At 37.2% G+C, this 72,089-nt stretch overlaps 1 protein-coding gene across 6 annotated transcripts; it reads left to right on the top strand.

Annotated features, from left to right (window-relative positions):
- The first annotated feature begins 3,528 nt into the window (after nucleotides 1–3,528).
- LOC113049604 (ephrin type-B receptor 3-like) lies at nucleotides 3,529–51,850 on the top strand. 6 transcript variants are annotated; one of them, XM_026212088.1, is made up of 16 exons: nucleotides 3,529–4,091; nucleotides 28,714–28,778; nucleotides 36,025–36,697; nucleotides 39,723–39,878; nucleotides 40,219–40,554; nucleotides 42,367–42,491; nucleotides 42,857–43,019; nucleotides 43,206–43,314; nucleotides 44,857–44,909; nucleotides 45,020–45,226; nucleotides 46,131–46,378; nucleotides 46,724–46,939; nucleotides 47,045–47,194; nucleotides 47,278–47,471; nucleotides 49,432–49,587; nucleotides 50,882–51,850. In XM_026212088.1, the coding sequence occupies exons 1-16, from the start codon at nucleotides 4,028–4,030 to the stop codon at nucleotides 50,988–50,990; spliced, it is 3,024 nt and encodes a 1,007-aa protein (XP_026067873.1). In that variant the 5' UTR covers nucleotides 3,529–4,027; the 3' UTR covers nucleotides 50,991–51,850. The 6 variants fall into 6 exon arrangements, with proteins under 6 accessions (XP_026067873.1, XP_026067877.1, XP_026067878.1 ...); XM_026212087.1 differs by having other exon boundaries at nucleotides 3,530–4,091; nucleotides 45,008–45,226; XM_026212090.1 differs by having other exon boundaries at nucleotides 3,530–4,091; nucleotides 45,008–45,142.
- The last annotated feature ends 20,239 nt before the right edge of the window (nucleotides 51,851–72,089 follow it).

Here is a 72,089-nt window from a genome sequence, read left to right on the forward strand (position 1 = left end):
ACCTACAAACGGCACAACACAGTGTTTGGTTAGAAGATTTTAGCACATATTTTAGTATCCAATGTTGTTGTTTTTTTTAAGTTACAAAAAAATAATAATAATAATAAAATATATATATATATATATATATATATATTTTTTTTTTTTCATAAGTAATTATAATTAAATGATGGACAAAGTGCACAGAATTTCAGGGTCCAATGTCAACTGAGTGCTCATTGCATAGACCCAAACTTTAAAAAATAAAAATACTGCTATAATGCTATCATAAGGTTTAAAAAAGAAAAGTGTATATATAAGAAATGTGTATATATATATATATATATATATATATATATATATATATATATATATATATATATATATATATATATATATTTATTTATTTATTTATTTTTTTTTTTTTTTTTTTTTTTATCCTACATCCCAGGCCACTGACATTACTCATTCCTGGTTTAAGTCCAACATGTTTAAGGGGTCAATGCAAAGTCCAAATATCCAGCCTAGACAACAAATTTTCTCCTTTTCTTTTTTAAACTAGCAGATTGCTGCCAAACGAGGAACTGACTCCAGTACCATCATCCCGCGTTGAACTAGGGCTGTATGTTTCTCAGCCTGCAGTTCATTTTCAGATTTGCACTGCATATACCCAAGAAAACAATACAGTCATATCCATATTGCTTTAGCGAATGTTTGTTAGTTTAGCATCAAAGTCAGCAGCAGCGTTGGGCGGGCGGGCTGGCCAGTAGGCGAAGGAGATCGGGTGTAAGTTTGAGAAATTTCCATATGTCCATATGGCAATAACATGTCTGCCACTTTACTTATTGAGTTTGTAATGAATGCCAGGTGTGTAGGTTTTTTTGTTTGTTTGTTTTCAAGGCACTCCATGGACATGTACCTAAAAGAACATTTAAAGAAATCTTGCTGTTGGACCAAAAACAGACTTTTCAACTATTATAAAATACACAGAACGGTTATTAACATTCATAGGGACAATAAAACAGAACAAGTTCTCAATGAAATCTAGAATTCAAATAAGATTTAACCTTTAAAAACAGTTCGCATATAATGACAAATAACCAAGTAATAAAAGTTTTGCAAAACAACACAGAACCTAAAGACAATAAGCCAATTGGTCTATTAACTTGGATTTTCCATTCATGCAAAATAGACCCCAGAGTTTTGGTCAGGGATTTAGCTCAGCCTCATATTTATGGCTTCACACACATACTTTTTTACTTTAACAAACATTCATATTAGAAGCCTTCAGTGCACAGCTAATCCCTGTTCTCATGACCCAACCCTCTTTCAGATCGCACACATGATTTCATTAAAGCACAACACTGCCTATACAATAAATTAAATCTCACTTGCGTCTTTATACAAAAGTTGCCCTATGAATAACAAATATATGACAGAACTGTGGAATTACAATTCCTCTGTTTAAGTAATTTATAACATCAGCATATATTTAAAGACTAAATAATAGTGGATGTAGATGCATTTATACAAACACAAAATTGTGCCAAACTCCTGAAGTGCTTGACCTCTCAAGCACAGTTAAAATATCGAAATCTTATCTGAAATTCTTATGCTTTTATTGGCAATCAGCTCTCAGCTAAAACTAAATTGAAAACAAAATTTAAATTCGGTGTGAATCAAGGCTCTGTACGAGGTCCTTTTTTATTTAGCCTTTATATATACCTCAAAACCATATTATCTTCTAATATTCTCATGAGGAGTATAAAATATACTATATAGTTACACTTAAGATCCATAGCTACAGATTTCTAGAGCAAAGCAAGAAACTGAAACCTCTATCTCACTTGTTTAAAAAACAGCAAAGTGCTTTGAGATTACATCACAAAAGTGTTTTTATTATTATTATTATTATTATTAATAATAAATAATTGTAAAATCACTGTCAAAGTGCATTGCCTCACTTCCTCTCAAAAACACTTAGATATCAATGCATGCCTTCATTACTAGCAGACTGAACAGCAATGATCTCCCATCTTCCCAAAAAAAGACTAGACCACGGATTATCCGAACGGCGCAAATACCAGAATGAGAGCATTCATTATCATTTTAGTGTTACTTCACTGACTTCAGATATATTATAGAATCCCTCAATTAACTTACAACCATTTACACATATACACCTTTAATAGTTAGTGGACAAGTCTGCTTGTAAACAAAATCTAGAGTCTCCTTTATTGCCTTCTCTTTGATTAACTTATTAATGTTGATAGATGTTTCTAATAAATTTAGGTTATTATTTATAGTATATAAGTTTTTTTTTTTTTTGGTTTGTTTTAATTTGGAAAAAGTGTTTTCAAGGCTTGAACATACATACACAAGCGGCAACTATATGTACAATTTACATTTATGAAACTGAGGCATGTGTTTCAAAGTTGAAAGTTTCAAACTATCATAGAAGATAAATAAATAACATTAAAAAAATCAAGTGATGATTGAATGGATGTATGTATATATATATATATATATATATATATATATATATATATATATATATATATATATATTAACCTATTCATAATTTTATTTATTTAGATTATGTAATAAATATAATTTTAAATCAAAGTAACAAAGCAAGTAAATAATCGTACAGTAATAATAGTGGTAGTAGTAGTAATTTAATATATTACTACTGCAATTTACACTTTAAAAATGTTACAAAGCACAGTAAGGGAGAAGATAATGCTTTAAAGAAAGAAACCATTTAGTTTGGACTAAGTTTCCATATTTAAGGGAGGCCTCGAAATTGTCTACTACTTTTAACAGAAGTTTGAAAAGGCAGAAAGAAAAGTGATTTCTTTGTGTAAAATAGAGCAGAAGCAAGATGAAAAGAAGTCTGATAAGTAGGCCTATTAGGCTGTTTCGTGTAGAATAGATTTTACCAGTATGTTTAATGTCATGACATAAATCATAATACGAAAAAAAAAAAAAAAAAAAATCAGACAGGTCAACGTGGCAGTGCTTATCTGAAGCGTTTCGCCAGCCCAATTCAGTTCTGTCAATTCACTCCTGCTTTCGTCCCTAAAAACAGCGTCCGCAATTTAAGAACTGTAGGCTGCTATTAAATAGTAATAAAATATTATATGTTTTATTTGCTGTAGTAGTTATCCATGTAAGTATTAAGCATTACAACTGAGCAAGTTTTATTTACTCTTCTTAGCAATTAGCCTATTTTGTAGAATATCTCGCTATATGAGGTTTTGTTTTATATAAAATTAGTAATTAATTAATAAATAATATAATATATGTTAAATAATATATGTGTACACACTGTAACATAAATGTTTCCAAAACAACGTATACACTAGATTCGTTGGTTTCCACGAGAATCTGAAGACATGCGAACTGTTAGACCCGCGGAGCGGCGCTCTCACCCTGCCAACAGCGCCAGATCATCCAGGGGGCGGAGCCAGCAGAATGACTGACAGCTGATTCTGAGCATAAACTCCTCCCCCCACCGCCTTTTCTCTCTCGTTCTCTTTGACTCTTTCCTTGATTTCAGAGCAGCCGATCTTCATTCCGCTGCACATGGAAAGGCAGAGGAGCAGGAACGGTCAGCGCTCAGAAGGTGACACGCGCTCAGGGATTTTACGCGTAAAATAAGGTGATATTTTTATTTTTTTCACGGGACGCGATTTATTATTGGACTACAGCAGAATGTTATTTGAGGAGGAATGGACATTTAAACATTTGTATAGGGATTTCACTGTGCATCATCTATAAACGGACACACAGTCTCTCCACTGATGAAAAATAAGCTGGAAGGGGCATTTATCCGGTGGATGAGTTTTAAAGCTCTTTCTGCGCTCCTTTAACACAAATTGCACATTGGATTACATAAACACTGCTGATATCGCAGTTTATGGAAACAGAGCTCAGGAGAAGACAGCTGAATTTGGAGAAAAGGGTCTCTGGAGCTGGAGCGAGGGTCTGAAGGATTTACAATCTCCCCCTGGATTTCCACTTTCATGTCCGAAGTCTTTGGTTTATGACAATGGATTATTTGCTGTTTTTATGCGGCTTTTTGCTGCCCCTGTCCTCGGCTGTTGAAGGTAAAAATGACTATTTTTATTTATTTATTTATTTTCTCATATTGCTTATCAACTCGCGCGCGAGTCTGGGAGGCGAGTCGCGGGTCGATACTATTGATGCGCGTCTAGAAGAGTTGCGCTTCGGACACCGTTCATAATAACAGGGGTTTAAGGTTTTAGTGTTATTCTAGCATTTTAATTAAACGCGGAAACACGCGCCAGGTCCGATACTTCTTCAAAAAAAAAAAAAAAAAAAAAAGGTCGGAATTGATCTGGTCATTGAATGACACTAATACACATGCACTTCCACTGCAGAACTTCTCCCTCCTAACTGCTGTTTATTTTCTTTCACCAAGACAATCGTTTGTGTCTCTCGTAAAGGAAATGTCTCCACAGGGAGTCCCACTCCAACAGTCTCTCTGTCAGTCAAGACGCAAATCCAGGCTCCTTCAAAAGAAACATGGTTTCAACATTTTTATTTTTTATTTTATTTTTTTATTTTACTTTTTTTTCTGATCCAATATAACGTTTGGGCAGCCCAAAAATTGACCAAAATTGACATTTTATTAGGTTGCTTTCATGTTGTGAGTCAATTATGACCCTTACTGTGTAGCCTACGTGTTCTTTTTTAAATCACAAGTATGATTAATTATTTCATAATGACCCAGATCGGTAGTTTAGTTGGCTTTTGATTCAATTAATTCTTCAAAGTCTGGACCTCCATTTGACTGGAGGACCTTCTGACACCAATACAGATGAAAACGAGTGGGCTCTTAATAGGTTTTCACGGAGAACAACAACCTCGGTTTATTTATTTCTTTATTGGTATTTTTAACCATACATTTGGCGACAAGCATGAAATCGACAACACTTTATTATTATTATACCGTCTATTGTGAGTCTAGTGAAATGCTTTAAAAATGCACTTATTTAATAAAACTCGTATTTATATAGCCACGTTATTTTTATTATTATTATTTTAAGATAAAAAGTTTGTCTTGCATTTTACCGCTCAATGTTGGATTATTTCTACCTACACCCTTTATTGTACCAAATTAGAGGATGCATTGCCTTATTTTATGAATGTTTTAATGAGTGAAGTGGATGGATCATTGTTTGTTCATACGGTTTAGTTACATTTATTTATTTAGGCTATCACTTTTTTCCCACTGCAAAACATTGGTGTGTATTTCTATATAACTTCTATATCAACGTTTTAAAAGTTGTTTAAATAAACTGCGCTCAGTGATTTATAGTCTTGTCCGATAACTTATCAGAGAGAGAGAGAGAGAGAAGTGAATGTTTATATGAAAGGCACACACGGGCCTCGATTACTAGCCTATATTGTCTGATAGATAGTTCAATTTGTTTATCTCGAAAATTAAGCAGATTGTTAATAGTAGCATAATAAGGTATCACAATTAAAATTGTTAATGAAAATTATAATTGAACATTGCAAGCGTTATATGCTACGTGATAACAACGAATATCAGCGAGTGATTTAGTCTTTATTTATTTATTATTTATTTTTAGAGCTAAGAGCACAACCCATCTATGTCCGTTTATACTTTACTATTTTCTTAAGAGCATTCGGATTTAATTTCTACCAAGTGTTTTCGCTGACAACATTCATGTCATATTCTTGGTCCCTGGAGATTTCCCCCTATGAGAGCCCACTGAAGAAGAAGAAAAAAGAGGATCAAAGCTGTCCAACATGCATTCAAATGTGATTTGCAATGCATTTCTGATTTCTGCTGTAGCCTGTCCATCATATTAGTCAGTCTCTGTTTGAATCTGAACTCAATCGTTTTTAGTAGGGTCTCTCTCTCTCTCTTCTTGACCAATTAGCCAAAGGCCTGGTTTTAATTCCTTTACCCTACTGCACTTATTATTTAGCATATGCGTACGTGTTATAAACATATTTTATCCTGTAAACTTATTCTGATGTAAGTGCAGTAATTGAAGGCATATCTAAAACTGGCCTCCGCTGTATTACACGAGAACAGTGTAGGAATATAGACCATTTGACGTCATGAATCAACGTGCTAAAATACTGACATTACTCTTGTTTATCTTTTCCTCGCGTACACTGTATTTACAGTAGCCTGCGCCTGTAGGAACAGTTTCTGCCTTTTCGGTGCGTCTCTGCCCTCTTCATGTCCCATTGAAGTGGTTATTCAAAAGTAAACGAAGTGAACGCAGACATAGCTTTTACTGAGGAAATAACAGACTCATTTTGGGGGGCAAACAGCATTAAAATGAGAAACAAGAGAATAATTACAGGGCGCGTTCACTGCAGAAGAGCCGAAGAAAGGCCTGAACGCGCAGCGCAAGCAAGACATCTATTTGTATTTTTAGAAAAAGGTTTAATTCACTGTCACACGTGAGGTTTTGGGAAGCTGACCTGTTATAAGCCAGGGTGTGTCGATTTTATTTCAATTATTTTGCCATTTTGCACTGACTGAGACGCTAAATGCAATGTTTGCAGTTTTAAGAGCCATTTATCAACGCGCAGGACAGGCCCGTTTAACATGGAGCTGGATGAAAAACGTTATAGAAATAGTAACTCATCTCATGAACTGTAGCCTAATTCACATGAAAAATCGATAAACATTTTTATATGCTACAATTTTGTTTTTTATTAAAAAACTTTTTGACAGGTAATGCGTCAACGACAATTTATAGGACACATCGGTATTATTATATTATTATTATCCCCCCCCCCCCCCCCCGCTGCTGTTAGTTTAACAGGTTGTAAATATGCTAGAAAGTAATAATAATAATAATAAAAACAATAATAATAATAATAATAATAATAATTATTATTATTATTAGTTATAAAAACACCAACAACAACAACAATAATAATAATAATAATAATAATAATAATTTATTATAAGTATTATTATGACAGCTGTTGAGCGCAACACTCGATGCGATCGATCTTTACAATCTACGGTCAAAAGGTTTAAAAAGAGGTCAAAACATTGATCTCTTCTTCACACCATTCACACACCCCTTTGAGTGGCTCTTTTCTCAGCTTATTCCATTACATAAAAGCCGTTTTCAACTAAGCATGAGCACAGTTCAGTCCAGTAAACTATCAAAGTAGGCTAATACACATCGTTGCTAAACTGTGTTCAGCGCTAACTGAATAAATAAATAGGCCTATCTATAAATTGATCAAAAACATGAAAAAAAAAAAAAAAAAAAAAAAAATATATATATATATATATATATATATATATATATATATATATATATATATATATATATATATATATATATATATATACTTTTTTTTTTTTTTTTTTAATCTAGTCTGTCTGCGGCATCCATAAATGTAACCAAATAGTCAAAATTGGAGGGGCCCAAATGTAAAAGTTTAAGAAAACCCCACTCTGATTATTGGGTGGGTCGCGTTTCGTGTGTTTCTGATGGTGGGCCTGCATTTGATGCATGTGCCACAGCTCTTGGGTGCTTCAGCTTGGTGTGCGGCCTTCAATTAAGTTCTTTGGTGTGGTATATTTACTTGCTTATTCATTCATTTTCATAGATATTCTATTTATAAAAGAATTGATTGTTATTGTATAAGTCTTGAGTGAGAGCCATTGAAAGGTCACATGTTAAACAGAGGATGGGTGAACAGATGTCCGCTGGCTTCGTTTCAGACTCTCGTAAGGATCTCAAAGAAGTTTCAGACTTTGAAAATGCTATGAAAACCAGGCAGAATCAGGAGTGACTTACTGTAGTGGTCAGCATAAGCTCATATCCCTAGCCTATGAACGTGAGCACTGATAACCTTTTGATTTCAGGAATGCTTTGGCTGTAAAAACTGATGGCAGTATAAGCCCAGCATTGAACAGTAACTTGCACTGAAAGCCAATATTAAACCAAGTGCTCTGTTAATTGATGAAGAAGTGGACGGGACGCTGACTGGAATGTAGAATTCACTCTTTTTGGAGTGTCCACTCAAAAGGCCCATCCTGGCAGCTGACGCAAAGGCCTTTACAGAAAAATAGGTCTTTGACACTCACGACAGTGTGAGGAGAGAATGTGTCTGGGCCCGAACACTGCCAAAATCCCTCCGGTGCTGTCTGCAGCTACTGAAGCGGAATGAGAGAGAGGAATCGAGAGCAAAAGAGAGGCAGAAAGAAAGAGGGATTGAGAGAAAAAGAAACATCGGAGCTTGGTTTCTGTCTTCGGTTGGTCATGAGCGAGATGGGTGGTGCTGGCAGGGAATATAGCTGCTACCAAAACGCCCATTGCAAAAAGGGGGGCGGCAGCGCAGAATACCCAAACAAAGTCACACGATTACAGGCACAATACATTTTTCTTTCCATTCGAATGGTTCTCCCTCTTAGAATCAGCCCCAGGGAAGTTTTTGGACTTTTTGCGTACATTGGTTCAGTGAATTTACAGTCAGAGCCAATCTGATTAGAAAAAAAAACACAGCGGATAATTTTTTTCTTTTCAGAAACTACTTTTATTAATGCTTTAGACATTTGTCATATTCGTGCACCATCTATGAATGTTATAAGATATGTTTTATGCCCACTCAAAAACCGTGCGTGTACAAAATCTTAAATTAGCAACATTTTGTGACATGGTGGCTATTTAAACTCGAACAATTTGCTTCAACTTCAAGCTACCAGACAAAAGCAAAGGCAACTCCATCTCTCTGTATGCATGCAGTGCACAAGGTGTCACAAATGAAGCAGTGCACAGAAATAGTAAATGTATTTAGACACATTTTCACAAGAATGCCATAGTGGTTACTCTATAGGGAAGCCGGTCGGCCAGTAGGAGTTTGGAAAAGCTTCCAGTGTTTTGATCGTTTGCTGAACAATGTTTATGAGCTTCAAACCAGTCCGGCCTGCTCCAGTGATAAAGCAGAAGAGCTCTTTGATAATAATTCCTCGAAAAGAGAGAACGCTAGTTCAGTTGGGGGATGTGTGATGCTGGAAGCCCTACAGGAAATGGCTAATGCTAACGCTAGGTGCAAATGTCTGCTTTGATTAGCAATACGGGCATGGTGTAACAGGGTGGGGGGCGTTAGGGCTAATGATGGCTTCTAAACTCCACGCTACCAATCAGCCCAGGCCTCTAGATGGTTAAAACAAGCTCCTAATCTCCACATCAAACACAGAGAGTCCCAGGCAGGGGCCCAGAAGCACGCAGGCCCTTTACCCTCTCTGTTAAATCTAGACTCAAATTTGCACTTTTGAGCTATGCTGTTCAATTACACATCTGTAGACTTTCGTCTTAGCCATTCATTTTGTTAATGCATATATCTACAGAAATGAGTTCTGACTGGTTTAATTTCTGCATTTGGGAATATATGAGGAAGATGAAAATGCTAGAAATGTTATAAATGTTATGAATAATATGTGAAAAAAATACAGTATTTACTACAAATAATCTTACTGTAAAATCATTGTGTATTATTGAAATATTGCAAAAAGCTCAGAATCTTTGTCAGTCTTTAACTTTGTCGTTATTTTGTCACAGTTTTACTGCTATAACAGCTGTAACTATTTTGTTACACTTGCTTTTAACGGTGTCCTTGTTAGAGTGTGATTATACATTTAAGTACTGAGTAATATTAATTAACTATATGCATTTACTATCTGAGGTTTTGGGTTAGGATGAGATTTTGGTTTAGTGTTAGTTGCACGTAATTAATGCAGAATTTATTGTTATTATTATAGTGAGTGCATGTAATGTGTAACAAGGAGATCCAACTATTTTTTTTTTTTACCATGGTACGCTTGTGCAAAGTTAAATAGTTTTAACCGAAAACACAAAATGAACTGGTGTTAGACAGGAATTCATTTACTGCTTATGATATTCGTCTCCTCTCCATTTGGTGTTTGAGGTGAGAGCAATGGCACTTGGGCAAGGTGCAAATGCAGGTATTTGTTATGTCGTAAAAAAATTCCTGAAGGCATTGCAAGTCTGTCTGTTCTGTCTGTTTTAACTGTACTTCGAGTGTTTTGAAATTTAGCTTGCTGGAAGTGGATCAGACGATTCATGTAAATGCAAAGCAAGTGCCACATATATGCATGTGCCACACTTTTATTTGGTGAATTCCTTTAAGGCTTTGATTGCAATCTCACTGATAACTTTTTTTTTTAATTACCATGCATGTTTGAGTACAAAATTCTAAGATATTGTACAGTGCTGTATGCATTTTAATAGAGACCTTGCTTCTTTAAGTATAAGCATCATTTCTTATTTCCCATCATCCCCCGTACCCTTCTCCAACTTTCTGTTGCTACATCCAGTTTCGACAGGGTCACCATTTTTTAACCCAATCGGGGATTCTGAATGCATCTCTGTCACTGATTCATTTATGACTTGTTGTCAGGCTTGATCGATCAGACTTTAGAAATGTGCCAAGCCTTCTAGAGCCTCTCATTACCAGCTTTTTAAGACTTACAGAAGAATGACAGGGTAGAAGATACAATGAGTTAGAAGATAGTATCTGTCCGGCGATCTTCCCATCCACTTCCTGTGAAGATGGCAAAGGCTAGAACCGGAATGAAGGGTGCCAGTCACATCTCGAGATGAAATGACATGTTTCTGTAATAACCTCCAAATGGACGTTTTCCAGCCATGCCCCAAGTCTAGAGAACATTAGAGGCATTAGATATAAGACAGGCAATCGTGCTCCTGGTCTACCTTTCTGCAGAACTTAGATTGAAACCTTAACTACACACCTGAACTAGATAATCAAAATTTGGGGGTTATTGCAAAAATACATGTTTGTTACATCACTAAACTCAGCTGGAAAGTCGATCACAAGGAGGAGGACTGAAAACCCCTTGATATCAGGTATGCCGTGCACCCCCAAGTCACTTGCGAGCCGTAATGAGTGGTTTATCTGTTATTAAAGTGCCCTCAACCTGAACAGGATAGATGAGGACATAGGTGAACAAAGGGACAGAGAAAGACTGATAGAATTGTCCGGTTTCCAAAAGGCACTTGGTACAGTATTGGTCGAGCAGTTCATCTGAAAAGGTGCTGAGAGGAGAGACAATGGAAATACACTGGAGCTGGTCGGATGGGGTTATGAATGCAGTGGGAATTGAGGCAGAGATCAGGACAGCGAGAGCAGAGAGTTTTCATCTTCTGGCTTGGACAGCTGCCATGGATCTATCTCTGCATCTTAAATTTGACTTGCTCGGCCTAGATTTGCCTGAGAGGAGATCATTGTTTCTGCCTTTTCTCTCTGTCCGTATTTCTACCTATCACTCTCTTATTCTGAGCTAGTCTGAGAAACTCTTGATGGGCAAAGGAAAAGGAAGGGTTTTTAATGAATCTGAAAAGCCGGCGAGCATCAATCATAGACAGCCTTGAGCATGCACACGAGATCAGGTCCACCTGACAGCAGGAAAGTAAAAAATAAAATAAAAAAAGGTTATAGTCTGCATAAAGAATAAATGAACTCCCTTAGCAGGCAGAAAAAAAAGGGTTTCCAGTGTAGCAGACAGATGTTACCTCTTATGTCGCAACAGTTGGTGGCTTGAAACTGTCACTCGTTTCATTGGTATACTCATTTGTAAAGCTCCAACACCATCTAGATGCGTGTTGATCGTAAAAGGGATGACAACCTGGTGAAAACCCAGAGAACAAGTGTGGGAAGTTCATAGGCCTCTCCCTCCAACAGGTGGGCTTTATCCAGACAGAGAGGCTAAAGACAATGCACCTCTTTCTCTACTCTGTTTACCATCCCTTGTTCCACATCCCTGCCGCTTTTTTTGCTACACTTTCCCACTATCTTTTTACAGCCCTCCCTCTTCCCTGCTCCCCATGGGCACCTTATGTGGCCATTTCTTATCAGAGAGATAATTCTAATTGTGGCATTATTTTCCCTATCTGTTATCTCACCCTTTCAGTGATATCAGAATCCCAGAACAGGTCCAGAAGCTTGGGGACAGGGCCTATTTACCCACCTTTGTTGTAACCAGTCATTGATAAGATTTGTGACTATGTGTGTGTGTTCTTACAACTCTAAGTCTGTCACAATATCTTATGGGAGCTAAGTGCTATCTCTATAAGCAATGTAAGTCAAGTTCTTGCGGGATAGATTTGACAAGTTTAGTCTCTTGATACCTCTTAGCCCATGGCTTTTAAGACAATCTGAGTGAAGGTTCCCCCTCTTGACATCTTATTTGAAATAATGAAGGTGCAAGAGCACAAATCAGCCCCAAACCATCCCATACATGGTTTTGGAGCAGAGTCAAGCAGAGGTCTCTAACTAAGAACAGGAGCAGAATCAGCATGGTGACGTGAAGCAAAGTCTCATGGGGTGTGAAAGCAAGCATATTGACGTGAAATGGAGCTGGCACTAGAAACAAATTAAAATATCCCATGACCAGATGGGGATGGTGAACTGAGGGGCCATATTTGTATCATGGGTGTGAGATGCACCACGGTGAAATAGCTTCGTTGCCACTTTTGCCCTGCTGTGTCCTCTGGGAAATGACCTAAAAGGATGGAGATGATTAGCGATTCAATTTAGCCAGCCGTCGGTCAATATGGCAGGCCAAGAGGAGATGGTTGTTGATGCTATGTGGCGATCGAAATGTGAAGGGACTAGATTCCTCTTCCTTCGCTAATTAAGCAAGCTGTTTGTCAATGTTTTTACTTATTCATAAATTTTTCCTTCAATTTGGGACAGCTTGGTCTGAAGGAGCTAGCTACGTAGCAAAGCACTTAAGACTAATCTATAGAGTTCAACAGTGGGTGCAGCCGTGTGCTTGGTTAATTAATCAAGACACTGCAGTAGTGTCATAAAGACAAAGCCACTTACGACTAAAGCACATCAAGGGGGTAACATCTAGAGATTATTCTTTAAATTTAAGCGTTTCTGCCACTTTTATTGATTCAGTATAGATAGAACAGGAAATTAACCATGATTTAATGTGTTGTACTTTGTTCGCTAACTGTCACCTCACCGCAACAACTAGAAACATCCAATCATCCATCCATCCATCCATTTTCCCAACCACTTGTACAGTGAAGGGAGTGGGGACGCTGGAGCCTATCCCAGTGTCTCGGGCCAAAGGCTGGACACCACCCTGGACAGATGGTCAGTCACAGAGCTAGCAACTTTGTTTGTTTAAATGTTTGAATGTTCCGGAATGCAGACATGGTTAGAAAATACATATCCTTCCAAAGTAGATTTCTGGAAACCAAATCTCATGCGCACAAAACTCCAGCCATCAGAAGACTCCATACATGTCTATTATCAAAGGATGTGTAATATGTTTATTTTATCACTCTGTTCTTTGCATCATATTTTTGCATATTATACTCGCCTTTCCTCAGGTTGTCAAGTTCAGACTCAGGGAAACATGTCCATTCATGCATGACTCTTCTGAGGAAAATGTAAATACAGGGTTGTCACCAGTACATATGGTCAGTCCCCCAGTGGTGGAAATCCAGTCCAGCTGACTTGTTCCTATGAGTAATCTATGCCCGAGGTTCAGTACACACCCTGTGGTTCTTCTGATGAGCTCCCATGTCGAACAAATCCTGCTTTGAGACCACCAAGAGATATAACATACCTGAAATACAGAAGTTCACGCGTAGGTTCCAGGCAGTCAAGGTGTGGTTACCAGGTCTGTAATTAGAGTTGAGGCCACCAAGTCTTCGTGACGGCATGTCTGTTTTTGTGTGTGTACTGGATTTAATGGATCTATGTGTGTGTGTGTTCAAGTGAGTGAAAGAGAACAACAGCAGAAAATTCCCAGACTTCTCATTATCTCAATACCTGTCAATTGCATCTCTTAGCACCTGTACTTCCCAAATTGAAGGGCGTCCTGGCATAAAATTATTTTCCCAGTCGTCGTCTTTGTGCCACCTTTGCCTTCTGTGTTTCCCAGGCACTTCACATCACTCCAACACACCAGTGCCTGTACATTTGCACCACAATACAGAGTCTTATTAAAGGACTTTATTGGTTCAGTGTAGACGCTGTTAAAGCCACTGTGTTTGATTTACAAGTCAATGATTGACTCTAGATTGCTATAACCTTCCATGTCACCTGCACTACAAACGGACACCCAGCAGCAGCCGTGCATTTCCCATCTCTTGTACACCGTTCCTGTTTATTCAACTCTGTTATCTATTGTGACCATTTCCCTTAGTTCCTCCATCAACACTGCTGTCTTCACATGATTGCTGTGTTGTTAAAATGCAGTGTCTCCAGATACACCCACATTCGGATTTATATATTAGATCATTATTTAGATTATGAGCGGGAAGTGTGGATAAACTCACAGTACAAGTCATTTTATAACTCGATATGGGACATTTAACCTAAAAGTGTTTTCAATTTTACATAACCCCATAGTAAAAACATATATTGGAATACAAAAGGAGACCCGTCTCATGTCTAACTCAGACCTCCCTCCATCCCTTCTCTCCCTCCATCAGCCTTCTCAACAGGCCGTCTACTGAGACCCATAAATCAATGGAGCTCAGTAGCCTGTCGGGGATTTACCGTCTGTGGGGGGTATTGGTGGCCTAGGCTCCCCAGCCACTGGCTTTAGTTACACATCAATGAAGGGTGAATAATACATTAGTCAGCCCCTGACAGTACAGTTCTAGGTGGGCAAGCAGACTGAGACTCCCCAGGCCCTTCATCGGTGCATCTGTGCCGTAATCAGCCTCTGGAGATATACCTCTTAGCTTTGGCCTACCTCTCTTCCACCTGATTTACTTACTGTGTATGCAAATATTATGATGTTTAAACACCTGCTTTCAGGGTTAAAAGTACAGTTCTCTCTAAAATAAAAACTCTGTCATCTATTGTTCACCTTCTAGTTGATCCAGTCCAAATAGTTATTAAGTGAAGTCAATCTCTGTAGAATATGGAGTGCATGTGGCACTGTGTGTAAGGTATTTAATAAAAATAAATTGCACCACTCCTTTCATGAGGCCAGGAACTGCAAGTGACTCCCATTAAGTCTAGGTTAATGATTTGAAGCGGGCAAGAAGTATTGCAACTGACCCAGGTTGGCCAGCAAGTACTGTGGAGATGGATTGTTGTGGCATAAACGTCCCGGAACGGTAGCAATCACAGTACAGTTGCACTGTGTACTGATTTATATCCAGAGATTTCCAAGAGGCCCTTCCTTGCATGCACAATTCTAAAAACATTCACACTATTCCGTCAATGTATCAAGGCGTTTATTTAATTGTTCGGAGACATCTAAACCCCTGGCCATATGGGGCACCCTAGAATTGGATGTCAACCGTTCTATCAACCTTCTCCAGCATAATTGCCCAGAAATGAACTTCCATTACTAATACCTTCTGTCACAATCTGTGAGTCAATTTGCCGTAAGTGAAACACTTGAGTGCATGATTGTGTGATCGCCAATGACCTAGACGCCCATGTGTCCCAATCAAGCAGTTGTTTCTATTTTAATCAACAGTCTAGGGGGTGGAGTCCGTGAATTAATTGCTCACATGACCATCTTCCATACACTCGCCAGTCTGTGTCTGTGCGTTAAAAAACATTTAGAAAGGTCTAACGAGTCAAGTTATTACTGCAGCCAAGTGTGAGATTAATTAACTGAGCAGCAATTAAGAACACGGCTGAAAAGATCTAATAGATAAGCATGGAGAGAATCGCCACCAACATTTTTTATTATTTCTTTGCTTTCTTTAGCCAACAGGGAGGGTATAAGGAGTAAACAGATATAACAAGCTATAACCTTCAATTAAAAGCCAGGTGCATTGGAAAAACGTGCCTGTGGAGAAGTTGTATTATTGCGTTTCGTTTTGCACGTTTCACGGCATTTTCAAAGTGAAATGTCCAGTGAGTGGTGCTAAAACCATGTTCAGTTTTCCTTGAAAAGGTGATATCCGTTGAGTGGTGCTTAAAGGTTTATGCTCTATTGCATTTTGGATGTAATGCATCACCTACACTAAATCTAACCGATAGTGTTTACAAAAGCAATAGTGAAATAAAAACACATTTGCCGAAGCAACATAGCCATTTTAGAATGGTTTCTTTGCCATTTTAGACAAGTCTTTGAGCTCTTTTATCGTGTTTCACAGTCGTCGTACCTGAGCATTTTACTATGTCAGAAATACATACATACGTACATATTTCAGCTGGAAACTCCAGTGATTTGTATGTAAAGGTAATTTTTTTTGTAGTTAGAGGCATGCTTTTCCATGGAGCATACGTTGACTAATTGCCAAACAAGTACAATTCTTAGTATATATCACTGCACCCTACTTTTTTGTTAATGACATATTTCCAAAGTGTCAGAGTTTGGTAGAAATGTCCAGTTCCAAACTATGCTTTTTAGTCATATTCAGTATTGATATATAACATATTCAGAAACTCTGTTTGGGTGTGTATTTGTTTCTGTGGATTTATTTGTCGGCTCAACAGTCACAAAGGCCCTACCCATCCACATTCCTGTCGGTAACTGCTTAACTTTTCATTGTTGTTGCCATCCTGACCTGAACCAGATAATAAGTGGGCAGGTAAACATTAACGAATGGCTCTGGGACTAATGAGCTAACATGAGAGGAGCTAGTTGAAAAAGTCCTGCGCTGACTCAGGCTAATGTGTCACATGTAGCAAGAAATGCAAAAAAGTCCAAAGAACTTAACATAATAACTTCTATTATGCTTGGTGTAGTTGAAGCCATTAGACATGTTTTCTTTGTTCTAGCAGGTAAACCACAACACATCCTGATAATTAGCATGCGGCATGACACTGAGCTACAGGTTTGCTCCCATGTCCTCAGCGGTAGCTGCCAGTGCTAATAGGTGATGGCACTGGGAAGTTCGCAGGGATCTTGCTCTCGCAGCTTGGGGTTTATTCTCAAGAAATGCAAAGGAACCTCAACATATTTGGAACATTACAAAGTGATCAAAAGCCACTGGAACGTTGGAAATGTGGACCACATCAGTCCAGTAGCCGCTAACAAACAGCTGCCCCGTGATGTAAAGCAGAAATCTCATATTTAACAGCCATTAGAGGTTATTTGTATGTTTACATTGTAAAATTGCACTGTATGTCTGGCCAATGACTATATCAAGAGTAATTTCACCCAGACATATATATCTCATTACATCATTTGAAGCAGAATGGCACAATAAATTACAACCAAAGCCTTTATGTTTATGCATAGTACATTTATTGATGCTTCTGAGTGACTGCAATGATGAACCCAAGGTTTTTCAAATTTCTTGAAATGTTTTTAGAGGTGTTACCTGTTCACTTTCCCATTGTGTCCATGCCATTATTGATCAGAATCCTTGAAGTCAGCTTTGACATCATCCTCAGCATCCTTTCGCAAACATCTTATCTCAAGGTAAAAGTAGTTGGAAAAAAATGAGGGTTTGGGGGCATTTCAACATCCGCCACAGTCTGAAGTACCTCCTTAGTGTTATAGCATGGCGAATGCCTTCCAGTGGTCCTCAGGGATCGTGCCATTACCATATATTTAGCCTAGATGTATGTTGTCTGCCTCTGCAGTAGCATAATGAACGTGTCAAAGGGAGGCTAGTACGCAAGCTTAGGATGTTGGAGGATGGAGATGAGTCCCTGGACAGCATCTACAACAGACAGCTCCTCTGTGAAGCTGACAGGCAAGGCCAGTGGGCAGCGCAGTGCCAAAATACCTCTATAATGAACCTGGAATGGAGGTATAGGGACATGCCTGCTGCCTCGTTCTTTGGCCTGGATTACAAAACACAGGAGAAGAATATAAATACCTCCAAAACCAACATATTCAGAATTTTGTGGGAGGGCACATGGCTCCCTGGAGACCAGGGCTAGTTGTCGCACTCGTTAATCCAGTGAAAATTTCTTAGGGTTGATTTCTTTTTCCAATTTCATTTTTTACTGTTATTGTCCATTAAACAAAGATGTGTTGACTTTTCATGGCAGTACTGCCTCAATAGCACCATATGAATAATGCCAGTGCACTCAGGTTGTTTTTGATTTATGATCTCCATCAGTACTTTGTGCCAGATCTTGGGACATAGCTTGACTGATACTATGAGTAGTGGGTAATGATGCGTTCAGCTCTCTATAGAGCATGGAGTCATATTTTAGAGTCTCAAAATGATTTTCTCTTGGTATTGGCAGACTTGCATTCCTGGCAGTTTATTACAGACTGAGTTGAATTTCAACCAGAACGAGAAAATCAATCAAAACATAGTTACCGTGATTAGGGAGAGCTGTTTGACTGTTGGTTAAAATGTGCTTACACTAGTCTCAGCCAATGGCAGGATTCATCATGCTCGATGGATTGGATTGCAATTTTGTCCACTCATTAAAAAAAAAAAAAATATATATATATATATATATATATATATATATATAGAGAGAGAGAGAGAGAGAGAGAGAGAGAGAGAGTAGAATGCTTTTCTGTGTATGAAACACAATAAAACAAACTGGAGCTTCTGCGGTACTCTTTGCTTGGGTTGCATCACTATGACCTTTTGTGACCTAAACATATGTTTTATTATTTTCTCTGTGCCATTTACAAGATGCTTTAGGAGTCAAAGTGTGCCTCCCCCTCGTCTAAACCTTCTGTAAATCTGTTTACTGTCACTGGTTTGCACTGTTCAACTAGTCCGTTGAGTCATCTGTATTTATTCTAGCTGGCCCTGCTCCCCGCTGACAGTAATGGAGACCTGGAGAGCATGATAGACTGGGAGAAAAAGAGAGAAGGGGTTTCAGAGATATGGGGGGATCAGAGAGAATGAAGTGGATGGAAAGGATGGCTGTGATCAGCGTCGGCCTGTCAAAACACTTCCTGTTGACAGATACACCCTCAGACACTCGTGAAAATAAGACAGAGGTAGAAAAGGTGTGAATTAAACATTTAAAAAGACAGAAAGAAAGAGCGGCTGAGACCCCTGAAAAGATGGCTACTTTGAAAAGCGTTAGAATGTAGGATATTTTAGGTTGCTGTGACGTTTTTAGGGTTGCTACATCATTCCATCACCACATTAACATTTGTTTTTAATGTTTGTGCTGACATTCTATAACGTAGGAATTTTATATAAAAAATAATAACTAAAATATAAGGAATTTTATATATGAGAGAAAATGCTTTTGTATTCTTTCACAAATGTTTGCGTTTTCACAAACAAACTTTGCAGTCATGCGCAAATTCTTTTTCATTTACACGAGAAACATTGTCTCGCAAAATGTTTGTTTTCGCGAAGTTTGCGTTTTCGCAAAATGTTTGCGTTTTTGCAAATGAACTTTGCGAAGTCACAAAGGTTTTGCACAAAACCTGAGAAATTTATGTTCAAAATTGTTGTGTTCCCCAGAGAAACTCACAAAACGTTTGCATTCTCCCAATAAACTTGTGATTTGATTACAAATCTTTGTGATTATGCAAAGTTCCTCAGGTGAGGCAAGAGAATGCAAAAGCATTGCAATATATATATTTTTTCCCATCTCCCAACTTTTTTCCTTCACATTGTTTAGGGTTCTGTGTGTCTAAACTCTGATTTTAGAGTTTTCTTTTATAATTATGTATAAAACCCCAAACAGAAACGCTCGTTGCATAAATTGCATTATGCTAGTGTTTTAGACTAGCAATCCACATGAAACACATCATACATCATGAAAGTACAGCTGTCGTTCTCTCTGACCAGCAAACACTATCATTACTGTTGTGTAAAGATGCCTGCAGCATCCGTGCAGGTGAAGACATCATACTGAAATGTTTTTAAGAAAGAATTGGAAAACCAAAAAGAGCATAAGCTTTTAAATGAAAGTCTTGGTAGATATTGATTAGTGGGGAACACTTTTGAGTCATTTCTAACCAAATAGTCTAAACTAAAATTATGAACACAGACGAGGCCTAAGCATTCTTGTTTGCCTTGAGGCCATACAATACCTCGGCTCTACAAGAAGAAACACGAACACATTAATTGATTGTACTCCTGCAGCGATGTGAGTCTAACAGACGGCTCCCGTTTAGTGTGAAATCTGTAATTGGATCAACGTTTGGTATCAGAATACGCCAGCGTGTTAGCTTAAGTGCTCATTAATAGCTGATCGTGCTTTATCTCCATCTCAACGCATCTTGTGTCCTGTCTAGCCACAACAGAGTAACTGATGTACAGTATTGAAACTCTTTCGCTAAGTGTTTCAGGGGACGCATGCCGAATTCATGGCGATTGACCACAATGTGCATAGGTGGCCAGAATGCAATAGTCATTTTATATCATGGATCCCTTCTACCATTTCCTTAAAAGGGACTTTTTTTTAACCTTATCTACCCATGAAAGTTAATAGTAGTGCCTTTTAAGGCACTAATATGCATCTTCCAGTTGTAAACGAGGTCCAAAAATATATATTAAATTTTGTACCTTTTTCTCTGAGTATATAGTGATTTTTCACTAGATATTTTGATTACAATGTTTTATAAGGTGTATAACCATGTAATAATATGTTTATTACTGTATTATAACGTTGTAATACATACACACATTTAGAGAAAAAATTGCAAAAATGATACCTTCTGGGGAAGAAGAGTTTATTCCTTGGCCCAGTTCCCTAAAAGGGACATTTTGCACCTTATTTACCCCTATTTTAGTTGTACATTTTAAGGTACTAATAAGCATGTTATAGGGATAAATAATGTACAAAAGTGTACCTTTTAAAAAGGTACTACCCCAGCTATAGCTTTTGTACCTCTTGTTTTCTGGGTGTACAGTGGTTTCTCGCTAGAAATTCTAATGCCTAATGCTGTATGTTTTGTAAAACATGTTATAATGTCTTTATTACACTATTATTATATTGTAACATACACATCCGAAAAATGTTTACCTTTTGGGATATAACAGCTTATCCCTTATCCTATTCCCTTTAAAAAGACATGTTATACATTATCTACCCCTAAAACACTCATAGTGCACCTTGTTACGACTCTAAGGTACTAATATGCATATTTTATGGGTAGAATACCAGTCAGTCCCATATGAAAATGAGTATGAAAATGCGTTACAAGTCTCGAGTTATTCAAATGGAGAAAGGGACACTGGGAAGATCTCAATGCATTAAACAAGTGACATGATCACCCAATTTCTTTAGGAGCTCTGGACATGCTAGTAACTGGGACGCACATTTAGACACTGGGAATGCAGAATTTTGAGCACACCTGGTTAGCAGACAGTCGCCCCAGGGGCTGCCTGTTCATCAGATTGACTGTTCTCTGTAATTAAAGGCCTTGGAAAAAGGAAGAAAAGAGAACTCATTTGGGTAAGGAGAGGTGCAATGCCCGTGACTGTGACTGAAACTGGATCTGGAAGGCACTACGGGGTTCATGCAAAAACGATCAAGACTTGAATTTTCATCTCAGTAGTGGCTCATATTTTGCTCGCCGTATGAACCTGATGTGTTCCTCATTGTGCTGTCTGTGAGCGTGAACAGCATGACTGGCTCTGCTTGATCAAAGCAAATGAACTCATTTTTCACAACCCCATTCTCTTAATGATGTCAACTTCAAAATCAGACCCCCTAAGACCTCGCACTAATCCCAACATCTTCCAATGTCAGCTGAAGAACTAATTAACACGAAAACAAAAATGCAGCAGGCACACTTATGCTTTTTGTCACCTTCCTGTCAAATGCCGTCATCGTAACTGGTGTCTTTGAGATTTGGGCATTGACCAAATGCAATTCAACAAAAAGAACAAATCACTCAGGTTAGTTATTTAGTTAAAGGTAGAACTTAAGTGCATCTTTATATGAAATTGTATAAGTTTCTGCTGTCTTTGAAATATGGTTAACGTTTACAATTGAATATACTGACAAGCATTTATGGTAAACTAAAATATACCAAACGTAATTCCTATTGAAAATAGTATATGTCATGTATTTGAATATAGTTCTATTTACACATTTGTTATCATGTAATGCACTTAAATGAAGTACATTTAACTTTATTCACTTTAAATGCAATACTGAGTACCACAAACTTAATATTATGCTATTCAACATCAAAATAAGTTTACTACTTTAAAGCACTACAGAATATTATTAAAACAATGAGTTAAAAAATTTACTTAACGTAAAACAATTAATTTTAAGTGTACCGAAGCGTAAGTACTTTATTTAAGAGCACTTAATAGACATTTTATTTAATATTTAATACTTTATTATTTACACGTTTTTTTGTTTGCTTGTTAGTTTTTTGTGGGAAAGTATACTTTTAAGATTTTAAGTACAATTAAAATGCACTTTTTTTTCACAAGTGGTAGATTTTCCTTGAGCACATACTGATAAAATTCATAGCTTGAACTGCATATGTAGCTAGCACAAATTTGTTTTGCATGACATAACAATAGTCAAGTGTCAGAAGGCTGAGTTTTCCTAAAGTTTCGAATTCAGTTACAAATTCAGCAAAGACTTTTCAGGCAATTTTACTGGTTAAAAATCATGGTAAATCCATCATGAAATGAACATTACATCTGGAGCACTGACAGTGAGCCTTGTTAGTACGTAAATGGCTTGGAGAGTGACAATCATTGTGCCGTGACTGATGGCAAGCGAACGGATGGGGATGAGGAGACTCCTTTCATGATTTTCCCATGGAGGATTTAGGGTGTTGGTGATCCAGCCACCAACATCAAGAAGCGTCGACCAATTAGAGGTTGCACCCCAGCTCACCAAAAGCAGCCTTCTCCTCTAATCACCACACTCCAGTGTGGCACAAAAGCCCGGGCTGCTCACCACATTTCAATTTAAATAGGATCCCCCCTTTCCCCCTCCATCCTCTTTCAACGACTTTCCCTCTCTCTCCCATACTCTCTCCCCCACTTTCTGCTGCTTCACCTAACCCCCCCGAAGAGCTAATAAAAGCAGCTACAAAAGCCCACACAAAGCAGTCAGTCTAATAGCTTTAATAAGTTTAATGCAGTGTTGTCCTCTCTCTGTGGACACATCTCGATGTTGGGTGGCAAAACAGAGCTCAAGAGTTTGGAGACAGAGAGTAACATTCTTTATGTAGTTTTTATTTATTTATTTTCTTCGCCGGGCCTGCAGTTTCGGTACGTTTTCACAACGGCATAGCTGGAGACAAAACTGGCATAGATGCAAGATGGAATAGACAGATCTGGGAATTCCAGATAACAATGAATTATTCCTGAAAGTTGAATGCAATGAATATGATGTTTGATTTAATAACTAGAATACAATTACTCAAGTACACTTTTTTTAAAAAGTGTGAAATTTTACAATGAAATAGATTTTATTTAAGGATGCGCCAATCTGATTCTCATATCGGGTATCGGATCCGATACTTCCATTGTTTGCCGGATTGGGTATCGGTTAGAAATCCGATATTGTGAATATATTCTGTGTTACAGTTCAGCTGCACAAAAGTCATAAAAACACTATAGATCACAAAAGTTGTATGCATTATATTGTGCAGATGAATTTAGGTACTTAAAGTTCACCTAAACTCTTTTCTCCGCTGTTGCTGTCAGTCAGCATTCCCTGGTCGCATCCGGATGTGACGGTCAGCTCGGTACAAATGTCTCCAAGATCATCCAGTGATCCCACTATTTTACTATTTTTGTAGATAAATATCTATGATTTTGTATAAAATGACTTTATCTTGCTGGAGTTTATTGTTGTTTCTAAATCGTGACAATTCCTACCGGGTGTCTGTTAAAACAAAACATGGGAGTTAGAAAAGACTATAAAATGCTCTTCATACACACAGTAACTGAAATTGAAAACTGTTAAAAGAAAAGGCTCAATAAACTGCTACACAGATATCATACACTATGCATCAATATCTTTCCCTTTGAGCTTTTTAAAGTGCTGCATGTTGTGATTCAAGTGCATCATTCGACGCACCAGATATGTATACTGGAAGTGCTTTGTATTGCAATGTTTTTGTTTTGTTCTATCATATGTTGTGGACACATACATTATAAAAAACAAAAAAACAAAAACACTATATATTTAAAAGAAATATCTTTAAATTGTATAGTATATATTTATACATTAATATATCGTTTTTCGTGAATGGATTTTATAACAATACAAATAGAATTTTATGGAAAAAAATGATTATTGAAAATTATGAAAATTATGAAGAAAAAAAATTACATTAATGTATTTTTTTTATTTATTTATTTTTCTATTTGAATTAAGTAGATTGTGATTGAAAGAGTGATTATAAGTTCCACTACCGGATATACAGAAATTCTACACTTATTTAAAAGAAAGGAAAATATGTATAATTATAAACAGAGAAACACTGTCTCAACTAATAGCATAGGTGTGGGGCGGGGTCTTTAGTTCGACTGACCAATGAGGCAGGTGAGGAGTCATCAGAAAACTGGTTTAACAACATTTTTTATTTATGCCGCTCCATTTGATGGCAGTAATGAAGCAGAAAGTACACATTGGTCCTTTAATTTTCATGAAATGTGAAATTATATGTAAAATCTGTTCTTTTTAGTCCTTAATCTGTACTCTCCTGGTCTAGTCTTTGCTGTTTCACAGGGATTTATTTATTTATTTATAAATTTTTTGTACTTTCCACATATTCTAACATCCAAACGACATAAAAAAATAAAGGAATGGGTAAAGCTGAAAGCAGAAATCCTGCAGTAATCTCTCACCTGTCTGCCCACACACTACTGACTCAGTTTCTAAATCCACCGAACGTTCTTTGTATCAATAGAGCTGGTTTTGTTCACATACCCCTCTTTAAACCATTGCCTTCTGGAACAAAGAAATATTTTAAGGCACTCGTAAACCAGCAGAATGTGTGTGTGTGTGTGTGTGTGTTGACTCAAGTGTTTCTCTGTCTTCCTCTGTTATTAGTTCTGCCCTGTCATTAGAGGATTAGAATGGAAGAGCTGACCTTTCTTACACCAATAAACGTGTGTGTGTGTGTTTTTAACATGCAACTCTGATAATGGGAATTTGGCTTTGACTGTGTGCATGTCATGCAACTTGTGTGATAAATGTTTAAACCAAAAACACTGACTTATCATTTAGTAATTTACATCGATTTCCATATTTCCTCCTAAACATCTGACTGCACATTCATGTTCTGTCAATCATGATGTTTTGAGTATGTGTTTTACTAACCTTAAATATGTACAATTCCTGGGATTTGTGTGTATATATATCCCTATTAATTAGACATTATATAAATATGGACATATATAAATATGTTAATAAGGTCCCATAGAGATTATTATAAAAAATAAATAAATAAATAGTAGTTTACTCTTTGCTTTTAAAGGGGTCATATGACGTTGCTAAGAAGAACATTATTTTGTGTATTTGGTGTAATGTGTTTATTTGGTTTAAAGTAAAAAAAATATATATATATAGTAATAAATAAAAAACGTGTTGATTTTTACAAAGCTCATCGTTCTGAAAAGCGAGGTGTGCTCTGATTGGCCAGCCATCAAGTGCGATGTGATTGGCCGAATACCTCAAGCGTGTGACGGAAATGTTACGCCCCTTGCCATACTGTGATGCTGTCTCCTGGGGTGATGAGACTAAAACAACAAAACCCATTACAATCAAGACATTTATTGCATCCAATGGGGACAAAATAACTGATTATAATGAGTTATACTGTGTTTTTATGCATTCCTTTGTGTATCATGCCGCGTTAACATAAAACCATGTCTGCATTTTTGATTGGAGAAACGACAAACAGTGGAAAATTCTTTAAATATGAAAACTTACTTACAGACCGTGAGTCAGAAGTGCCAAGTACAAGTACAAGAAGTACAAGTGCTCCTTGTAAAGTGTGAAGTTCCCCACTTTATAGAAACAGACACCGGCATTGTAGTCTTCTCTCCCAGGAAACAGTCGTCATCCTCAGTAAAATGCGCAGCACACATCTGAATATTTGGGTTGGACTCTTCTGTAACATTGTTGTAAATACAACTTAACTAGTGATTTCTAGTTGTGTCCTCTTTAGAAGACCAAGCAAAGTAGTTTCGTTTTCACAACGAAACAGCGTCTCCACAACATGGCAGCGGCGAGAACAGCGTGAATAATAGTCACACCTTCTTTCTTTGCGTGAACATTTGGGGGACATTATCCAAACCTTCCCACATCGTGAGGTAGACATGTGGGGGTGTGTTAGAACGAGCCATTTTAGGTAGGCGTGGGTGGACTCTTAACTTTTATAAAATATATCTCTTTGGATTTTAGTCTTTAGTCTTTGGAACTTTACAGATCTTCTTCATGCACGAAGAGCTTGTAACACTCCAAAGAGAAAGGAAAAATTTTCAATCATATCAAATGACCCCTTTAAGTAGCCTATGTAGTATACTGTTAGTATTTTCTTATACTTACGTATTTTACATAGAAAAAAAATAATAAAATAAACTATTACATTATATTTTATGACATTTAAGTCAACATGAGGCGAATAAGGAAACCTGCGTTTCATTTTGCGGCAGTTAATTTATGTGTCAAGGCTGTTTTCTCAAGTTTCATAAAAAGTTCTGCCTCACTAAATTAAGTTTATGGTGTGTCATTGGGTTTATTGCCTAAAGTTCGCCCATGCTTCGCACTAAAACATTCAGCTTGTGCAAGGGAGAGGTTTCTTCAACCGTCAATCAGGTTCGCCGTCCTGCCAGAAAACACCCATATTCTTAGGCTTTTCCTCAAAACTGAGAGAAACAGGAAACAAGCGTTTCGGTTCCCTGCCGCTTACACAAAACTTTCCCTGTATGGAGCCATTTTAACAGTAGCGAGCTGGTCTGTGGGCCGTGATGGAGGCTCGGTGCTGCTGTGGGCTTCATGCTGGGGTGTGAATGAATTGTCGCATTGAGGGCATGGCCTCTCGCCCCCCTGACTGCGGCGGGATGGGGTGAGGGGTGAGGGGTGGCTCGCCCTCCGCTGCGTTCGCTCTCTCATTGAGCCGAGACTTGCCTCCTCATCTAAAAGCGTGCTCAGCTGACACAATGCTCGGCTTTGCTGTTTTTCAGCACAGCTTACAAAACGCAAACAAAACAGAAGGCTGCAGAACGCCGCAGTCAGTCTCCGCATGCTCCCGAACTTTCACTGAGTCACAGCTTGCTTTCACTTCAGCCCTTTTTCTCTGGGTTTGCCTTATGTTTTATTTGCGCTAGGGCTTGCTAGCTTTGCCACAGCTGGCAGCTGACGTATGGCTTTCTTTTAAATAACGAGAGCGGACCTGTCAGTCAGTGACACAATATGACGGTCCGGACGCACCGCATGGTATCCTGATGGACAATCAATGGCCAGACCTATCTGAAGAGTAAACAGCTTCCTTAGACTTGGTCTCGAACTGTTGTACAAACACCTACATGTTTGAAACTTCTCGTGTAGGCACAAACAAGCTCGATATTTCCAGTTCGAGAGTGTTTACAAAGATGAGTGGTGAAGATAAAACTAATGTAAACTTGGAAGTAACATCCGTCTCAGTCAAATTAGACAGAGTGATGCGTATGATTTTGATTGACAGGTGAGTAGGCGGTCTTTCGCTGTCATCCGGGACACATCAGGATGCACTGGCAAGGTGCAAATAATGCAAATTGTTCTGCATAATTAAACAATTCAAAATCGCAATATTGTGGTCGTAATGGCTGCAGTTGAATTTTATTGGCTCATTTTATTTTCCGCCAAAATAAAAGCTTTTTGGTGTAATGTTTGAAAATCAAATAAATAATCATATTGTAACTTTACTGAAAATGATTATAATTATTATCATTTTATGGTTCTTTATCATTTTTATGTATTTATTACAACAGTAACCATTCTGTTTTATGGTCACAAGCACTTCAACTTTTCACATCCTGTATAATTGTTAATAGCAGGTGTAACAGTGTTTAGCACTCACTTTTAGGACAAGAAACATACTCTGATATTTATTTTATATTCTCCCATTCATCTAATTTAGTCAAATATAGTGTAACCGCGGCCAGGATATATAAGCAGGTGGCAGAAGGTCAAATGGTCTGGCTCAATATGTTGGTAGTCTAGGCTCATTATAATAAAAACAGAGAGCCGCCCATATGGCTGGTGGGATGAAATCAGGAAAAACAGACAGGCAGAGCATATTGGGTAGTGAGGAAATTGTGAAGATCTTACTTTTGTGAGTTTTATGGTGCTATTCAAGAACTCTTTTGCTCTGTTATATATCCTCTTGAGTTTTACAGCTGCTAGCTTAAGGGTGCGAGTGTGTGGATGTTTTGTGTGTATGTGTGTGTGTGTGTGTGTGTGAAGGGAGCGGGTTGTCTTTCAAAAAACACTTAGCTTTTCTTTCCCACCCAGCAAATACGAGGCTAATTAAATCTAATTAGAGGAGGGCTGTCATAAATCTTTGACAATGCCTTCTGGATCACCCACAAAGCTGTTTCGCCTTTCTACCGTCTTTTCACTGTTGATTAGCATGATAGCGTTTCTCCATTCCTGCCCCCTTGAGTTTACCGCGATGCATTAATACCTTTTTACAGTATGGACAGTGACAGATGTGTGTTGCTTAGCTCATCCTGCACAGTGTGAAATCACTTCCTCCCAAGGTTTTCCATTTCCGTGTATTTCCCTTATTTGTCTGTTGTTAAGGCTAATATCGTTCCTCAAACTGAGTCTCTTTTCTTGTTCTTGGTTTTATTGCAGAAACACTGATGGACACCAAATGGGCCACCACTGAACTCGCATGGACCTCACATCCTGAAACTGGGGTGAGTTATTACTTTTGTGTGTTTGACTTTGGTTAACCTGAGCCCATCCTGCTTATATGATCCACTGCTTCAGTCCACATAAAGTTTACAGGGGTGAATCTCCAAATATCATCTCCAGGTCACATCTGACCTCAGCATAAAATAAAGAAACTAACTGGCCCGTTTGTTATTTTATTTGTTTTGTTTTGTTTTTGTTGTTTTATTTTGATTTTATTTTGTTTCGCCATTTTATGTTTTATTTCTGTTTTGTTGTTTTTTTGTGTTGATTTTTACTTTTTTGTTGAAACATTTTGTTTTGATTTTCCTTTCTTTGTTTACTATTTTGTTTTATCGTTTATTTCTTTCCGCTTTTGTTTAATGTTATTTTTACTTTATTTGGTTTTGTATTATTATTATTTTTTTATGGGCATATTGACATTATTTTCATGTCAAATAAGCACATTTCCTCCAAAATGTTCAGTACCATAATTTTTTTGTAAATTAATAGAATATTTATTTATTTTGCATTACATTTTTTTTTTCTCCATTTCAGTAATGACATTAAAATTATGTTAAAGTACAAACTCTCAAAATCGGACTCACTGTCATCAATAACATTTCTTTATTATCTCTATTGAAATCATTCATTGTAGGGTTGAAAATGACTGGCACATGTTCCTGCCTGATTTCGTGATATTCTCTCATAAATGTCATCGCTATAGAACCTTTAAATCAAGAAGTATTTTAAAAGGTACAATTACATTCTTGTTCAAATATAGTGTGTTGAACACAGGAAGCTCTGAGTTCCATCAGATAAAGGCTAGGCCCAGATCAGATTTCACCCAAGCCGTGTTACATTCATTCTCCAAAAGTCAAATCTGTGCCCACAAGTTTTTGGCAGACAGAGCAGGAGTATCCTTTGCTCGGTATATCTTTCACAATACCCAGACACTGCTGCCTTTTCTTACTTCTTTTGTAGAGATTTGCCTAATTCCTTAGATCTTCACCTCTCTTTCTTATACCCTCTACTTTAGGGTCCTGCATGTGTCCATTGCCCCCTTCCTGCCCCCAGCTACACCATCTCAGCTGTTGCAGTCACCCCTCCCCAAAACCTTTACTTCCGAGTAACTTAGCACCAATGCACCGAGGCACAAGAGCAGCCCCAAAGACACAAATCAACTGGCCTCTCACCTTCCCCATCCATATATTATTCTTGTAAATATCCCTCCTCGCCCCCATTAAAGCACTAAAACTCACCAGCACAATGGGCCCAAGAACAGCCCCATTACACCCCAACAGATGTCGCCTTTCTCAATATACATTGCCCAATTCTTTCCCTTCTGCTCTCTGTCATGCAAGATATATATATATATATATATATATATATATATATATATATATATATATATATATATATATATATATATATATATATATTTATATATATATATATATATATATATATATATATATATATATATATATATATATATATATATATATATCAGAGATGGGGACTCGAGTTTGAGACTCGGACTCGAGTGCGACTTAAGTCGCACAAACAGTGACTTCAGACTCGACTTGAGACTCGTCCTCGAAAGACTTCAGACTCGACTCGGACTCGAGCTCCGGGACTCGTGAACAATGTTAATTTTTAGTAAACGTCAGATGAGCTCGCTGTTAGAGTTGTGACGTTCGCGAACGAACCGATTCTTTTGAACGGCTCATAAACATGAACGATGGGAGCCGAGTCACGGCTGGAGGGGAGCCGTTCTTTCTGTCGCTCTTTTTTCCAATGCGTGTTTCAGAGCGCGTGTTTCACACAGATGCACACAAATGAGCTCCTCCGCGAGACAGAACAGTTATAGGGGGAGGGGCGCACCCAGCGCAGGCCAACCCTTTATAGCGTGATGATATTAGTTATTAGTTGTGCACGCATCCTTCACGTGAGTACTCCAGTGGAAAAAAACCTGCATGCCTCTGTCATTGGGTAGGAGCGGAGCCATGACGTTTTGCACAGATATTCATTGCAGCCCACTTTGTTATTGTTCATTGACTTGAAGGGGCTGATGTCCTATTTGCAAAGTTTACAGTAGTAATAGTATGTAGACATTTCCATTTTATTTATTCTAATTTTATCTACTTTAAATATTTTTGGTTCTCTATCAAAATGTATCAAAATGATTCATTGCAGCCGGCTTTGTTTTTGATGTTTATTTGTGAGTAGGTATTGTATGAAAACATAAGTCAGCGTAGCTTTGTTCATTCTTAAGCCAGACAAGAGGTGTGCAGCTATACAGCCAGGACAGACAGAAGGTCATTACTGAATCCATAAATGCAAAATACAGATATTAACTTAAAAGTAAAGCATTCTTGGTGTTTTTGTCATGTTGCAATAGCCTGTTTACACTGATTATATACCAAAATCAAAGTTGATATTGTATGCTAATAAATAGAGTTGTCATAATAACATATTACATGCTTTGAATTCCTTATATATAGCAGTGTTCTAAGCAGCTTGGATGGGTCGCTGTACGTGATGCAACATTTATTATAACCAGAGACTTAATATAATAAAGAGACTTGAGACTTGACTTGGACTCTAGCTCAGAGACTTGAGACTTGACTTGGACTCTAGCTCAGAGACTTGTGAGCATCTCTGATATATATATATGTATGTTTTTGTTTAGATCTGCAAAAATTAAAGGCTATACAAGCAAAACTATGGAAGCATATGGGTAGCATTATTCAATTTGGGATGTAATATGCAAAATGACAATGCAATATGTAAAATGGCAATGCATTTCTGTATTTACATTTACATTTTCCAATACATTTGTGCAACGTTTGGTGCAAAATGAAAATGAAAATTAAATTACATAATTTTCATTTGCCATTTACTACACCAGTTTTAAAATGTAAAATGAATATTAATTTTAACGCTTTATAAGTTGCAAAATTAAAATGAAAATGTATAACAGAAATGATTAGATATGTCTAACATGTTAAAGCAAAAACTGTGGCAAAATGATCATTTAAATGCTATTTTTCTTAATTGCATTAACACTCACAGTCAAGACACTTACGATTGCATTTTCATTCGGTGTCCCGCAATGAATGTAGCAAAACTCAATGTGCACATTGAAAATGCATTCCGAGCCGATCACGTGTCCCCGCCCTCGCGCCACGTCAATCATTGTGTGCACAAGGCGGGGCTTACAGACGGTCAGAGACTCAAGTCTCAAGAAGAGGATTCAATCAAGTGAGACAACATGGACAAGACAGTTGGTCCGTGTATGTTTTGATCATTTCGGTTTATGGCTTCAATATTTCATTCGCACTTGTGGGCGGAGCTGAAATGCTGCTTTCATCTGATTGGTCGAATCGGATCGGTTTTCATCTGACAGCCTTCAGCTCGGTCTTGTCATTCTTTCAGGCAGAATAAGAGTCAGTGCGAGTGAAGCACTGAAATGTCTGAAACTACGCTCACTGTTAATTAGCATAATATTTGAATCAGATGTAGCTGGGGAAATTCGTGCTGCTGAGACCTGCAAATTATTTCTAGGTTGTAGTATTGTATGAATATTGTCCCACTGATAAATACAGTGCAAATAGTTCTGTCCCTTTGGATAACAGTGAAGTGGAAATTAAAATCAATAATAGACTGAACAGTTCCATGTCTGTAACATTTACCACTCTCATATTTTAAGTCATAAGGCACTAGGTATGTGTGTGTGTGGCATTAATAAATAATTGTAAAAATTAATATAGTTACATTTCTAAATAAAAATAGTAAAATTAGCTCTATGCTGCTCAGTGCTCCTGTAGCCTACCCCAGAGCGCCCTCTCGCGGCTGTAGACGGTAATGTTTTCTCTTGGTCTTGAATAAATGTGACATATAGTCCAGTGCGACTTATATATGTTTTTTTTCCTCGTCATGACGTATTTTTGGACTGATGCAACTTATACCGAAAAATACAGGTAACATTATTATTATTATTTATTATGAGAGTAATTGACACAGACTAGAACTTTATTGTTTCACCCAATCCAGCTCATATCTTTAGACTCGTCCGACTCGTGTTGCTTGTATAACTGGCCAGACTTACCTTCCCAAAAAATCCTATTTAATTTTATTTCATAAATTTAACTATATTTATTTCCACTTTACTGTTATCCAAAGGGGCAGAACTATTTGCACTGTTTTTATCAGTGGGACAATATTTATACAATACTACAACCTAGAAATAATTTGCAGGTCTCGACAGCACGAATTATGTGCCCAGCTACATCTGATTCAAATATTATGCTAATTAACAGTGAGTGTAGTTTCAGACATTTCAGCTGAAGGCTGTCAGATGAAAACCGATCCGATTCGACCAATCAGATGAAAGCAGCGTTTCAGCTCCGCCCACAAGTCCGAATGAAATATTGAAGCCATAAACCGAAATGATCAAAACATACACGGACCAACTGTCTTGTCCATGTTGTCTCACTTGATTGAATCGTCTTCTTGAGATTTGAGTCTCTGACCTTCTACAAGCCCCGCCTTGTTCACACAATGATTGACGTGGCGTGAGGGCGGGGACACGTGATCGGCTCCGAATGCATTTTCAATGTGCACATTGAATTTTGCTACATTCATTGCGGGACACCGAATGAAAATGCAATCGTAAGTGTCTTGACTGTGAGCGTTAATGCAATTAAGAAAAATAGCATTTAAATGATCATTTTGCCACAGTTTTTGCTTTAACATGTTAGACATATCTAATCATTTCTGTTATACATTTTAATTTTAATTTTGCAACTTATAAAGCGTTAAAATTAATATTCATTTTACATATTAAAACTGGTGTAGTAAATGGCAAATTAAAATTATGTAATTTAATTTTCATTTTCATTTTGCACCAAACGTTGCACAGATGTATTGGAAAATGTAAATGTAAATACAGAAATGCACTGCCATTTTACATATTGCATTGTCATTTTGCATATTACATCCCAAATTGAATAATGCTACCCATATGCTTCCATACAAAACTACCATGAACAATAAATATAAAATAAAATATATATGTAAATATAAATAATATTAATTTATTTATTTATTGCAGTTATGACAATTGGGGTGAGGGTGTTGCCTGCTTGTCATAATGTGTATTTATTTATTTTCAGCTAAATATATTTTCTTATTTCTGATGGGGATTAAATGTAACTTTTAAAGGTTTTTTTTTTTTTTTTTTTTTTTTTTTTTTTTTGGAGATCCAGCCACTGGCTTAATTGGCAGCCTCCATATCTCTCTTTCCTACAGCACACTCATTTCTAATTTTGTGTGCCACTAAGTTCAATGGCATGTCGCACCAGAAAACTGAAATGGGAACTCTGTTCATTTATTCTGCCATGAAAAAAATCTAAATAAAATCCTCTATTATTCATTAGTTTGACACCTGTAACCCAAGAAATAAACACAGATGAATACAGACTGCAACACCATTAAGGAAAAATAAACATATGCACCGCTTGTCGCTTAAACCTGACCTGCTAATTCTTCCAAGATAAACAAACCGAGTGAAAAAAAAGAAAAACTGTTATGCACTTATATATTCATAAATAAACCATCATTCCACAGCAGCATCTGTGTGTAAAGTAAATTCATTATTTTTTTTTATTTTTTTTTTTTTACAAATCGGAGAGATGCAGCAGGGGGAAAATTAATGAGCATAACTTTTCACCTTGAAGCTGAGGTGCGTATTTTTTCAGTACTTCCAGACAGTACTATCTCATATCAACAAATAATATGCAGAAATCAATTAGAGTAAGCCATTCGAAGGTTTATTTCCCTCAAATTGAGCTGAAAAGAAATCGATTGGGCATCTTAATCTTGAAAGGAGGAATGTTTGGTGCGCCTTTATCTCTAGAGGAGTCGGCACCAGTGCGATGTGTGCGCCACTTCCTTGTTTCCATCCTCACTCCCTCAGCAATTTATTCCATTAAACTAAACGCCCATTTACATTCGTTCTACTGTCGCATTGACCTGATGCTTATTATTGATCTCGGCACCCTTGGCTCAGAAAGACAGTGATAAAGCAGAGACTTTTGGAAGCCCTGTTTGCTTCGGGTCCCCGGGGCCCGTAGGGATGAATGGCCTGTCCGCACAACATCCATATTTCTTTGTTCATTAAACACTTCACCTCTACACAAACACTATGCTACTCCCTCAACATATCTCTGCGAATTTTCGTTTTTTGGCCACTGCTCATTTTCTCCTTTAGGGTCGCTTATTCTTGCTCTGAAATTGAACTCAGTGTAATCAAAAGAAGCTGGGCGGTTTCCCGAGGTTGAGCGTGAATCTAATTATTCCTTTACTGAATTGAATATGAATAATTTCTTGTTGCTATATGCTGCTTGTTTAAACAAGCCGAGGTTGAAGTAAAAACCATCATTAGATGCCAAGATTGCTAGTAAGCATTTTTACTCGACCACAGTCTGTACTATCATTAGTAGTTGCTACATAATGCGTATCATGTCACACGGTTTTACCACAAATCCCAGTGTAGCAGATACCTCTCACCTTTCTTTTCAAAAGATGTATACTGTTAATTTTGGTAGATGAATTTTGGTAGCTTGTTGATCTACAGTATAGGAATATAGTACGCTCATGATGGTTTAATTGAACAATAACTGATTGTGAAGTGATTCAGAGAGTGCTCCACAGTCAAGGTACGAGGTAAACATCCACTCAATGTTTTATTCGAAATGTTTTATTCGTAATTTTGATGAATTTTCCAGGCAGGTCTCCTCATTGAACTGGTGAACGCAGATAAAAGACCAGCATGCAGCTCCTCACTTCATGACACCACACACAATGTGTAATTGAAAACGCACAAACTTTAATTTCCCCTCACTTTCATCCACCCATTTCACTCTTTTCTCAGCTTGCTCCCTCCGTTATATTGTTTCTTAGCACCGGTGTGTGAGCCTAGAGCTCAGAAGGAGCAATTCATTGCCTGCCGTACCTCTGTAGCATAACACCTCAGAGTTCTAAAGCCCTGGATAACATCAAAAGGAGAATGATTTCAACCCTAACCCTAACCCTAACCCTGACAATAAAGTGTATCGTACCATACTTTACATAAAACATTTCTTATTACTATTGTTCTGTAGAAGAATCCTCGAATGCAGTTTATATTAGGTGCTAGCTCATTCTGAAGGTGAACTTGTATATTGTTTACATCAATGACTTAGTGTTTTTGTTTTGTTTTCTCAGTGGGAAGAAGTGAGTGGTTATGACGATGCCATGAACCCCATCCGAACATACCAAGTGTGCAACATTCGCGAACTTAACCAGAACAACTGGCTTCGCAGCGACTTTATCCCTCGAAAGGACGTTCTCCGTGTTTACGTGGAGATGAAGTTCACCGTACGAGATTGCAATAGTATCCCCAACATTCCAGGATCATGTAAAGAGACCTTCAATCTATTCCACTACGAGTCCGACTCAGATTCGGCCACCGCCACCAGTCCTTTTTGGATGGAGAACCCTTATATTAAGGTGGACACCATTGCTCCGGACGAGAGCTTCTCTATGTTGGAATCTGGCCGGGTCAACACCAAGATCCGCAGCTTTGGTCCACTTTCCAAGGCTGGCTTCTATCTGGCTTTCCAGGACCTGGGCGCCTGCATGTCTTTAATCTCCGTCCGAGTTTTCTACAAGAAGTGTTCCACAACCATTGCCAATTTCGCCGTCTTCCCAGAGACGGCCACAGGAGCTGAGGCTACGTCACTAGTCATTGCCCCTGGAACTTGTGTGGCGAATGCTCTGGAGGTGTCTGTCCCTCTTAAACTCTACTGCAATGGAGATGGAGAGTGGATGGTTCCTGTAGGTTCCTGCACTTGCATGGCTGGGTTCGAGCCGGCAGTTAAGGACACACAGTGTCAGGGTGAGTGCTGATATATGTGTTTTTTTTTTTTTTTTCTCACTGTGCAATTTGTTTTATCTCTCGGTATCACATTAAGCCAAATGGACAAATCATCCTGTTGTTTTTTTGTTATTTTTTGAGGTGTTTGACCTAACAGCAAAGTTGGCTATATGACCTTGATTTAAGCAGAGCAAAGCAATGAATAAGTAAAAAACAAAAACAAATATATATATATAGTCTTTATGTCTATCAGAGTGGAACGTTTTGCTGAAAGAAAGGAGCGGAGTTGATGAAAAACTTATCAGGTTCAGGCTGAGGTGAATTAAGCCAGCGTGTAACATAGCCGCGGTGAAAGTGAGCAGAGCAGACAGCGGGAGGTCAAGGGTCAAATGGAGAGCTGGGAATGAGAGGAGACCAGAATCAATTTGAGGACCAAGGGCAAGGGCTGCAGTGAAACATTAATGAAGAGCACAAGATGGAGAAAGAAAAGTAACCCTGTTACAATTAAGGCACCAGAAGTAAAAGTTCGCCAAGAAACGAACTAGAAAGACAAAGCCACTGAGCAGTGAACCTCTGGAGTAAAGTACTAAACTGAACAGTGAATTATTTGTGTATAGAGAAAAGAGAATTATTTGAGAATTGTTTGAGACAATCGTAACTGTTGTGATTCTTCATACAGAGGATTTGAGAATTAAGCAAACCCTTAACCCTGAGTATTAAACTGTAGTGTGTAGTTTGTGCTATAGACATAAATGCTGCTTTAGCCTGTATACAGCTAATTTTACAAATACTACTAAGCTATTTACTTAAAATTTTCTACTGTTGGATGATGAAAAGGTGATGAAAATCCCCATAGATTTACTTTTATTAGGGAATATCTTGAATATGACTTAGGGTAGTCACATTTTAACTTGAGATGGTAAGAAACCACCTAACAACCATGAAGTATGCAACAAAGAACAAGAAAGAATGCCTTAGGAAAAGCCTTGCAGCTTCTTGGCAATGTACCACAAAGCCCTAGCAACAACATATTACCCTAAAAAGTTAAGAATCCCATAGCAATGCCATGGCAACCATTTAAAACTCCTCAGCATAATGAAAGCAAGTTTTGCGCCACTCACATTATTTATTTATTATTATTATTTTTCTTCCAGAAATTGTATGCATTTGTCAGCGTAATAAAGGACTTTCATACTACTGTCAACTTAATATCAAATGTGTGTATAGCCGTAGGGGAAAGTGGGCAGTCCTTGGAAATCTGCTGCCTGATGTACAGTTTAAAACGCATTTGTTTGCTTGTGGTGGCTCAAGGTGAAAGCCCTGGCGGCTATGCCCTGATAAAATGTTCCCTAATCAAGCCAACCCCAAACTAAAGGAGGGATAAATCTCTCTGTCACCTCTCTCATTCTCGCCTTCATCTGAAGGCCGTTAGTCTCATTAATACCCTGCCAGAGCACAGTTAGGACATTCACATGAATATTAATCGACAAGACTCTTTTTTCCTTAGCGCTCCATATTTCCCCCATCCGTTCTTTCTCTTCGCTTCCAATTTCACCACAAATTCTAATCACTCCCTTAAGTCCTTCTACTCTCAATGAGAGAGGGAAAGAGTGTAGAAGGCTTGGGCAATAGGGTGAGAGCAATAGACTACTGGCGAGAGTTTGCAAGTAAGAGAACTCATGAAAAAAAGCCACATGATTTGCATTTCTTTTGCTTTCTTTCACCTCTTCTCTCTCTCGCTCTCTGTCAGGAGAGCTGCTGGAGGAAGGATGAGGATGAAAGGAAAAGGCTGACTTCTTACCTCCTTGGAAGCGATTAATCAGCACTTTCAATCCTTCAGAAAACAGCCCGAGTTTTTTGAAGGGGAATTTCAAGCAGTCTTTCACGGGGGCTAGAGCTAGATGGTCTCATTTGTCTTCCCAAGATTTTGGTTGATTTATGTACATCTGAAATGCGAGGCAAAACACTGAGGACTCATTAATCTCCAAAGTGATACGTTATGTGCGATAAACCCGAACTCACAAATACGCTCTTTCATTTTTATCTCTACGTGGATTGTTTTCTATGTTCCTTCTTCACTACCTATCTCTGGCCTCCCCTGATTAATGGTTAAACAAATAAGACCCCGGTTAACCAAGTTAACTGTATCCTGCACTAATGAATCCTTGTGTCAATATTGCACTTTCTGAAAAAGGGAACTTGTAAAGTGACCTCAGGAACATCACCGGTGTTGTGTTCTACTTTTGCGCACTATCAGTCCAGAAACCAGATGTTCAAAACTTTTTTATTACATTTTATTTTTTTCAGAAAAACACAGTGCCTGTGTGCCAGGAAACACCTCTCCATTTATCGTAGATGTGATACATTGTGTACACAATCTCCGTAAATGGTGTCAACGCTCCACAAAGGCCAAAGACCTTGTGAATGACACACTAATCTTTGTATTCATCGGATAACAGCTCACAGTTTCCCTTGTAGTCTTTAATATGCTTTGTTTATCTTAGAGGGACAATTCCTACAGTACAACATTGACATTCCCTGAGTATTGATTGAAAGAGTTCATTTCAGAAAGTGCTGTTGTTTGGAGCTAACAGGCATGTGTTTGTAATTGAAGTTGAAGGTTAGCATATGCACATGGGGTTTATGCAAGGCCTGGGTATGTTGTTGGAACTCGTCTAGTCATGAGGGGGTTGTTTCCCTGAAGGAAAACAACAGCAAATTAACGGTGCCAAACAAATATGTAAGCAAGAACCTGTGCGCCTTCGTATTTTACAATGTCAAGATGGAAAGGATTAGACTGCATACTGTGGGCGAGGGAAACAAAAGAAAGAAACTGAATTAAGGCAAGCAGAGCTCACAAAATGCAAATTGCAAATGGGAAATTGGTATTGATTCTTCTGTTGTATGCGATGAAAAGTTTTCACATGCCTAGATGGAAGCATTCACCGCAAATGAGTAGCAAAGAAGTACACTTGGTTTGAATTTGCAGTTACAGCTATGACTTTCTATCTCTGACAGTCAGAGTAAAAACTCTTTCTCTCTTTAGCTTGCAGTCCAGGCACCTTCAAGTCCAAGCAGGGTGAAGGGTTCTGCTCCCCGTGTCCACCCAACAGTCGGACAAGTTCTGGAGCCTCCAGCATCTGTTCCTGCAGGACCGGCTACTATCGGGCGGACAATGATTCACCTGACTCAGGATGCACCAGTGAGTAATGCCCTCATCTAAACCTGCCATTTCACCCACCGTGAACTTATCTAAACATAAGGGTGTGGTTTATTTACCATGTTCTCAGCTCTCAAAAGCCACATTAATTATTATTATTATTGTTATTTTACGTTTCCCTTTCTTCGGTTTCATATTAGCTTCTTTCTAACTCTGTTCATTGTCAGCACTCTGAACAGATACTTGGAAAAAAAATAAAAAAATAAACAAGGTTTTGATTAATTGGATGTATATTAAAGCACTTAATCCACAGTGAGTCTATGGGAAGCCTTTTTGAAAGGTTTATTAAGATGAACATGACAAAAATATTTGCTTTTTGCAGCCGTACCCTCAGCTCCACGCAGTGTCATCTCCATTGTAAATGAGACGTCACTTGTACTTGAGTGGAGCGAGCCACGTGACCAAGGTGGAAGGGAGGACCTCCTTTACAATGTTATTTGTAAGAAATGCCTTCCTGAGCGTGGTACCTGCACAAGATGTGATGACAACGTGGATATCTCTCCTCGCCACCTTGGGCTTACTGAGAGACATGTGACGGTCAGAAACCTTCAGGCTCACACCCAGTACAGCTTTGAGATTCAGGCCGTCAATGGAGTCTCCAACAAGAGTCCATATACACCCCACTTTGCCTCTGTTAACATCACCACCAACCAGGCTGGTGAGTTCAGTGGATTCTTTTGATTTCAAGATTGTTATCAATATATTGTTGTCTACAATGGTACAAAAACTACCCTGAACAGCCACTAACTGATTTGTTTTAATAACCAGCCCCGACCAGCTCGATCAGCCTTCATATTCCAAAACACAGATACCATTTTTACATTTTCCTACTGGTTCCATGTGTGTCCATAAAGGTTTTTCTTCACTTGCTCTAGCTTGAAATAATGAAGTGTAATGGCCTTTATTAAGATATTTCCAACCCGCAACGCTCTACCCAAAGAGCTCAGCCCACAGAATGCATCAATGCCTGCGAGCCGTGCTATGAGGCTCAGGAGCAAAGCTAATCTACTCTAGGCTAGAGTGTGCTGGGTTAGTGAGATGTGGAGATGCATTAACCTGGTGAAAATAGTCTCTTACTGTGTGATCTCAAGTTTTGAACTGACACTGGACTTCTCAGGATATTTTAGCACTCTATGCTAGCACCCAGCTTTAAGAGTTCCTATCTTTGCTCTCAGGGATTGACTTCAGTCATTGTCATATAACCCATGCAATCCTAGGGTGACTTGCGGACCCACAAATCTGCCCATCCCCATGGTTTGAAAACTTCAGGAGGGTCTGTGATCAGATTATCTCCCAGGACTGTGTTTGGATATTCATTTTAAGACAAAACATAAATATTGGCCATCAGCTCAAGGGACGTCATGGTTACTTCCACTGCCTCCTCAAGATGAGACCCCTTAATCCTGGGGTGAAAGTAAGCAAACTGGCTGGCCAGGGAGCATTGTCTGCAGGGTGAAGCTTTTCTGAGCAAGGCCTGGGTTAGGAGGTTGATGGTGTTGGTATGGAGGAGAAGAGTGAACTTTTGGGGAAGGTGGACAGAGGAACAGACTGAACAGTAAAGAGCTAATAGGGAAACGATCAAAGAACCGGACCTGGGGATTAAAATGCTTAAAAATAAAAATGAAGGAGGGAGAGAGAGACAGAGGCAAGAAAGTAGGGGATGTTGAGAGCTACTGTAGTGTGTGAATAGAACTTGATAACATCAGAAACTGGAGATGACAACATCAGGTCTGAGGACAAATGGGAACAGTATAGATTATGTAAATATATTATGTAAAGCTAGATGCGAAGAAGAAGTAAGGAGCTATGTAAGAACTTGTGTTAACACAACTATATATATGCTTAAACAATTCCAGGTCACATTTAATCCTAAAAACAAACAATATATTATATATTCCAGGGAATTTTAAAGGATATAAATAAATTAATTTTGTGATAATTACCCCAAAATTAAAAAAAAAATTACAGTCATTTCAGGTGTGATTCTCATTAGGTTCTTATTAGTAATTTTACAGTATTGCAATAAAAATATTAAAATCTGCTTAAATTACAGGAGCACAATTCAAACTAATATTACTAATAAACTAATATAATATATCTTTTTCACATTGCAGGAATTTGGGAAAGAAAGAGTTTAGGGAGTGGACAGAGGGTGTGTGCAGCCATAAATATATTTGCATGTGTGTGTAGGTTGTGTGGACTGGATCTGCCAGATACTAAGCCTTCCGGTTTGTCTGCCATATAGTGCTTTTTACAAGACTTTAGAATCCAATCTTTATGTGAAGTTGAGAGGCTGGGGCCCTGAAAGGGCCAAAGACTAAGAGCTGTCTGAATGCTTACACATCAAAGCAGCTCTTTGGTAATCCTGAATGTGAACATGCTCTAAATGTGAAAAAATAAAAATAAAAATAAAATAAAAATAAAATTCAGCTTTCATTAAAATATGATTTCTCTAATTTTTCCGACACAGCTCCCTCTGCAGTCCCTACCGTCCACCTGATGGGGGCTTCAGCCAACGCCATGAGTCTTTCCTGGCTCCCCCCTGAAAAACCAAATGGCATCATCTTGGATTACGAGATTAAATACCATGAGAAGGTAAGAGCCAGTGTAAGTCAATGAAGCAAAGGGCATTCAATCACAATTCAACCACTGTCATCCTCTGCTCTATACATAATCGTTCGTCCTGACAACAGCATCAACTCTTCCTCTCTCTCGTATCCTAACACTCTTCCCTAACTCCATCCTTGATTGATCCCATACTCTCGAACGCTGATACCGCATGACGGTTGGAGCTTGGCAGGGATGGAGGCAGGAGGATTTGCATAGAGGAAAAGAAAGGGCCAGGCATATCTGCTTTGTGTTTGATGTGTTGTACTGACAGATTTAACCAGAGCTGCCAGACACTCGCTGGCTGGGTGCTGGCTGGTTTTATATGGCTTGTTTTATCACTGTTCCCACAGGACCAGGGAGAAGCTATTGCCCACACCATGACAGCCCAGCGTAGCTCGGCACGCATTGAGGGTTTGAAGCCAGGCACACCGTATGTTGTGCAGGTTCGAGCCCGAACGGTGGCAGGGTATGGCCGCTATAGCATCCCTACTGACTTTAGCACCAACCACCAGGGTATGTAAAACAACGTATATTCCTATATTATCACATATAAACAACTTTCTTTCACATAATATCAAGCAGTTGTGTGAATCTGAAAGTAAAAATACCTCTCATAGAAAAAGAAACGCCATAAATAGATCAAAGAAATATGGTTCTCTTGAATACATCCTGTGATATCTCTCTGTGCCTCTCACACAGCCGATCCAGACAAGACTCTACAGGAGCAGCTACCTCTCATTGTGGGGTCTCTGACAGCAGGGCTGGTCTTCATCATTGTTGTTGTGGTTATTGCCATTGTCTGCCTCAGGTAAATGGTTCGATTTTTAACGTACCTTAATAACATTCAGTAAATGTACTTATTGTATAAATGGATCACACCAAGAGTAGAGGAAAGAATTAGAAGTCAAAGTATACCTATGAAACAAACAAAATTTTTTGAGTGCATATGCAATTTAGTTGCCCATAATGCTTACTTGGAACCTATTTGACAATTAATGAATACAGTTCGAGAATCAGATTCATTCTGGGTCATCAGTTATTTTGGATCTTGTACTTCGTAAACTATAGCTAGTGGTCTCAAATGTACATGTGCCCTACATTGGAATTCCGCAGTGTCCCAATGATCATTGGCACTGGCACTTTCCATTCTGTGGCCACCTTCCCATTTCCACAGTTGAGGGCAAGGCAGCTGTGCATTTAAAGCCTTATCGTGCCAAAATTCTAAATTTGCTCTCTCTTTCATTCTAATCAGCACAGTTTTGTGTCAGTATCGTAACTTATCTGTGATTGAAAAAAAAAATGTAGGCCTTGGCATATTCTGGAACTGAATTTGAATTGGAAATGAGATACAAATCACCAGCGGGTATTATTGGCCCGGTTACTAGTAAGACAACAAAGGGATTGCATTAACTTAGTAGAGGGGGGTTGGGTTTGTTGAAATTGCATTGCATTTAATGGACTGAGTGAAAAAAAGTGTGAAGGAAGAGACAGGAGTAATTTAAACAATGTAGCTGTAAAGTTTCCTTTGCATGTAAATGGAAGCAATACAACCAGTGATGCTACTGTTTTTCTTAGCTGTCTTTATGCAGATTTGACAAGTGACAAGGGTCTCTTGAGGATGAATTCGCTGGATTTTGTTCTCTTAATTTTCATATCATTCTCTTTCTGTAAAGCCCCTTTCACACTGCACGTCATATTGCCGGAACATTGCCGGGTCGCCTTCTGTGTGAAAGCAACCACATCCCGGGATTGATTCCTGAATTGAACCCGGGTCGGAGACCTAGTAACATTGCAAGATTCATCCCGGGACGAGCGCTGTGTGAACAAAAGCCAGATCTAATTCCGTGTCGTGATGACGCGCGTTATAGCGTGACTATTTTACTGGCTGTTTTGAAGGAAGATCAACGTTCGAGACGAAAACATATGTGCAAACTGTAATGAAGCAGAGATCATTTAGTTCCTCACTTTCCGCGCTGACGCCGAGATCGTTCGCTTGCTTCAGTCAAAGTATAACGTGCCTAATGTTTTTGACTCGTACATTACACGTCACGCCCTGATGTCACGTGTCGTTACGGGATCTTCAAGGGTTGTGTGTGAAAGCATGCACATATTCCGGGTCATCACTGGCAGTGTGAAAGTGCAAAATCTAGCAACCCGGGAACAATTGCCGGAACATTTTACTCCTATATTTGCCGGAATGGCAGTGTGAAAGGGGCTTAATTGACCTCGATTTATATGCCTAAATGGGCTGGCAGGGTAAAAGCAGGTCCTTTTTAAATGCTTATATTCCTATATTTAGATAGGACGTCATCAACATTTTGTGACTGATTGTATTGTTTTTGGTTTACAGGAAACAACGCAATGGCTCAGAATCAGAATACACAGAAAAACTGCAACAATACAGTAAGTCTCTAAAGAGTTTACTTGCATTCTGATGACTAACAATGCTATAAATATTGTTGATTATGGCAGTGTGATTCATATGGCTATTCGCACTATTGAATCCCCTATAGTCACACCGGGGATGAAGGTCTACATTGACCCATTCACCTATGAGGACCCGAATGAGGCCATCCGCGAGTTTGCCAAAGAGATTGACGTTTCCTGTGTGAAAATCGAGGAAGTCATTGGCGCAGGTAACCAACACAAGCTCCTGAGCAACAGGGGGAAGACAGCTAGGCACACCCTGGCCATACCTTTAGAGGACTTCACTCCAAGCGGTACTTCAATCAACTCATCCCGCTCCAAAATATATGCCCTTAGCACCTTACCAATGTCTCTAACAGCTTTACTTACAAAATGGAGCTTCTGAGGTTATCTTCAGAGCTAACTATAGAGCTACCATTCCTGCTAACTTACCAAGCCTGTCCTGAGCCTGATGACAATTAAATGTCCTCTTGACCCTATGACCTGTTAAATTCCTTCCTGCCCTTCAGACTACTCCCCTTTGTTTTGTGAAGTTTGTAATATCAGAGCCAAAAACAAACAAGCACACAAGCAAAAAAGTAGGGTTCTGGTTCAGTAAGACATGCAGCCATGTTGTAATGAATTGAGGAGCCCCATGTCAGACTCCAACAGACAAGGCTTTAAACATCTAACGCTGCTTCCTGAACCTGTTTTTTCCTAGCTTTGTATAAAGTGATGAACCCCTACCATGTCCTTCCCTGAACCCTTTGTTTCTCTTGCACTTGCTTACACATTGCCCTAGACTGCAGACGCAAGTCATCCAATCCTCCCAAGCTTCTGTCCCCACCTTCTTCCCACATTACTACCCTCACTCCCTCCAGACCCTAGCATTCTCTGAATGTACCCTTTACCCTTTCCACTTTTGCTTTTCCCATTTCCTTTTCAGTACCCTAACTCCCAAAAACCCTTCAAGAGCTTTTACTGCTGAAGCATTCCTTCCCTCACCCTACCCCTTCCTTCGCACCCTGGATACACTCCAATAGCATCATCTTTAGCCATGGCTTCTCTTGCTGTCTCCCCCCGCTTCCCCCTGGCCCCTTTATTCTAACCAATAACTGTCCCTCTCCCCTTTCTCTCCCACACTCCTCCACTCTTCCCTCTCCTCTCTCCACTCCACCTTTTCTTCCTCTCTCTCTTGTCTGTCCATTACTTATGTAGGAGAGTTTGGAGAAGTCTGCCGTGGCCGTCTGAAACTACCTGGACGGCGTGAGATCATTGTGGCCATCAAGACTCTGAAGGCAGGCTACACGGAACGCCAAAGAAGGGACTTCCTGAGTGAAGCCAGCATCATGGGCCAGTTTGATCACCCTAATATTATCCGCCTTGAAGGAGTGGTGACGAAGAGTCGGCCAGTCATGATTGTCACTGAATTCATGGAGAACGGAGCACTGGATTCCTTTCTCCGGGTTAGAAATGCTTACTACTATTAAATTAATGTTTTTTTTTTTGCCTTGTGGGACATTTATGGTATATTCAAGTAATATACCACACCATGCGTGAATACCATAATTGTTGCAGTCTTGCAAGATTTAGTCCCACTTTAGTTTTCTAATAAAAAGAGATGTTCTCACCTGTCCACTAAAAAAAAAAACATATTTTCTAAATAGTGGTGACAAATAGATTAGCTGCTAGCTGAGACTTTGAGAGATGAATCATCTGGCTGATGAGTCAAATCCTGGAAAGTTAAAAACACTTACACAGCAGCATTTTTGTTATAATGGGTCTGTGATTTTTCCCACTCTATCCAACAGCTAAATGATGGACAGTTCACAGTCATCCAGCTCGTCGGTATGTTGAGAGGCATTGCATCCGGCATGAAATATCTCTCCGACATGAACTATGTGCACCGTGATTTGGCAGCCCGTAACATTCTGGTCAACAGCAACCTGGTGTGTAAGGTTTCCGATTTTGGCCTTTCTCGTTTCTTGGAGGATGATCCCACTGACCCCACCTACACCAGCTCATTGGTCAGCATTCAAATCTTTATCCATTAATATTCCTATGTCAGTTAAAAGTGATCAGCGCAATAAAACGAAACAAAAAACAAACTATTTATCCTCTTGCATCTGTAGGGAGGAAAGATCCCTATACGCTGGACAGCACCAGAGGCTATTGCTTACAGGAAGTTCACCTCAGCCAGTGACGTCTGGAGCTACGGCATTGTGATGTGGGAGGTGATGTCATATGGTGAGCGCCCATACTGGGACATGAGCAACCAAGATGTAAGTTTTCTCTCTACTTTGCCTCTGTTCAACTTAATTTGATCATAAACTAACACCAACTATTATTTTTTTTCCATCAACAGGTAATCAATGCTGTCGAGCAGGACTACCGACTGCCCCCACCTATGGATTGCCCAACTGCCTTGCATCAACTCATGCTAGACTGCTGGGTGAAAGAAAGAAACTTGAGACCTAAGTTCTCCCAGATCGTCAATACCTTGGACAAACTCATTCGCAATGCCGCCAGCCTTAAGGTGGTCACCAGCACACATTCTGGGTAAGGGCACACATGGACATATTAGCATGCTAATTAACATGTTTGCATGGTTTTTATCTCCTCAGCTAACCAAGCAGTTTTAAAGACTTATACAAATTGGTTATCTCATTACAAATTTAGAATTAGGCCAAAGTTAAAGCGTTTTGAATTAAGAGCGTATTGATTTCAGCTAATTTTCAATTGACAAAAATATTGTAAGCTGAGAAACTCTAATGTTATTGAAATCAGGATGACCTTCAGTCAGTAAAACATTGATTGTTTTGCCTGAAATGCTTGCTCCGGTTTACACACACTCGGCTTTCGTATTTGAGATATTTAATGGCATACGCTTCCTTCCAGATGCATGTCACTATATAACAGCATTTTACTTGTTTATCAGCACTTTTGCACAGAATTTGCGGTTGCACTTTATTTTACAGTACGTGTACTAACATGTACTTATAGTGTCCTTACAGTGTATTTATCTAAGAAAGTTCTGGTAACACAAGGTAACTACATGGGGTAGGGTTAGGTTTAGGGGTAGGTTCAGGGTTAGTACCTAGTTATTACATGGTTATTGTAATTACTATAATAAGTAGATAGTATGTACATGAGGATCAGGACTGTAAAATAAAGACACACAGTACTTGTCAGCCAGAAGCTGTAGGCAGGTTTTGACCTACCTCGGGGTGCCTGCCTCTAGGCTGTAGGTCCTGGGGGAAGGTCTCCAACAACCAGGAAACTGTGGGAGACACTTTGTCTACTCTGCAATGATCAGAGGATAAAGGAATAATAATTAGTTAATGTAGTTCTGAGATGGGAATGGTTTTAATTAGCAAGTAACAAGATTTTAAAAGGGCCAATGGAGAGGTGGCCTGCCTGCTGAGCCTAATGAAAGACTGAGAAATGGGCTCCTGTTGTTGCAACATTTGATGTTCTGTGTACTACCTTCAGTGATCAATGCCTTAACTAAGCTAAGGACAGTTTAATTAGTTAATATTTGCTCTCAATGCTGAGTTCAAGGTAGTTTAGTTTTGCACAGAGATTTGTTCTTCTGGTTTCCTGATACAGTTTCCCCGTCTCGCACTTAAAATCAACATTCCTGAGATGTGAGAGCCAGGCCAGCTCTAACAATGTCCCATTAAGAAAAGCTGCCTTCCAGGTTAATGACCACAAACCTTCAGCCCTAAAGGCAGGAGCTTATTAAAAATCACTCTTCCCATCCATCTACAGACCTTGTCTTCAAAAGAGCCACTGTTCCTTTATTATTAACTTTTTTTTTCTTTCTTAGGCTTTTAATTGTTAATTAATCTAATGCTGTCAAAAGACAGCTAGGTTCAGTAGAGCAGATAGTTTGCAGACAGAAGTGTCTTTGGTCTCAAACTTGTCCCCACAGTCTAGATCTCACTTTTACTTATGAAGACCCCCAGTCTGGTCGTAGATTGTGTCTGGTCTAAGTTTGGTTTTATCTAATCTAATTTAAACCGGCAGCTTTTATGCATGACATTAAATGTAGTTGCACGGTAGTGCAAGAAGAATCTACACAGGCAAATGCAGGCAAACATTATTTAAATAAAATAAATGTTGCTCTTGGAAGATTACGGAGATGGTCGACCTACTTGTCCTACTTGGAAAAACCATGTCTTGCATAAACAAACAGTGTTTTCAAAGGGATATTGAGAAATATAATACAAATTAATGTAGATTTAGAGCATGTCATGCATTGATACACATGAGGTCCAAACATTTGCTGCTTCATGTGGACCCACACCCACAGCATCATTGCAGTTCTCTCTGGTGGGCCACTGCATGTCTCCAGCCAGTAAGCCACAGTGGCAGGTTCAGGCCCTACAGGCCAGGAGAGGTGGTGGTGGTTGTGGGGGGTTTGGGGGTGAGGTTTCGGTGGTGGAGGCCTGTCGTGACCTAACCCTCTCTCTCTCTCTCTCTCTCTTTTTATCTCCACTCCTCTCTTTCTCTGTAGGGCCTCCCAGCCGCTCCTCGACCGTTGTGTGCCTGACTACACCACCTTCACCACTGTGGGCGACTGGCTGGACGCCATCAAGATGAGCCGCTACCGAGACAACTTCCTTAGTTCTGGCTTTGCTTCTTTTGACTTGGTGGCCCAGATGACTGCAGAGTGAGTGTCTCATTCATTTATTGGATTGCTCATCTTTGTTTTGGTGGTCTCACATTAGTTTGAATTCAACGCAATGTGCATTTATGCGACTTCTAAAAAGGTGGTAATAATTTCATAATAGTACTTGCGGCACGGACTTGAGCCAGTTGCATGAAATTGAACTCTGACTTAGACCAAGCGATCAAACCAACCTTAAACAGTACTTCTACAGGGAATTAAAGAGACAGTCAATATTTTAGTTATCTGAATGAGATTAGTGTTAAAGCAATTTTTCTCATCTCACGTTAATTAATTGTAACGTTTCATCGCAACAAAGGAATCTTACAAAGGTCACTGTCCAGAACTAAATCTGTGATTTGTTGCTATTTTAAATGTCTAGACAGATGTGAAGAAAGCTGTTGGGATCAAATGAACTAATAAAGAAAAACATATATATATATATAAATTCATCACACCCATTAAAATGTAATAAAGCATCGAGGCAGGGGTAATTTGTTTCAATTTGGCAACTTGAAAGGTGGACTAGTCGGTGGTTTTCTTGTGCTCTTAATGACTAGTTATTCTCCTAATGGGTTCCATTTATTATCATTTTATCCAACATTGTTGGCGTTATGGGACCAACAAAGGAAAAATGCAGAAAACACTTTACACTGCTAATGTCATGTAATTGTAGAGATGAGAAGGGCAGACAGACTGGGGGCAGCTTGTTCCCCGACAACGTCCTCTTTCGTCCTCTTGAAGGCTTTTGTTTAACAGAAAGGTGAGAAAAAATTGTAAACGGCAAGAGTCTACACTAGCTTTTATCTACACGTGTTGCTGTGTAAACTAAAGCCTCATGAAGAGATTAGATTACCTCAGCCAATGAAACAACAGGAAGCATTTTTATCATAAAGCCTGTGGTAACTTTTCCACCACACTCATACTGCAGTCTGTGTAGTGAAATATTATTCCAAGTCACTTCTATGGTTACGCCAATAGCACATTCTTTATGTGAAATTTGACATCTGGTAGCCTTCGGTACAAAACCATGCAAATCATTGACCAGCGTTTGACCTATCTCCAGTTTGAGAACTGGCTTTGCACAACATACTTGTCTCAGTTCAGTAGCCAAAGGGTGGGGTTGCTCTATTTGCACAACCTAGTGACAATTTGCTAACGGATTTGCTCACCTGGCTATGTTCCCATGGGAGTTTATCACTTGAATACCACCAATTCTGTTCTTTCTTTTAGAAACCACTATGAAATTTCTTGTTTAGCAATGACACAAACATTTTCTTGTTGTTGTTTTCTACAGAGACCTGCTACGGATAGGTGTAACATTAGCCGGTCACCAAAAGAAGATTCTCGGCAGCATCCAAGACATGAGACTGCAAATGAACCAAACGCTGCCCGTCCAGGTCTGAGATGGGGGAGGAACTATTCTAGACGACCCCAGACGCCTGATCATCTCCACTAATCAGATGAAACTGGCTTGCAGTGCCTCGGACAACTTTATCCTTTCCATTTTCCTGTAACGACTGCATTATTTTACACCCGACAGGATTAGATAAGATTATTTTGTACTTATTTTTAAGAACCGAGAGGAAAGCCTATATCCCATGCATGCCTCGCAGCGACTGCAGGACGGGATTCGCCCAATCTCCAAAGCCACCCATAATGAAGTTCTCCCTGAAACTGACTCTGAGGGACGGACTCTCCCGGATGAACATTGCTTATGGAAGAGATACTCCTCTTATAGTACACATAACTTGAATATAAAGACAAAAACTAGAAGTGAATATAAATTCACGAAATTCGCGTTGGACACGATTGCGCAGAAATCCCTCCAGTGCTAGTATGTTCTATTGTGCGTGTGATTGTGTGCTTATTCCCCATCTTCATATTGAAGGTGTTTTATTTAAGGGCACATGCCTCAAACGTACAGGAGGGAGAGGCACAGCCGAGGGCGAAAGATCACGGATGTCGCAGGACCGGATTTAAGGAAGTTGCATTTGTCCACCAGGTTTAAACTGATAAAAGGACTTCTTAGAGTATGCCTGGTGAACTCAGGATGCTTTCATAGTTTAAAATAAAGGATTCTCAGCTGTGTTTTCACAATTTCAATTGATGTTTTCTTTTATTCTCTTCTGTTGTTTTCCCTCACCCAGTTTTGTTTCTGTTCCACAATGAGTTGACATTTAGCTGGTCGGCAGTCATTATATCAGGATTCTTTAGCAGTTACAAAAGAGAAGGTCTGTGATAATCTGTACTACACTGCAAAAAAGATATATATATATATATATATATATATATCTAAATATATATATATATTTTTTTTTTAAAAATCAATGTTTGACTAAACTAAACATTCGTAAAACAAGATCAATTTGAGAAGTAAAATTGCGCACTATATTAAGACTTGTTTTTTCTTTGTCGAATTCTTATGTCAAGCATAAATCTAACAAAATGCGGAGGTTTATGCTTTAAACATAATATAAATCAAATGAACGCAATATTACTTAATACATTTTAATCTTTTTTCGAGGATGTTTTTATTTTTTTTATTTTTTAGGAAAATGACAAACTACTTATTTAAAAAAAAAAAAAAAAATATATATATATATATATATATGTATTTTTCCAGTGTAAAAATCACTGACCATCTCTACAATGACTGAGTGTGAGGATGACAATGTTGTAGTGTGTGTGTTTCTGTGTGTAAGTGTGTGTGTGTATAAAAAATGGAGAGTATGAGGATTATGCGCACATTCTCCACATGAGCGTTTCAGTTGTGTTCGAACAGTGGAGCACTAATGCATGAAACGACTTACCACATGGAGCTCCAGTTATATATATTATTACTTATGAAACAATAATATGTAGAGAAATACCAATTTCATGTTCATTTTATGATTTTATTTTTACATATCCCAAGAATCCAAAAGGACTGATTTATTTATTTAAAGATCTGACATAAATTTGAACGCTGACAATTAAAAAAAAAGATAAAAGATGGAATTTTGGAATGCTGTCATCAGGAGGAAACAAGAAATGCAGAGGACGTGTATTGAAACTGGTTTAAATGAATAGAAGGTGTTGGACATCTCATCAATGTTGGGCAGATCTAGTAAATCTCTTTAATATTAAAGCTAAGCCTTTCCGTCACCACCACAAAGAGAGACTGCTAGTACCAATTCTCAAAGCTAACCCGTTGTAAAGCTTACTCACCAGGCGGTTTGTTCATTTCTCTTCAATCATATTTTCAGAATGACTGAATTTCCAGGGGCGTTTTCAAATGAGATCTTGAACCACGGTGGTAATTCACGTTAGTGCCATGCGGTAGGCCGAATACATTGTAATTCTCAAGCTGTCGGTTTGTCTTCCACATTATTTAGCCTTCAACTCTTTTTCTTGCGCGTGGGCTTGATGAAAGACCCCACCACAGACTCCATGTGTCAGTCTGATTAACACTAGGCCGATCTTACGGGCGAATGTTTACAGCCTGGCAGAGACAGATGACCAACCCATCATTATTAAACGCTTCTTGCCTTATGTTCTCGGCTGCTCTGATTAGTTTTCCCCACGTCAAACAAGAAAGATCTAAAATATGCTAAATAGTAGCATGTTTGATGGGTTAAGAAGCCAATAGAGGTTGTTATTACCAAAATCTGTTTCAATGCTTATATACTGCGCTACGGAAAACGCTACTGCATATATTCTGCGCTGTTTCTGGTTTTGTTTCATTCCTAATTTCACAAACCCTCTCAATTACAAGCTCCATGTAATATAACATGCTGATGACAGACATTATCTTTTTTCTTATATGACAGATCTTGATGTATATGAACCCTGTTTGGTAAAGCTCCTACGTGCTACTAACTTACAAGGCGTTTGGGAACTAAACGGAGCTGCTTTGGTCAAATTCAACATGTCTGATGGTATATTCTCTCATAACTGGATTCGAGTGTGTGTGTGTGTGTGTGTGTGTGTGTGTATGTATGACTGTATTCGGGTGAGGTGCTATTGTCACTGTGCTCTAATCAAAGCAGTTTTGCAACATAACTTGCATGATTTTGGTTCTATAACTCTGTGCCAATGGTCGCTCTCCATCTCTGACTCTTTCTCTCTTTCCTCTACTCCTCTCTTGTTCCTCTCTTGACAGTTTTCCTGATTTTCGAAGTTTCTCTTTTATATTAAAAAACAAGCAAAAAATTGTTTTTCTTTCCAAGCAGTTAAAAGTCTTCTCATCACATCACAAATCACTGACGCGCAAAAGCAAAATGTCTGCTGTGTGCCGTACTTATATTGAGAGAAGCAAGACACATTTCAAGACTTGTTTTTTTTTTTCTTGTTCTTTTTTGTTTTGTTTTGGAAAGCATTGAGATGTATTTAATGGTGAAGACAAAACAACAGCGATTAAATAATGCATTCTTGTAGAAATATTTTTAAAAAAACCCTTTTGCAATTAAATTATTTAAGAAATACCTGTGTTTGCTGTGTGATTTCTTGCGTGGTTTGTTTTACAGACGCTGTTGAAAGCTATGTGTATCGACATATACAGTAATTGTTGTCCTTTCTCTAAGTGGTCCAACATTTTTCAGGCACGCTGGGGCCACAGATTCTTGCTGAATTGAAAAGCCTGAGGATTTTTAAGACCGTCATCCTCTATAAAACATTCTGGCCTGTATTTGTGAGGGGAAAGCATTGATCTCTACGGGTCAGGCCACCTGCCTTACACACACGGACTGTGAGGACGATTGTGGTGTCCATGTGTTGCTCACAGTGTTCTGGACTTTGCGAAATGGAGAATCCTCATGGTCTAAGATATTAGCGTTGATGTTTTACTACTTAAGTTTGTATTGTTTGTGTTTTATATTATATGCAATATGTGGTTTCATGGTCTTCATAAGGAGACCACTAGTAACTATAGGGGGCTGTATTATTTATTTATTTGTTTATAATGGATCCAGGTACATTGTCGCACTCAATTAAAATGTGAAGTTTGTAATGCTGGTATCATATGGTTTTGAAAAAAAAAATAATAATAATAATAATAAATATTAGTGCTGGGCAACGTTTATTATTATTTTTAATCGTGATTAATCACATTGTTATGCACACAACTAATAATGCGTTCAAAAGTAGTGTGTTGTGTGCTTTTTTCATTACTGCAATATGAACAAAAGTGTAATAACATTTGGTTTGCAAACACTTTAAACAAATAATGCTTTTAACAGCAGTGTTCCTTTTATATAGTAGCAGTTAAAATATTATTTATAGCATAAATCTCAACTTATAATATTAATGTAATTAAATTAAATATAAAACAAGCCATTTGTCACTGCCAGGACAGTTTTTATAGAAAATATAGTTTGTTATAGAAACACAGGTTATGCTCAGAGTCCAGAGCCTGGATCATAACATTATAACAGCTACATTCCTATTAGTGACCTGCACGATCAGAGCGGGTCCCATCACAGCAGAGTACGGAGCGGGACAACACTCGATGTCCGGGTAGAGAGTGTAAGTGTAAAGTGTAAAGAGGTGTGCGAGAGCTCGCTTCAGTTATATATCAATCAGTGAGTGTGAGCGCTAACCACACCGGAGCACAGATCTTCTGATACGTGCTGCATGATTGTGTGAATATTTCAGAGCGGCAAAAGAGATAGATGCGTAAAGCAATATATTGCGAGAGAGTTACCAAGTCCCATACAACTCAAAAAAATAAACCACAATGTTAACAAAACAATGCACTCCACTGTGTTGAGCGACAGCGCTTCTTTGTTGTCTTCGTTTGCTATCGGAAACTATGTTAAGGCACGTTAAAATAATTGTTGGGGTTAATTAATTAAAGCGTTAACTTGCCCAGCCCTAACACACACACACACACACATATACACACACACATATACACACACACATATATATATATATATATATATATATATATATATATATATATATATATATATATATATATATATATATATATATATATGCAATTTACGGCAAAAGAAAAGAAAAGAAGAGAGAGAGAGAGAGAGAGAGATATTTATTTATAATATTTTATATTTTATCTAATTGGTTTTGGGGGGTCTGCAGGGATTCTCTAGGATATCATTGACTGTTTTACGTTTTGTTTTGTTGTTTATTTTGTTCGTGTGTTATTTACTTTGTGTCTTTGTAGTTTTGTATTATTTGTTTTGTTATGTTGTTTGTTTTGTGTGCGTTTTGTTTAATTTTGTGTTTTATTTTTGCATGTTGTTTATTTTGTTTTGTGTTTTTATATTTTTGCAAGTTGTTGTTGGTGTTTTTTGTTTGTTTGTTTGTTTTGTTTTGTTTTTCTCCATCATGTCGCGGTTTTTTGTTTTGTTTATATTTCTGCATGTTTGTTTTGTGTGTTTTTTCTTTCTTTCATTTTGTTTTGTTTATATTTCTGCATGCTCTTGGTCACTTGGTCTGCTCTGTACCTCATTCAACTACCTCTTCAGTCAGTTTAAAATAAATAACTGCTCTATCAGTTTTTCTCACTTTAAATCAGTCTGAATAAGCTCTTTTGCACTACAATCATTTTATTTGAACTGTTTGTTTAATTCATTGGTTTGCACTCTATCTTCCATGTGCTTGTGCCGCTTTATACAACTGTATTTCTTTTTTTCATGACCTTATTTGTATAGTTGTACTTTATATTTAATCTGTATCTATCTGTATTTTTTATGCTCTACTGTTATTTGTATGCACCAAGGGTATGAGAGTAACACAATTTCAATTCTCTGTAAGTATTTGCTGTATATTTTGAAGAATTGACAATAAAGCACACTTGGCTTGACTTTTGAATTTTGGTTTTGTTTCATTTTGTTTTGTGTTTTGTATATATTTTTGCATGCTGGTTGCACCGCACAAAAATGTGACTAAAACATTAATAAGCATTAAGCAAAATATAAAATACCTAAATTAATTTTCAAATGCATTTTCATTTTTCATTTATTAATGGATTTAAAAGAGAAGTGACATTTCACTGCATTAGATAACAAAATAAGTGTGTGTATATGCAATGTATGCAGACAAATGATGCAACTTTGATGTTAGTTTTTGGAAGAAAAAAAAGTTGTACAATGTATTTTGTTTCTCTCCTTCTCTTGTTGTTAAGGTTCTGTGCGCAGTTGCACACTTCCTTAAAGACTATGGAGATATGCTTAGAGATCCTTAAAAGGAGGATTACTTGTTTATTGCCTGCGCAGAATGGAGAGAGAGAGAGAGAGAGAGAGAGAGAATACAAGGAGAGCAACCGCTCCTTGGGATGTACCAGATAATAGATTGAGTTAAGCAAGCCCTGACAGATATTATGGGGCAGTAATGTGATGACACAGTGCTTGTATTGTGTGCTATCTCTTGATTTACAATGGCAACCAGTCGCTGTCAGTCTCTGTGGTGAGAGCCATGATATTACAGTGGCTGGCACACACACAAGAGCTGTTGTCAGATTGGAAAGGGAAACAGAGGTGCTTCACGATGGGGCAACAGCACATCCTATAAGGCAAAATGTTTTGACAACAGCAGACGTTGAAACTTCTTTTGACGAAGAGAAAGCATTTGCACAGATTTATGCGCTAACAAAGCAGTATCGCTTTGCATGTGCATTGTTTCAGTGGTTTATTATCATAATCATAACACATGCAATTTCACTTTTTGGGCGAACTTCCCCTTTAAGAAATTGTAGTACTAAAAATGTTCTTAAATTAAGGGGCTAAACTGGGGTCTAAAAGTTGATATTTTAATAATTTAACATCACATTCACATACCTATGGTTCTATGATGTTGGTGAATGGACTCATGACATGCAGATGAGCATATGTGTGTATTTAGTTAATTCTTGATTTAAATCATTCACTCAATTAATCGGTCATGTATTTATAAATCACTTGCAAAGGCATATGAAAGTGCTGTACTAAAATATAAATACATTACACAATCAATAAATCTTAACTAATAACTACATCACTATTATTATTGCATTACATTTTCATGATTTTATTAACAGACAAACAAATAGTTATTTGCTAAATATATATATATAAAAAAAAAAGTAATATTCTCAGTGACATCATAAATGCAAAATGGTGGATGGGAGAAAAATATAATCATATAATTATTTGTATATTTAAATTCACACTGAGAGGCATGATTAAAATACTTTTATTAGCAACTATTCCTCCATCTGCTGTTTTTATGCTACCTAGAGAACTGGGTTGTAAGCTAAGCAGCGTGCTAACATCAAACTCTTGTGTACATTACGATATTTTTGCATGAGAACCTACAATATGCTTATATGCTTTTTTCAAATACGTTGTGAAGTATTACGTCAACCTCTATAATTCATTATACATGCAGGATTCACAGACATTACTAACTATGAGCTTCACCCAGCGTCCTTTGATGAATACTGTGCCTCATGTTTTGGAAAATGAAATGATCAGTACAGCCTCAGAACATACAGAAAGTACAGAGAGAGAGAGAGAGCATCCTCCCTCCCGGCAAAGCCTTTCTATGTGTTCTTTTCTCTTATTCCCATTAGATTCGGCTGATTCTCCACCCACTCCTCACCCCCTCACCCTGTTTCCATCCTCGCCCATCTCCTCCACACTAATCCCTTTTTTCTTTCTCTCGCGCGGTGCAGAGGTTCGGCTAATTGGTCACGTCTGTGGCGTGACACGGGGACCTGACATAATTGTTGGACAAATAGTGTGCCGTTTAGCATCAGGCCTGTCTCGGCTAAGCAACAGACAGAAACTGACTGTAAACGCTAATTACAGGCTCAGCGCCACCACGTTTAATTGGAAGAGGGTTCCCACAAGACTGGGAGTGTTTGTGTGCAGTTCAGAGGAGCTGACAGCAGACTGTGTTCAGAAAATACACGCTGGTCCATAAGGGAAATTAATTCACAAGTATGATATATCATGTGTCAGTAAAGATTTTAGTTTTAAAAATTACAGGTCTTAATATGTTGTGTTTTGTTTTTTGTTGTGTTGTGTTGGTGTTTTTGAGTGTGTGTTTTATTTATTTTGTGTTTTTATTTTTATTTTGTTATTTTTTTCAGCTTTGTGTTGTTTTACTTGCTTTGTGCTTTGTTGTTTATGTATTTTTTGTTGTTGTTTATTTATTGTTTTGTTTTTGTTTTGTTGTCTTTAATTTGTTATTGTTTTTACATTTTGTTTTACTTGTGTTTAGTTTGTTTTGTTTAACATTTTGTTTTGCTTTGTGTTATGTTTTTTATTTGTTTTATGTTTGTTTTATTTATTTTTGTTGTGTTTTAATTGTTTTTTTTAGTTGTTGCCATTTTCTTGTATTGTGTTTTGTTTAGTTTTATGTTTTTTTTTGTTTGTTTTTTTACTTGTGTTTCGTTTGTTTTGTTTAACATTTTGTTTTGCTTATTGTTATGTTTTTTATTTGTTTTATTTTATTTGTTTTGTTATGCTTTATTTTTGTTGTGTTTTAATTGTTTTTTTTTAGTTGTTGCCATTTTCTTGTATTGTGTTTTGTTTAGTTTTATGTTTTTTTGTTTGTTTTTTTACTTGTGTTTCGTTTGTTTTGTTCAACATTTTGTTTTGCTTTGTGTTATGTTTGTTTTATTTGTTGTTATGTTTTAATTTAGTTGTTTATTGTTTAACTTATTTTTGCGTTGTGTCCTTTTTGTTGTGTTTAGTTTAGTTTTTTTGTTTATATATATATATATATATATATATATATATATATATATATATATATATATATATATATATATAAAAGTATAAACAATGTCTTTGTCTTTACATAGCAACGCCTGTGTCAGCAGACAGTGTTCAAAGATGAGGCCGATGCCAAGACCAGGGAGAAAATAAACGCTGTTCCATAAGGGAAATTAGTACACAAGTATGATATATCTGTGTCATTAAAGGTTTTAATTGTTTTCCCAGTGGTCATCTGTGTCATGTGGTCATGTCATTGAGTGTACAAAGTCGAAAAACAGGGCTTTAGCTAAGCAGGGATCCCTAGAAGCAAGGCTTTTTACGTTTTGACTGCACCATACTTTCTCAAGACGGATTATCCCATTCCAACCTCCAACCCCCCAAAGAAATGCTGTTGGCCTTGACTGATCCAAAATGGCAGCCTGCAATGACAGTGGTCCAACAAGCGGGCCTTTGTTGAGATCTTTGAGCGCAGCTGCGCACCCCAGACTGGATTAGCGCTGTCATAACTCAAACAATACATTAATGATCATTTACCATAAAGTCTCAAAGTAAAAGATACCGTAAATCAGAAGACTTTGGTTGAATTTGTTGTTATGATTGTTGTTTATTAAAAAAATTTAGCTTGAAAAAGTACTTTCCAGGATCTCCACAGAACACCAACAACATATAACCATAGCTATACTTACAAAAAAACAAAAAAGGATTCATTTAGTTGTTTATTTTAAGTATATTTTCAAAGTATATTTTATGTAGTGAGAATATCATCTATATATATTATTCTATCTATCTATCTATCTATCTATCTATCTATCTATCTATCTATCTATCTATCTATCTATCTATCTATCTATCTATCTATCTATCTATCTATCTATCCATCCATCCATCCATCCATCCATCCATCCATCCATCCATCCATCTATCTATCTATCACAAATTATAACTTCCCTGGCTTAAGATTTTATTTTATTTTTTCCCATTTAAACTACATTTGAGGGTGTGTGTGTGTGTTGTGTGTGTGTGTATAATGACATGGGTATGACACAGGTATTACAAGGAGAGGGTGACTCATGAGGACATAACCCATGTCCCCATTTTTCAAAACACTTATAAATCATACAGAATGAGTTTTTTTGAGAAAGTTAAAATGCACAAAGTTTCCTGTGAGGGTTAGGGTTAGGGGTAGGGTTGGTGTAGGGAGATAGATTATACAGTTAATACGTGTTATACATTAAAAGTCGTAAATAAAACAGAATATTACAGTATATTTTACAAAACGAAAAAATATTTCTTCCATCTACTTCATGATTTCATGTTGTTCAATGTGTGCTGTGTGTGTGTGTGTGTGTGTGTGTGTGTGTGTTCTCACAAAATATGTGAAATTGTGCATTAAAACTATAGCACCCTATTTCTGGAACCTGGTTGATATGGTTTTGTTACAAAACAATATATATAAAAATATATATTCAATTCAATAAGTTGTGCTGGTAGAGGATATCAGGACAAAATAAAAAATAAAAATAAATAAAAGACAACAAAAGAAACAACATTACAACAAACAACATTACTAATAATATGGGGTTTTATTTCTGTCTTTTTTTTGTACTTTGGACTTATTCTGAAGAGCATATTTATTTATTTATTTTCCATGTAAAGTTGTTATTATTTTGTTGAGTTGTATTTCTTTGTTGTATATATTGTGTTGTTGTTGTTGATATTTTGATCAGTATTTATTGTAACAATATAATTTTAGTATAATCATTCGTCTGAAATGTTGTTTTATGTATTTAATAAATATATAAAATTTAAATGAAAAAAATTCACAAATATGTAATAGAATCTGTAATTATTGTATAATAGATAGTCAAGCCATATCATTACTTTAAACTTTATTTTCCTCAAACGAGTGTGATTGTAGAATTGAAGGGTTTTCATTAAGTACAACCGGGGAACAACATTAATGAATGATAAATAAGTCTACATTCAATTGAATAATATATATATATATATATATATATATATATATATATATATATATATATATATATATATATATATATATATAACATTTTATCTGAGCTTTTTCTACTTTTATTTACAAACAAAGCCAGTTATTTCAACCCTATACTTGTATATGTATGTATGACCTGATCTTCCTTTTAATTTAGGACGTAAAACCACAATTGAACCAAGCATATTTTTGTTATTATACTCTTATATACACGTAAATGCATCTTTCAATATTACACCAACAAGAAAAAGCTATAGAAATTACATATATTATCCAAAAACAAACACAAAGAAAGGTTTAGAACAGCAGAAATCAAAGGAAGTTATGAAATATGAAAGGAAGCCATTGTTTATTTGCCGAAATTATATTATAAGCTACAAACTAATCAGCAAATTGTAATATTTTATAACCATGTACTAAATATAATTTCTAATAAGTGCTAAATAGACCTGCTGTGACCAGGTGGCCTGACTAGCACAAGCTTCTCCTTCTATCTGCGTGAGAAACAACTGATTTTAGTTTTTCTAATGCTAGCTGACAGGCAGACAAAGGCGCTAACAGTGGGGTGTTTAGGGTTGTGTGCTAACATTTCTGCAGCTGTGTGAATTAGAGTAGGAGGTGTCACCTCATTACGATTCACACTTTATCTTGTTCTGCTGTCGCTGACCTGTAAACACCATGAGCTGTCAGGACAACAAACAGCGGGACAGGAAGACGACACCGAAAACGACTCCACCTTCGCAGGAAACGGACACGCTCGCCGCTAGACCACTGGAAATAGGACACTGAATGTTGGTGAATGTACGAGTAGATCACGTGAATGACATTAGCATTAAACGATAGGTCAGACGGAGCTGCGCTTCGGTGATCTGACGTGGGGGGCGGAGTCTGTCTCAGCACATGTGATTGGTTCATGCCGGAAGGAATATGACTCCGCCCGTGACTAGGCTGTGACGTAATTGCAAGTGGGGTCATAGAAAGGACAGTGGAAGAATGTTGCATTGTGGGAAAACATCGGCCGGGTGGTTGGAGGTGGGGGGCGGGTGCATGTGATGAAAAAAAAAAAAATGTCCGTTCATCAAAATAATAAGGTTTAATAATTGTCAAGCCTTATTTTTAAGAAATGAGGACTATAATATATATGAATATACATTCCCACTGATCCTTCCACAACCTTAAATGCATCTTACACATTTCAATCTACCGGATGCTAGAAAATATGTGATATTCTATGGCCCTTCACCAACCCTACCCCTAACCCTAACCCTCACAGGAAACTTTCAGCATTTTTACTTTCTCAAAAAAACTCATTCTGTATGATTTATAAGTGTTTTGAAAAATGGGGACATGGTTTATGTCCTCATAAGTCACCCTCTCCTTGTAATACCTGTGTCATACCCATGTCATTATACAGAGTTGTGTCCTGATATGACACACACACACACACACACACACATCCAGCACTGGATTGCTCCTGTACACTCAGGTAATGAGGTTACTCTGCAGGAATGGATTGTTTGTTGGTGCAGACCGATGTTGATTATGTTAATGCCTCTTTGTGCCGTGGAGAATGGGGCCAGTTTAAGAGCCTTAAGTTTTTTTCTTTGTGACCCAACTTCTTTGTTCACCTCTATCTGTCTGTCTCTCACCCTATGTGTGTCTCTCTCCCCACGCACCGTCTGTTTGATCTACTGTGATGATAACTGCTTAATCCACAAGGCCACCAGCACGGTCACAGATGGGTCCAATTTTCCAGAAATAGTTTAATTGGTGCAAAACGCTAGCGCTGTGTCTGTGTGTGTTTGTGTTTGCCGCTGATATCCTGCAGTCACGTCTCGCGCATCCTACAGCAATCAAACGCATGACTGAGGGAATCAAACATTGCTGTTGCCTGAGCTTGCGTTTTCCTTTCTGATGCTTTCTGTTCTCTCTAATGGGGTTGCGTTGGATGTGTGGAGCTCTGGAGAGTGACGCAATGGTGTCTGCTTTTATCAAATGAATCAACATTTCCCTCATGACAAAACTGTACCTGTAAACAATCACTTCTCAGCAGCTCTTTATAATCTGAACACTCATGCTGACAACACACTCTAGAATACAATTAAGCCAAACTTGGAACAATTGTTCATTCGGTTCTGTCATTTCAGTCACATCCATCCATCTGAATATTTGCCCCTACTGTACATCTCTAGGGATATTTACCCATCCATTCATATATATGCCCATCCATCCCTCAATCCATCCATCCATCTATCCATCCATCCATCCATCCATCCATTCATCCATATATCCATCCATCCATCCATTCATATATATGCCCATCCATCCATATATCCATCTATCCATCCATCCATATAACTATATTTCCATCCATTTGAATATTTGCTCATCTATCCATCCATCTATCCATCCATCCATTCGTATATATGCCCATCCATCCATCCATCCATCCATACGTATATATGCCCATCCATCCATCCACCTATCTATCCATCCATCCATCCATCCATCCGTATATATGCCCATCCATCCATCCATCCATCCATCCATCCATCCATCCATCCATTTGTATATATGCCCATCCATCCAGCCCTCAATCCATCCATATATCCATCTATCATCCATCCATTCATCCATATATCCATCTATCCATCCATCCATATATCCATCTATCATCCATCCATCCATATATCTATCTATCCATCCATCCATATAACCATATTTCCATCCATTCGTATATATGCCCATCCATCCATCCACCTATCTATCCATCCATCCATCCATCCATCCATCCATCTGTATATATGCCCATCCATCCATCCATCCATCCATCCATCCATCCATCCATCCATTTGTATATATGCCCATCCATCCAGCCCCCAATCCATCCATATATCCATCTATCATCCATCCATTCATCCATATATCCATCTATCCATCCATCCATATATCCATCTATCATCCATCCATCTATTTGTATATATGCCCATCCATCCAGCCCCCAATCCATCCATATATCCATCTATCATCCATCCATTCATCCATATATCCATCTATCCATCCATCCATATATCCATCTATCATCCATCCATCCATATATCTATCTATCCATCCATCCATATAACCATATTTCCATCCATTTGGATATTTGCTCATCCATCCATCCATCCATCCATTCGTATATATGCCCATCCATCCATCCATCCATCTATCCATCCATCCATTCATCCATATATCAATCTATCCATCCATCCATCCATACTGTATATCCATCTATCCATCCATCCATCCATCCATCCATCCATATATCCATCTATCCATCCATCCATATAACCATATTTGTTCTATACATGATGTATAGAGGATGAAAATTCCAGAGTATTTGTTATAAATTGTGAGAAAAAAAGAGAATAAATTAAGCAACACAATGACATATGAATAAAAATAAACGCTGTTTGCTTTGAAATGTGTTCTATGGGCAGCAAGCGCACCAAAATCCAGTCAGTGTGAAGCAGAGGCACGGCTCTTGTGGTGATGACTAGATTTCAGTCTAGACTAAAATGGATTTGGCCTTGTAATTGCTCTGAAGGAACCCCAGGCAGTTGTCCAAAATATTGGAAACTAAGAACTTAATTTGCATTAAAAAAAAAGAAAAAAAAAAGAAAAAAAAAAAAATATATATATATATATGTATATATATATATATATATATATATATATATATATATATATATATATATATATATATATATATATATATTAGAGTATCAGAGTATGTTTGTTAATGGAATCTGCACATTCTGCAGTGGTGGAAAGGTCACTAATAGTTCAAATTTCCTCCAAAAATATTTTAATTGGTCCAAAATGGATTCAATGAACACATTTTGGCCAGATCCCATTGTCTTGATTTGCAGTGTTGATCCACAGAGGGCCCATTGTCCTCCGCCGCCACAAACACAGTTCCGGCTGAGAGCGTCAGGCGGACAGGAGAGGTCACAGCCCGACAGAGGAGGTGTCGGTGGGTCACCCTCCAGAGGACCACACTTTAACCTCCACTGAGGAGAGGTGCTATCACACGGCGGGACGTCATGTTCTCACTCCTGCCAGCAGCCCAGTCCTGCTGTGGCCCAACACAAGCTCTTCCTGCTCTGCTGTTTAACACGGCTCTCGTGCGTGTCCAGACAAGACTCCTGTCAGCCCGCAGCTGCTCGTCGTATTGGAAATGAAACAAACACACTCAAACCTCTTTATATTGTGACGCAATAAACCGCAGGTGTGTGTGACTCACAATATCTCTAAGGTTTTCTTTTATCACTGAATTGTATTGGAAATGGACTGTTTAAATGACTCGGGCATGATTCATCTTTGCACATTATATAAAGATATCTTTTGTTTCTTTTAACTTCCACGTTCTGACGTCATATGGATAAACACACCGGCTTACGCTCGTCCATGTTTACACGCTAACATTGCCTTTTGAGCGTTCATAAACTTGCTTGACCAGTCATTATGGGATATATATATTATAGAACAGATTTTTATTTAATATATGTATATTTATATATATATATATAATCCTACTTTTTAAAATGTTCTGAAAGCAAAAATTGTTACAATATGGTTTTATTTAATAATTGGTGTGTGTTATTGATGGAGGCAAACACGATGCGGTTTACTGCTTATTTAATAACCTGTAATATGACAGAAAACAAGCCACAGACAAAGATGACTTACTGAAGCTGTTGCATGGAATAAAACATGATTAAAGATTTCAATTACGGCAGACCTGCTCACAGTTACTGCGGCAGAATTCATCGACTTTCACGGGCTTTTATAACTGATTCAGTGCTGCTGAGCTGATTGTACAGACTCAGAGAAAGTACAGATCACTGACTGCATCTTTCTGCTTTTTGTGCTATGTTTGCAGCCCATACACACACACACACACACACACACACACACTCTTGCCTCTGCAGTCCTAAGGCATCAGGTCTTCTGAAGTTTCTGGGCTCAGAGATGCAATTGTTGGATTATATGTGGGCCTAGATTGGGAAAAAATAATCTTAATGGACACTTGTCAGGCTTGTTTGTTGATTTCATAGTATTTAAAGTTATCCCTTAAACCTATGCAATGTACAATTTACTAAAATAACTATATAAAACCTAACAATTCCTACTATATATAAAGTAGGAATTTTCTAAACAAAATATAAAATGTAACATTTGTAATGAAAGAAAATAATGAATAAATAAAAGTACACTAAATGTAACACATTTAATATTTAAATAAAATGCTACATTATCACAAAGTGTTATTATTATTATTATTATTATTATTATTATTATTAGAATTATACAAATAGTTATAGTGCAGTGAAAACTACTGTATATATATATATATATATATATATATATATATATATATATATATATATATATATAGACTATGCGAAATAAAAACAAATACATAAAAAAAAAAAAAAATAAAATAAAAAAAAAATCCTAGGGGAAAAAATCTGAGCACTGAATGAAATATAATTAAATTAATAAACATTCCAGGCCAGTGTATATATATATATATACAAGAGTGTGTGTGTGTGTGTGTGTGTGTGCGTGTGTGTGAATAATGTAATGCAACTTTTTACTTACCAATTATTATTATTATTATTATTATTATTATTATTATTATTATTATTATTATTATTATTATTATTATTATGTACATTTATATTATTAAGAAAATTACTTTAATAATAATTTTTAGCAACAGTTAGCTTAAAGGAAGTATGAAAAATTACCTTGATGATATTTAGCATATATTGCAGATTAATTAACATTTCTTAATGTGTTTGCATTACAATAAGAGACTTTTGGCCTGAAATTTGCATGAAATGTCATGAAAATATTGTAACAACGCAAATGGGCTTTGTGTTCTTCAAGCAAAACATACTCAAAAAATTGATTTGTATTTTAAGATGAAGTACGACACGCGTACATCATTGTGAGGTTTCAATGAGATTGCGTTTCGAAAATGTTATTCCCTACATACATTGTATTCAGTTGTCAATAACATACTTTCTTAGTGCTTTATCTGTTGGGTCTGTTTGTTTCCATGTTCACTCTAACTAACTTCTTTCATCTGTTCTGTCAAACAGTGTGTGTTTCGTGTGTTTGTTACTATATAACTGCCTTTGTTACCCGGTGTGTTTTTAAGCAAAGGCTTTTGTATTGTCTTACCTGCCAACTCTTCATCTGAGCACTTGTTGGATCACTAAACATATTTGTATTGCTGAAGCAGGTTTGAAAAGACGCTATTGAATTGTAAGAATAAATAACTCGGTGGGTAACAGCAGTTTTCTTTGCTTTGATGGTTAGTCACTAAACTTTGCTAGATATCAGACCAAGTACAGTCGATTCGCCAACACAACGCCTTCACGCTATCATTCAACTGGGGTTTACATGTGTACCGACTGAGCTGAACAATCATTACGGCTGAAAAACAGCTGTCTCATCTTTCTGTCTTACTTCAAAGAACGTAAACAGCCTTTGATGTGACAACTTTCATGCTACGCATTCAACTGATGTTGTTTTTTCTTCTTTTTGCAAAATTTGAAAAATGAAAAAGAACAGGTGCAAAATGTTCAAGGTTGATGCTTTCATTGTTTATAATCTCCCAATTAGCAGACTAAATAAAACCACTTGATCTGGAGCTGTTTTGTCTGCAGTGTTAGATAATTACCTAAAAGTAACTATAGCACTGCTAAACTAAAAAGCATAACAGCGGCTGTCAAAAGTCTCATAGTGAAAAGTTTCAAAATGAAGACGTATGTGATGTGCTTAGAAGCTTTGAAACGTGATAAATTACAAATAAATGAATGAATGAATAAATAAATAAATAAATGTGATAAATAATACAAAATAAATTATAATTACTGTTATTTAAATATATAAATTCTGAACATGTGTAAATATAACTCGACAAATTGATCAGCCTATTTAAATGTTAAGTATTTGTTGGTATTAGATTGTAATGTGAACTACACAGCAAAGTTAACTCGAATAAACTTTAACATAAACTTTAACAGCATTAAACTATTATATGAGTAAAACTATTATGTAATTAAATGAAAATGAAAACAAAAACCCCCAAAACATTATCATATATATATATATATATATATATATATATATATATATATATATATATATATATATATATATATATATTCACATGTAATTTTAGGAAGCCTTTATGCATGATTGTATTTATTTATTTTTTGGTAAAAAGTTATTTTGTTTATTATTATTATTGCAACATTTTTAGGATAATAGGATTTTTCCACCAAATGTTAAAAAAAAAAAAAAAAAAAAAAAAAAAAAACTGAACCCACAAATTTGCCAAAATCGTTCTGTTTTCTCATGAGATCGGGTGAGAACTACTTTCAAACTGCTTGACTGTACTTTAATACTTTACAGTATAAGCAGCTTGTAGTTTGGTAAGTAAACTGTTGAAGTAGTTTTCATGAATACAAAGGCCTCGGTCTCTTCGTGTGTCTGATCCAGTCACTCTGATGAGCAGAAATGCCAGTGTGTCATTTCAGAGACAATAGAAGTGGGGGAACACTGATTCGGGAAACAAAATGAGAAACAAAGAGGGAATGTGAAGCCGGCAGCTGAATGATCTGCTGTAACGTTCCTCCGAGAGCGAGCTGTGCTGGATTTGGACACTACGTGAGCGTTTGACGCTCGGCTGCGACTCAAAGCAGACGCTTAGTCTTCTGACATCCTCCGAGTGCTTGTGGGAAAATAGTGACAGTAGATCTTAAGTGAGAGTAGAAACAGATACCGCCAGGAATTTGAAAACGTACACTTTTCATTCTGTTTTTTTTTACACTGAAAAAAAAAATAATAAAAATAATAATAATTATATATATATATATATATATATATATATATATATATATATATATATATATATATATATATATATATAAAATCAGTACTTAATCAGTACTTTTGTCTTGTTTTAAACATTCTTTAAACCAAGATAAAACAAACTTGTGCAAGATTATAAAACATAGAGAATATCTTATTATTATTATTATTATTATTATTATTATTATTATTATTATTATTATTATACATACAATGCAGAGGACTCAGAAATATTGTCAAATGCATTGTAATCCAATTCAGCAAATACTTAATACATTTGAAATTTTTATACAAATTAAAAAAAAAAATAGAAAAAAAAAAAAAAAAAAAAAAAAAATATATATATATATATATATATATATATATTAATTGATTAATTGATTCATTTGTGTTGCATTTCACAATAATAATTTTATAAATAAAATATTTTAACATTATTAGCAGTGGTAGTAATAAATGTTTTATGTAATACAATGTATTATAAAAATTATAAAATGTATGCATATATTTTGTATTTAGCAAATATGTTGATACATAAATAATAAACATTTTACATTATTAATATTATTATTAGTATTAGTAGTAGTATTCCCTACTGGCAATGTGTTTAATGGCTGATTTTCTTTTATGGATATTTAGATTATTACTGAACATTACAGTGTGAAACTGCAGTGTAATTAGCTGTGATAATCATCAGTTAGCAGGGGCATCAACTTAAAAAAAAAGAAAAAAAAAAGATGAATATATAAAGCAAGAGAACAGAAACCTATGAAGCGTCTTCTCTCCACCAATCAGCAGTCTAAGTGAAAAGAAAAAGGCTAAAGCATTTTTCCTTTGAGGCCTCGATCCTTCTCCCTTTAGCAGGAAAAACAAAAGAGCGGGAGGGAAAGGGGTGGAAAAGGCCATTCAGGGTTCGAAGAGTGTTGCTAAACAGGATTAGGAATCTACAGAATGAAATAAACAGCGTGTGTGTGAATGGTGAGGGGGACGAGTGACGGAGACAAAGGCCAGATTAACCATCTGTGGGGTTCGCTGTGCTGTTGAGATTAATAGGCTTAGGATTCATCGGCGACTGTTTGCACAGAATCAGGCCACAGAGGATGAACGGAGAGAGGCAGAGCTGGAGAAACTGACCCCAGGACTGAGAGCCAAAACACGGCCGTTCAGATCCAACTCATTCCAACACATACAGCTAATGCTCAGAAATCAAGCTCTGGAAACCACCCCCTCCCCACCAACACACACACACACAAACACACACACACACAATTAACTTTAGAAAGAAATACTTCCAATTAATCAGATTGCCAAGATTTTAATAATGTTTATTGAAAGAACGATGCTCATGTATTTAATAAAAAAATACAGTAAAAATTGCAATATTGTGAAATATTGTTAGCATTAAATAAATATAAAATATAAAATAACTGCACACAGCAAAAATTAAAAATAAATAAATAAATAAATAGGTTTACATCACAGAAATAAATATATAAAAATATAATATGTAAATGTATTAGTACAGAAAACAAATTGTAATAATTTTGTTTCTGTATATTTGATCAAATATATGCATTAAAATACATTATTTTGAACTGTATAAATAAATGCAATTATTTTTTTATCAAATACAGTAAACTGGTAATATTGTTAAATAGTATTAAAATTGTTTCTGTAAAATCAAGTGACACTAAAAACTGGAATAATAGCTGCAAAAATAAAAATAAAAAAATAAATAAATAAATAAATAAATAAATAAATAAATAGAATTCATGCAAACTGATTTTTGTGAAAACATTTTCTTTTTTTTTTTTTCATTCCAAAGAACATTATTCACTAATAACATTTGCACTTTAATACTAATTAATGTTGATTAATAATTTGAATACTATTTAATAATTGTACAAAAACTGTTTTCAAAACTTTTATACTGTACTGTTTATTCATTAAAAAAAAATAAAAAAATCTATAAATAAAAATAAATAAAATATATTCTATAATGCCGTTGTTTTCTATCCAAGCTCTCTAGAGTGTCCTGCTATTGGTTTTGAAGGAAGCGCTGTCTAATACAGATTCTGACTGTAGCTAATCTGAAAACGATTCCTCCGTCTGAAAGCATTTCCTGACACGCAGGTAATGTGCTGAATCTCATTCCAGCAGAATCTGCCTCGCTAACTGAAACGAGTTTGATAATGACTGTGCTAATTTCTGCATTTTGCAGTCAATTAACATTGTACGGAAACAAAGTTTAGATCTAAGCGCGGCCTCAAGGAGGTGTTCACTCAATATCACAAGTAGAACAGCAAAACCACTTTCTTCTTCAGTGGATGCTAGAAGAGGAAAAACAGGTCAAATCCTTGCCTTGTTTTTATTCAAAACTATACACAATCCTTATGAAAATGTGTTCTTGGTATCTTACTTGTCATATTTCACTGACTAAATCTAGTATAGTTTGGCAGATGTCACTTAGTTTTGTCCATTTCTTGAAATCCAGTAATAAACTTGGGCCCTGCACCTTTAAGACTTCTATATGTAAATGAGCTGTTATGATTGGATAACCTCGCTGTACCAGTGTAGTGTGTGTTGGCCTTCATTTAATTGCTGATAATGTCAGATTACTTTTATGACTCCCCAAAAATCCAATGATATTTATGAACTGACAATTCCATTTATTTATTCATTCATTCATTCATTCATTCATTCATTCATTCATTCATTTATTCAATCATTCAATCATTCATTCATTCAATCATCCATGCATTAATTTATTTATTTAAAAATTTATTTAAGTTACTCTACATAACATTTAGAGTCACTGAATATAAATATTTATAAAAATGGTATTAACA

The sequence above is a fragment of the Carassius auratus genome, chromosome 30, assembly GCF_003368295.1.
Source record: "Carassius auratus strain Wakin chromosome 30, ASM336829v1, whole genome shotgun sequence".
Taxonomy (NCBI): domain Eukaryota; kingdom Metazoa; phylum Chordata; class Actinopteri; order Cypriniformes; family Cyprinidae; genus Carassius; species Carassius auratus.

Coding starts and splice junctions, on each gene's coding strand:
- LOC113049604 (XM_026212087.1), top strand. CDS start 4,028: ATGACAATGGATTATTTGCTGTTTTTATGCGGCTTTTTGCTGCCCCTG. Junction 46,940..47,044: donor CCACCTACACCAGCTCATTG/GTCAGCATTCAA, acceptor TTGCATCTGTAG/GGAGGAAAGATCCCTATACG. Junction 47,195..47,277: donor GGGACATGAGCAACCAAGAT/GTAAGTTTTCTC, acceptor TTCCATCAACAG/GTAATCAATGCTGTCGAGCA.